This window comes from Adiantum capillus-veneris, chromosome 22 (assembly GCF_014529385.1).
Source record: "Adiantum capillus-veneris isolate H3 chromosome 22, ASM1452938v2, whole genome shotgun sequence".
Taxonomy (NCBI): Eukaryota; Viridiplantae; Streptophyta; class Polypodiopsida; order Polypodiales; family Pteridaceae; genus Adiantum; species Adiantum capillus-veneris.
Genome location: NC_140952.1, coordinates 111,866,572 through 111,938,660, shown reverse-complemented (window position 1 = coordinate 111,938,660; position 72,089 = coordinate 111,866,572). Strand labels below are relative to the sequence as shown.

Sequence of the window (72,089 nt, the reverse complement as noted above, 5' to 3'; positions counted from 1 at the left end):
TAAGACTTCCAGAATGCTAAGGTTCCAAAATGCTAAGGTTCCAAAATTCAAAGGTTATGTCCAATGGTCCAATCCTAGGGAAGATTGGATGCTTTGTAGTGTGCCAAAAAGTCTTTGAAAGCTCCTACATAGGAGGGGGTGAGCCCTTTTAGTAGGGGATGAGAGAGAAACACACACACACACACATACTCTCTCGCAAGCCCTTCACACAAAGGGAATAAGGGACACATGTCGGCTCCCTAGCCCAGTTGCCCCCAAGGTGCACTCAAATCCTATCGGATGGCCATAGAGGTGGACCGATGAAAATTAGGCTAGAGTACTTTTAGTTTAATTCATTTAAAAACACTTAATAAAATAACCAATAAGAATTAAGCTCTCTAGAAGACTATTGGACAGTCTCCCAAGGGGTCCAATGAGCATCAACAGCCCAATGGCTTGCCTGATTCCTATTGGCTAGAAGAAGAAGGGGTCCAATGAGAGTTTAGTTGCATTATTTAATTACCTAAAGCTCTCACAAAAGGGGAGAGGGGGACACATGTCACAAGGCTATCACTTATGCTTCTCAATTTTCATTGGCTAAGCTTTGCGGGGTCCAATGGGGTGTTAGCATGAGTATTTTGCAAGAGGGGTCGACCAAGAGAGAGAGGGGGCTGATTTTGGCAAGGCATAATTACACAGACACTCACACAATCTCATGTGTGAATCAAGAAGACTCTCTCTCTCTCTCTCTCCTTCTCAAGCTTTAATAGAAAGCTCATCACCTACTCCAAGCTTGTGAGAAGGGAGGCCTACACCAAAAACTCTTGGCTTTGTGATGCAAATCCAACCAAGAGCCAAGCTTCAATGCATGCTCATCTCCTCTACCATGCTAATTACTAAGCTATGCTAAACTATTATAAGTGATCAGGTGAGGAGATATACTTCTTTATCGTAAGACTACTCCTTCTTCCTCTCAATCTACTCTCATACTCTACTAGCTCTCACTATCTTCGAAGGTGTGTGAGGTCTTGGGTCTGAGACCATGAGGGAATCGATGTTGTGTTTTATAAGTGTTTGCTTAGTGCTTGAAGCTTCCATATTCTATATTGCACTAGCTAGTTATTGAAGAAACACAAAAAATTGTATTGTAAAATGTCTCCCTTGATGGGGGAAACCTATAACACAAAGCCTTTTGGAGGGGTGATCGGCTGCATATAAATCCGGTCCTCAACTATTGTCAATAGCTTAATTTCTCTCTCTTTTGAAGTATTGTTCATGCCTATCTAACTAGGTGTTATGCTTTTTGTTGCTCTCTCCATCCAAGCACTCTTGCTATGCCCATTAGGAATCTATTCTAATGAAATTCTCACTATGTTTATGCTATTTTCCGCTACACACAAGTTTCTAGGCCATTAAAATGTTACATTGGTATCAGAGCACAAGGTTTCTCTTTTCTTGCTCAAGAAGGGAGGTCCTCAAGCTAGCTATAAATGGTTGTTATTATTAATTGCAATTGAGTAAGTAGAATAGGGATTTTTCAACCTTGCAATGCGCCTGCCTTCGTGTAGATAACAGGGAATCACCGTCGAGAGCTATGGTCTTAATAGTGGAGTCCTACGGGGCTTGCCTATGGCTTGACCACTATTGAGCTATTAGAAGCTTGACAGGAGTTGGTACTGTTTTGGTATTGAAAGACCCTCTCTTCTATTCCTTGCAATTAATGATATTCGAGCCACAGGTACAGGAGCTTGAGTGCTTTTCTAAAGGGGTAAAGAGGAGCAGCAACTAGGGCTTGAAGTGCCAAAGTACACCTAAAAATTGTTAGAATGGCTGACAATAATAAAGAGAGTGAAATTAATGTTGATAGCTTTGATTTTGCTAATGAGCAGACTACTAATGATGCCCCTATGCTTGTTAACTACCTTGTTTCTAGGCTTCAACAAGCCATGGGCAATCATCCATCCAAAGTGAAGTACAACGACAACTACGTGCTATGGGATTCTCCAAACTCCCCACCATGACGAGAGAGTACCTATGAAGCCTCCTAGTGAGACTTCCAAAAGAGGCCTCTCTCCGATTCGGGAAGAAGAAAAGGATCCGTACGAAGGGCTCAAAAATTTACTACTTGATGACGCATCTCCTTCCCAAAGGAGAACTCAAGAGCCCCCACCAAAAGAACAAGAAAGAAGTGAGTCTCCTGCCACCTTGAGGGAGATGGCTCCACGAAGACGGCGGGCTAAACGCTCTCCATCACCTCCTAAACAGAGAAGACCATCGCACACCTCTCCACACCATAATTCAAAGAGGGATGATTAAAAACAAGAGAAGAAAAAGGCGAGAAAGAGGTCACCCTCTTCTCCATCTTCTTCATCCTCTTCCTCTTATGAAGAAAGTGATGGTGCAGACAAGGAGGACCAAGGTAAGAAAAAGGCGAGAAAGAGGTCACCCTCTTCTCCATCTTCCTCAAATTCTTAAGCCTTAAGTACTTCATGACGCATACCAAGCTCTTCGACAAACAAATGAGGTGGGCAAATTTCCTTTCACAATTTCGTTTTCATATTGCTCACATTGCTAGCAAGCATAATCAAGTAGCCGATGCACTCTCAAGACGGCCGCAAGTGAATGCAGATTCCACAGCAACTCACAATGATCCATCTTTTATGATAGATGAGTATGCTATTGATCCCGATTTTAGAGATGTGATTTCAGCCCTTGCATTAGGGAGGAAAGATTTACTTTACAAGATGGTTATCTTCTCTATGGCAATAGACTATGCGTTACGATCTCATGCTCCTCCTTATGCAGGGCATAGAGGGATTCAGTCTACCCTAAAAGGAATTGAAACATATTTCTATTGGCCTACCATGAAAACAAACATACAAGAGTATGCCTCTAAATGTGTGGTATGTCAAAAGATGAAGTTTGATGGAGGGAAGCAACTTGGATTGCTTCAACCATTGCCAATCCCTAATTCACGATGGGAGAGCATACCATGGATTTTATCTTTGGATTGCCTAAGTCTATCCATGGGAATATGGGAATATGGACGATAGTAGACAGGTTCAACAAACAAGATCATTTTATACCTGTAAAAAAGACTATCAAAGCCCATCAAATGGCAACCCTCTTCATATCACAAATCTTCAAGTACCATGGCTTGCCAATGTCCATAGTGCCAGATAGAGATCCTAGAATGACCAGTAATTTTTGGAAGGGTCTCTTTGAGAATTAGGGACAAGGCTAAACTTTTCTTCTGCCTATCACCCCCAAACGGATGGCCAAAGTGAAATAGCTAACCTAACAATCCTTGATCTACTAAAAGCCTATGTAACGGAAGTAGATCAAAGGTCCCAATGGGAGAAGCACTTACCCTTAGTGGAGTATGCCTACAATAACACTGTACATCCTTCCACGAGAAAAGCACCTTTTGAGGTAATTGAGGGAAGATAAAAAAGTCCCCTGCTAATCAAAGTACACGGGAAGATCTTCGTTGCAGATGAGTCTAGCCGAGACCTACAGGAATCTTTCCAAAAGATTAAGGATGCTATCTCTCTCTCACAGCAAATGTAAAAGGCTGCTGCTGGTAATAAGCACAGAAGAGCCCAAGCCTTTAAAGAAAATGATTGGGTCTTGCTTAAATTTCCCAAGGCTCGATTAAGGCACACCATGGGCAAGAATCATGTGGGACACCAAAAGTACTATGCTAAGTTAGCAAAAAGGTACTATGGTCCCTTCTAGATTCTTAGACCAATCAATGACATGGCCTATCAACACAAGTTGCCCGGTCATTGGATCATACACAATGCTTTCCATGTGAGCCTACTAAATCCTTACAAAGGAGAGCCACCTCAAGGACCAACTATTGAAGACCCAGTGGAGATCAAGGACCAAGAAGAGGTGCTGCAGCCCGAGTCCATTCTTTATGGTAAGATAGGGATTCTCTACCCACTAGAAAAAGGACTAATGAATAGGCTTTATCTTCTCTACCCTATAGTCGAGGACGACTGTGACTTCAAGAGAGAGGTAATGTCATAATAACTAATATCTAATTCTCCTAAATGATTTTCTAATGTTAAACTTGAAGGAGTACGAGCGGAAGTGCGACGCGAGAGAGAGTGCGAGAAGAAGAGCACGACGATATGGTGAAGTCGCTCTACTGTAATGTGTAGAGCATAGTGAGTTCTTATTAGGTTTTTACAAAAGAATATGTGTACATACCTGGCGGCCCGCCCACTTACCTGGGCGACCACATTGGGCTTTATACCCCAACAACCTCCCACTTAAAGTCCAATGTGGTACTTTAAGTGTGAGAGAAGCTACTATACAAGCTAATTTACAAGAGATGTAGAGAAGTGATGTACTACCCTACACCTAACTGCTTACGAAAATGCGCAAAGCTCTCTGAGGGAAGTCCTTTTGTAAGTAGATCAACAGGATTTTCCGTGGTGTGAACTTTGACAAGCTGAAGTTGCTTATCCTCGAGCATTTCCCTGATGAAATGATACTTCACATCCACATGCTTTGTCTTTGAGTGATAAAATGGATTGCGAGCCAATTGTATAGCACTTTGACTATCACAATGTAACATAGGCATCTCTTCTTTGATTCCCAAATCTGTTACTAGTCGATTAAGCCAAATTGATTCTTTGCATGCCTCTGATGCTGCAACATATTCAGCCTCTGTAGTAGACTGAGTAACACAATCTTGTAATCTAGAACGCCATGATACTGCTCCACCAGCCAATGTAAAGACATACCCTGACGTAGACCTTCGGTTGTCTAAGTCACCTGCATAATCTGAGTCTGTAAAACCCTTTACACTTAGCTCCTGACTCCCATAGCATATACGCATACTCTTTGTAGCTTTCAGGTATCTCAATATTCCTTTCACTGCCTCCCAATGTTTCTTGCCTGGGTTTGACATGTATCGACTTACTACTCCCACTGCAAATGCAATGTCTGGGCGAGTAGCAATCATTGCATACATCAAACTACCCACTGCAGACGCATATGGAATCTTATCCATTTCAGCTTGTTCTTCCTCAGACACAGTACAATCTTGTATGCTAAGTTTCACATATGGTGGCAATGGAACACTCAGTGCCTTTCCCTTCTCCATATTGAAAGGTTGCAAAACCTTGTCAATATACTCTGTTTGAGATAACCAAATCAACTTCTTTGATCTGTCTCTCTCAATGCGCATACCAAGTATATGACTTGCCTCACCCATGTCTTTCATGTCAAATGATTTTGCCATCTTTGACTTCAAAGCTGAAATTTCTTCCAAGTGCTTGCCAGCAATCAACATGTCATCCACATACAAAATAAGGATCAGCCAACTACCATCCTTAGCCTTCTTTGTATATAGACAGTGATCGAACTCACTAGGTTTGTAGCCTTGAGAAAGCATAAACTTGTGGAATTTATGGTACCATGCCCTCGGTGATTGTTTTAAGCCATAAAGACTCTTTAACAGCTGGCATACCCAATCTTCCTTGCCTTTCTCAACAAACCCTTCTGGCTGCTGCATGTAAATTTCCACATCTAAATCACCATGCAAGAACGCTGTCTTGACATCCATTTGGTGCAACACCAAATCTAATATGGCAACCAATGCAAGAAAGCATCTCAATGTAGTCATCTTGACCACCGGAGAGAAGACTTCATCAAAGTCAATGCCTTGTTCTTGCTTAAAGCCCTTGGCAACAAGCCTTGCTTTGTACTTTGGCTGACTATCATGAGTGGTGATCTTATACCTGTAAACCCATTTACAAGGTAGAGCCTTTTTGCCCTGTGGTAATTTAACTAGCTTCCATGTCTTGTTTTTATGCAGAGCTGTCATCTCTAACTGCATGGCCAATTGCCAATTCCCGGATTTCACTCCAATCTGAGTTGGTGACTCTAGCCTCCTGCAGTGCTGCCCCGAGCCTCGATCTGAGCTCTGATACCAGTTGAAGGAGTACGAGCGGAAGTGCGACGCGAGAGAGAGTGCGAGAAGAAGAGCACGACGATATGGTGAACTCGCTCTACTGTAATGTGTAGAGCATAGTGAGTTCTTATTAGGTTTTTACAAAAGAATATGTGTACATACCTGGCGGCCCGCCCACTTACCTGGGCGACCACATTGGGCTTTATACCTCAACAAAACTGATCATTTAATATGGGTAAGTACCAGGGGAGAAAAAGCTAGAATATTGGTTAAGCTGGCAGACCGACCACAGTAAGGATCCAAAGGAGGGAAAATAGGGATCCAAAGGGGGGGCCATATGCAAAAGAGCAATGTGCAACAATGGGCTCCAAAGACCTTAGGGGTCAACCCATTAAGACTTCCAAAATGCTAAGGTTCCAAAATTCAAAGGTTATGTCCAATGGTCCAACCATAGGGAAAATTGGATGCTTTGTAGTGTGCCAAAAATTCTTTGCAAGCTCCTACATAGGAGGGGGCGAGCTCTTTTAGTAGGGGATGAGAGAGAAAACACACACACACACACACACACACACACACTCTCTCTTGCAAGCCCTTCTTACAAAGGGAATAAGGGACACATGTCAACTCCCTAGCCCAGTTGCCCCCAAGGTGCACTCAAATCCTATTGGATGGCCATAGAGGTGGACCGATGAGAAATAGGCTAGAGTACTTTTAGTTTGATTCATTTAAAAACACTTAATAAAAGAACCAATAAGAATTAAGCTCTCTAGAAGACTATTGGACAGTCTCCCAAGGGGTCCAATGAGCATTCAGCAGCCCAATGGCTTGCCTGATTCCTATTGGCCAGAAGACAAAAGGGTCCAATGAGAGTTTAGTTGCATTATTTAATTACCTAAAGCTCTCACAAAAGGAGAAAGGGGGACACATGTCACAAGGCTATCACTTATGCTTCTCAATTTTCATTGGCTAAGCTTTGCAGGGTCCAATGGGGTGTCAGCATGAGTATTTTGCAAGAGGGGTCAACCAAAAGAGAGAAGGGGCTGATTTTGGCAAGACATTATCACACACACACTCACACAATCTCATGTGTGGAGCAAGAAGACTCTCTCTCTCCTTCTCAAGCTTTAATGGAAAGTTCATCACCTACTCCAAGCTTGTGAGAAGGGAGGCCTACACCAACAACTCTTGGCTTTGTGATGCAAATCCAACCAAGAGCCAAGCTTCAATGCATGTTCATCTCCTCTACCATGCTAATTACTAAGCTATGCTAGGCTATTATGAGTGATTAGGTGAGGAGATATACTTCTTTCTCGTAAGACTACTCCTTCTTCCTCTCAATCTACTCTCATAACCCGCTAGCTCTCACCATTTTCGAAGGTGTGTGAGGTCTTGGGTCTGAGACCGTGAGGGAATTGATGTTGTGTCTTATAATAGTTTTCTTAGTGCTTGAAGCTTCCATATTCATTGCACTAGCTAGTTATTGAAGGAACACAAAGTATTGTATTGTAAAATGTCTCCCTTGATGGGGGAAACCTATAATACAAAGCCTTTTGGAGGGGGGACCGGCTCCATATAAATCCAGTCCTCAATTGTTTCTCAATAGCTTAATTTCTCTCTCTTTTGAAGTATTGTTCATGCCTATCTAACTAAATGTTATGCTTTTTGTTGCTCTCTCCATCCAAGCACTCTTGCTATGCTCATTAGGAATCTATTCTAATGAAATGCTCACTATGTTTATGCTATTTTCCTCTACACACAAGTTTCTAGGCCATTAAAATGTTACACTCCACATAACAAGACTCTACAAAGTCTACATTTCCTTGAACCACTCACCATGACTAGTCATGTGATGCAATGCACCTAAATCCACATACCAAACATTATTACCAAATTTTGCTACATTTGCAAACATTATTTAACATGTGTTGCACCACAAATAGCCTCTCAAGATAGTCTACATTCTTGCTAGTAGTTGCATAACCAGCTTGCTACTCCTATCTGGACAGTCACGTTGAAGGAGACCATACAACCCCAACGTACATCATTCCCATGTTAACCTATATTGTTAACATAATCATTTTGCTGCTCCTATCTGGACAATTATTAGAAAGGACACCAAATTTATAAATGTGGAATTTTTTTCTCAAAGATGGATATTGTATTATGGACCCAAACCTTGCAGACATACTTCCCCCTTATCATCCTCATCAATTATAATACCAATTGATGCAAGGGACTCACTTATGCTCTTTATCTTCGACAAATAGTCATTAATATATATGTTTTCCTTATGCATTATATTCAACTCAATCTTTAACTGCAGCTTCTTGCTTTTGTGTTGGTCCCGTCCAATGAGAGAGAGAGAGAGAGAGAGAGAGAGAGAGAGAGAGAGAGAGAGAGAGAGAAATGAAGTGAAATTTCCAAAGTACCTAGGGGCACTAAAGACATCGCTAGTGCCCCCCCCCCCCCCCCCCCCCCCCAGTTCAGGAAATAAGCTGATAGAACAACTCTCAAGCAAAGGGCACCACCCTCTAAAAAAAGCCAAATTCAAGTGCCAAGTGGACCAATTAGAGGGCCAATTACAAAACTGCAGTGGCTCCCTTATAAAAGGGATTTTAAAGTCACTTTGAGGGCTTTTTTGAGCCGTTTGGAGTTTGCAGAGGGAGAATTTTTAATATATCTATGTGCTTGTCAAGCCCTTTGAGGTTTTCGTCATGAGATGAGCCATAGATTTGGCATTGGAAGATTTGTATGTGTTCTCTTGAAGCAAGATCAAGCTAACTGTTTCCTCAATTTGGTGTCATTTCCCCTTCCTGCCTTCTCTTGCTCCTGGTCTTGTGGTATTCCTTGGTGTAAGAAAAATGTGGATATGCGTGCCGCCCCCCCAAACCGGCAGTGTTTTGTGTAAGAGAGTGAGATTGAGCAGTTTTGTGTGTGTGTGAAAGGGTTGAGATGAACTGTGGCAATGGGTGTGTGTTGTGCAATGGTTTTCTCGGGTGTGTGAGTATTGAGAAGTGTGGAGTTAGTGTTTGTTGTAACTTTTGAAGGTGTTTTTGAGAGGAGGGGTGTCGTGAATGCTGTGAGCTATAGAGAGGCCTTGTGTTGTGTGTTGGGTGTGTTTCCCATTCCCCCTCTCCATCTTCTGGTGCCTCCATGGAGGAGCACACTGATTGCTCATAGGTTGACAAGAAGGTGCCATTTTTTGCAATGGTGAGCATGGCAATGCATAGCTATGGACCGATTTTCACACGCGAGGAGAATCGAGACGAGTGGATGTTGGATTTTGAGTTGTATATTCTATTACTACATACGTTGAATGAGGATAGCATGATGCAAACATTTCCTTTGTTGATGTATGTAAAGTTAAGGTATGGTACAAAGCTTTGGAAGGCAAGTCAAGGCATGCTTGATCGGCTCTATGGGCACGATTTCTGCATGATTTTTGCAAGGAGACGTCCCCAGTCAAGATGATGCAAAGTTGAAGATACTTAAGCAAGATTTAAGTGAATATTTCAATTTATTTTTGGATCATTTTGAAGCATGTTGGGTAGAGTTAGCAGTAGCCATGCAGTTGGCTAATGGTGATTACTTCAAACTAGATAAGTTCATGGTGTATTTGCATCCTAAGGTGAGGAAAAGTGTAGAATTTGAGGGCCCAAAGAATTACAATGGTGCAGTTGCAATTGCACGATCTAAGAGCAGGAAGATAAAGAAAAATATTGAGCAGGGCGTGTTGGGCTACAAGATGGTGGCTCCTCCCCAACCACCAAGCCCTCAAGATGTTGTCCATGAGGAGAATCATGGGAATTGAGATATAGCACTTGTTCCACAAAATTGGGTGCAAACAGTCCAGGATTTGGTTTGAGAAGATGCAAGAGTTGCGACTAAGCGTGATGGATAGAGAATAGCCAAGCGGAGCAAGAGGCAAGGCGAGGCCATTTCTTAGTACATGTGTTACAATTGTGGAGAAGAGGGTCATTATGTGCCGGATTGCCCCAATCTACCAAGATAAAGAGGAGGCATATGAACATTGTTTGGCAGAGGAAGAGGTCAAGGGCACTTCAACGGCTAGAAAGAGTTGGCAGCCAAGAATCTAGTGCTACCAGCTTTGCCATATGGTGGTGAGGTCCCAAATATCATCGTGGTGGACAAATAAGATGTAACGGTTTTGACCAATGAAAGAGCAAGAGGTGAAACAAAAATAGAGATAGAGCGGGAGACCAATGCTTGCAAAGGTAAGGAGAAAGTGTATGAAGGTAGAGAGTAACTAGAGACTAGAAAAAGAAGGAGATGTTGACGGGAGCAAAGCGAACCCCGAACCCCGACAGCCTCTAAAACACCGGGGACCGAATGGCGCGCCTCGAGCCTGTCATGGTAAAGCAAACAGGGGGCACCACCTAGCTTCAGTGGCTAGGACGCAAACAACACACCACCATAACAAAGTTTTCATCCAAGAGAGATGGATACTTGGGAGTAATGATGAAGATGAAAGGGAATGAGATCAAGTGAGTGACAGAGAGAGAGAGAGAGAGAGAGAGAGAGAGAGAGAGAGAGAGAGAGAGAGAGAGAGAGAGAGGGAGGGGGTATAGCGGCTTAGTACTTAGGCACCACAACAGGATGGCGAATCCGCACACCCTTCACACATACACAAGCTCACTCCAAACACAAGACTAGGTGGCGATTCTGCACACCTCACATGGGCAAAACATTGCAAGAAAACATACTCACAAAACCTCAAGCTTTATTTAGAGAATAAGGCGATGAAATGGGGAGCATAGGGTAGGGGAATGAGAAGGGAGAGCGTGGTAGAGCACATGGCGGATAGGTGGGAGTTGATGGCGAAGACTCGCACGAGGGTTATGGCCATCATCCTTCATTTAGTTTCCCTTCATCTTCCATAGCCCAAGGGTGTAGAGGTCATGCTCAAGACGAGCATGGTGATTGCGGTGATGGTGATGGTGTGGGTGTGTGTGTGTGCACTAGGCACACACAGTGCATAGTGTACTCTTTGGTGATGGTGTGGGTGTGTCCTTAGTGTGATGGTGACCCCTCTTTATATAGGGGAGGAGGGGGGAGAAATTCTAGAATTTAGAAATGAAGAAATCATTATCTACATAGGCCATGTGACTGTGGGCCCCACTTGTTTGGCTGTGTGTATATGTGCCAGAACAGCAGTCTCATGAGAGAGAGACTAAGAGAGAGAGGTGGGTTGATGAAAAAAAGTGAGAGGTGACATGGAGAATAAAGTAATTACAAGAGGGGAGAGAGGGGAGTGTGTTCAGAGGTGAATCTGTGTGCAGATGTGTGTGAACACAAGAAAAATCAGGTAACCACCGGGTGGGGATAGGTCTGTGGGCACCTTTTTCAGTGAAACTGAGTGTGTGTGAGTGTGGGGGAGGTTATTTAGCTACAAGACAAGAGACATGGCGCCCTTTAGAGAGAGAGGGGGGTATTTGGGTCATGGGATATGATAGGAAAGAGAAAGAGGGGGTGGGGTATACTATTTTGGAAGATAGGGTAAGTTGCATGTGAGTTAGGGTGCATTATTGGTGAGTTATAATGCATTATTGGTGAGAGGTGGGGTAGCTTGAGGGGAGAGAGAAAGGAGAAAGGACAAGGGGAAGAGAAAGGGGGTTGACCTTTTGAGTGGAGGAGAGGAAAAGGGACACCCGGCGGGGCAACAGTGAAGAAAAAGGAGGCAAGGTTGGGATGGGCTACCCCGCAGGCATGAGGTGGCCTATTTTACCTTTCTTATATATTTACATAATCATACTTTATATTTTCTTACTTTTTTCCAATGCCTTTTATCACTTCCTCCATAAGAGGGGGTTTTCATGGGGTGGGGACGAGAGAAGAGGGGTATGGGAGCTTGGCTTGTGAAAAGCCCCCATCATTAGCCCTCCCCTTTTGGCTAGAGGCATTCATGTCTCTAGCTCATCTGTTTGATCATTATCGTCGAAGGTGGCGGCTGATGGTGTGTCCTCATCTGGAATGTCAATTGGTGGAGCCTGGTCAAATCGAAGAAAATAAGGTTTAAGTCGCCAACCATTTACCCTAGTTTTATGAAGTTTTCCATCAGCCTCCATAAGCTGGTAGCTTCCATTGGCATACTTTTTCCTGATGATGAAAGGGCCTTCCCATCGGAGCAGGAGTTTCTTATCCTTGCGCGTGTCGAAGCGATTGTCGTAGCGGAGCACCAACATTCCTTTCTTCAATTCTTTTTTCCGGAGATGCTCGTTAAAGCTAAGCTGTTTATGCTCTGCTTGTGCTGCATAATAATTTATTGCTTCTTCTCTGTCCAGCTGCAGTCTTTCCAAGTTGATGATGTGATCTCTCAAATGCATGTTGGGTTGTTGAAGTTGGCTTGCCATTACTCTGAGACTTTGTAGTTGCACTTCAATGGGCAAGATTGCTTCCTTACCAAATACTAGATGATACGGTGTGAATCCCAAGGATGTACAAAATGAAGTTCTGTAGGCCCATAAAGCTGGTAGTAGATACTTATCCCAGTCTCCGAGATGATTGTTTACCTGCTTGGTAATAATTTTAGAAACCATTCCATTTACCTTTTCAACTAGGCCATTACATTGAGGGTAATATGGTGAAGAGTGCCTCCTTGTAATGCCCAGTTTCTGCATTAATTCTCCTACCAAGTCTGCTCTGAATCCTGGCCCTCTATCAGAGATGATCTCTAAAGGTGTGCCAAACCTACAACATATGTGCTCGTAGATAAATTTAGCTACCTCTACCACTGTGATTCTAGTGGTGGCTGTAGCCTCTGCCCATCTAGTCATGTAGTCGACCCCCATGATAATGTAGAATTTTCTTGAGTTGGCCCTAGGTAATGGACCAATGGCATCGATACCCCATTTTTCAAATGGGCCATATGAGAGAATAGGTGTCTGTGGTTCAGGCATAAGTGACCTAGTGCCGGCCTTTTGACACAACTTACACGTTTTGCACCAATGGTGTACATCACGGTTGAGGCTAGGCCATATGAAGCCTGCCTGCAAGATTTTCCTACTTGTTATGTCTAGGGCAAAGTGACCACCACAAACCCCGTCGCGACAGCTAGCAATTACTCCCGTGATTTCGTGAGAGAGAGGGACCTTCCTGAGTATTTGGTCCTTACCCTTACAGTACAAACCATCATTGATGAGTCGATACCTTGTGGCCTTCCGCGTCAGCCATTGCTTCTGTCCCTTTGTTAAATCTGATGGGCATTCCCCTGTTTCCAAAAAATGCATGATGTCAGGCAAGGCATCACTGCCTTGAAATAGAGGGAGCTTTAGTTTTATTGCTCCAACCACCACTTCCTGTAGTCTTTCACTTGCTAGGGCATCTGCTTCTTGGTTTTGAGCCCTTGGGATATGGTGTATTTGAACTTCTTCAAACTTACCCAACAAGGTTTTTACACCACTTAAGTGAGTCCTTAAACTAGGATTCTTGCATGTCCATGCTCCATTTACTTGCCTTACCAGAAGTAGAGCATCCCCAAATACATTAAGGCGTTGTACACCTTGCAAGACGCACCATTGTAGACCCTTGGTTAGTGCTGCATACTCAGCTTCATTGTTAGAGTGTGAATCTAACAATTGGCCCAACGAAAATACCTTTGTCCCTTTGTCATCAAAGACTGCTTTGTCGGATGCTCGCTTGTAGGCTCCATCAAAGTAGAGAGAGTATGCTCCTTCTACCATCGGTGGTACTGGAGGTAATCGGACTTCTCCTTCCTTAGATTGCTTCTCCTTCCTTTCAAAGACTTGGTAGGTCATGAGTCCCCCCAAACTCGCCCTTGTCGTGCTTTCTACCTGTACCGTGTAGTCAAACTCTTGCAGACGAACTAGCCATTTAGTAATTCTAGGAGACACATCCATGTGTTGTACAACATAGGGAAAAATTTCATCCGTGGTTAGAATCACAAATTGCTTAGGCAGCAAATATGACCTAAACTTTGTAGTTGCAAATCTAAGAGCTAGGACTAAGTGTTCCACATGGGTGAAACCTTTCTCTCCTGCTGTCATCATTCGACTAGAGAAGTAGATTGGCCTCATGAAAGATGTCGTCGTATCCTTTTGGAGTAGCACAGCCCCCAATGAGTCATCACCAACACTTGAGGTGACATAGAATTTTTCATCCCACTTAGGTGGTGAGATAGTTGGCAGAGTGGCTAAGACGTCCTTTACCTTGTTGTAGTGATGTTCACTTTCCTCGTCCCAAGTGAAAGTTGATCTTTGAGTGAGTTGTTGCAGTGGTAGGACAAGTTGTGATAGTAGATGTATGAATCTACTTAAGTACCTCACCTTCTGTAGAAAAGAGACCAGTTGACGTGTGGTCGTTGGTGAAGGTAGGGCTATGAGTGCGGACACCTTACTTGGGTCGGCGTTGATACCTTTTGCTGAAATTTCATGGCTTAGTAGAATGACTTTACTCTCCCCAATGTGGCATTTATCCACATTTAATTGCCCACCTAGGCTCTGCAACCTGGCCAAACCTTCAGTTACCTTTTCTAAATGTGAAATACGGGAGCTATATATACAAAAATCATCAATGAACACTCTTATGGATGTTCCAAAGAACGGTTGAAAAACATATGTGACATATCTTTGGAATGTGGCAGGTGCATTTGTGAGACCAAATGGCATAACCCTGTATGCAAAACAACCCCATGGCGTGATAAAAGTGGTTTTTAGCTGATCTTCCAAGGCTATGCGTATTTGAAAGTATCCAGAATAACCATCACAGACGGTATAGCATTCAAAACCCGCTACTTCATTCAGAATTTCATCCAAGAAAGGGAGAGGAAAGTGGTCTCTCTTTGTAGCTGCATTTAGTGGTTTGTAGTCAACACATACCCTCCACTTACTATTCTTTTTAGGCGTCACCACTACGGGTGACACCCATTCTGAGTTTTCTACAGGATAGATGAATCCTGCCTCCAGCAGTTTCCTTACATCGGCCAAGAGTGCCTTTTCTTGTATGACCCCCAGTCGTCGTAGCTTTTGCACAACTAGTTTTACCCCTTCCTTCAGCTTAATATGATGTTCCACCACTGTAATGCCTGTGATTCTTTCATAGTTGTCAATGAACAGGTTAGGAAATCCCATCAACATTTGCAAAAAACTATCTTTCTCCTCAAGTGTTAATTCCGTAGACAACATACCCTTCAACCTACTTCCTCCTAGGCCAAGTGATTTGCTCTCCTCTTCATTGGGTTGCCCTTTTGGTGATGGATCACCAGTTGTGCTTACCCTTTGTGGATCCTTCATAATGATACCCATCACATCAATGGAACTGTCACTTTCGTCGGTGGATGTGGTCTCCTCCTCAGAACTGGAAGATTCGCTAGTGGTTTCATCTGTCGATGTTTCCAGATTCATTTGCTTCTGCTTGCCAATCCTCATGTCGTAGTAGATTGTCTCCTCTTTCTTACCGGTCATGCGTAGAAGGCCAGTACCCCAGTCCTGTTTTGCCTTCATGGCCATCACCCATGGCCTTCCCAAAATTAGTGGATAGCCCTCCCCCTTAGTAGGCATTACAAAAACATCTACCTCTACCTCAGTGTTGAAAGCTTTGATTTTCACGGCACTTACCACACCCACACACTTTACTTTTGCGTTGTTTGCCATCTTTGCCTTGCATGGAGAAGGCCTTTCAACCTCGAGCCCTAATTGAAGCATCATAGCTTCGCTCATTACACAGATTTGTGCACCTCCATCAATGTAGGTGTTTCCAACCCTCTTTCCTTTTATGTTTACGTCGACAATTGGAAGGATGTCATCCATGTTGCATCCCGAAATTGCTCCGGCTACCTTCGTTTTGGAGCGTCTTGTACTTACCATTTTAGACCATTGTCGCCTTACTTTAGGTACAAGATGTAGCAGTTGTGGCCATGTAATCTTCGGTCCTTGCTCTGCCACATCCAATGTTAGATCATAGGGCTTAGAACTTTCCCCTAGCTGGAAGTCGGTGATGCCCAATTTCCGTCGTGGCCTGGATGGCCTCTTGCTAGTTTCTCCTCTCATGCTTCTCTCATCATCTGATTGTGTAGACTTCTCCCTCCTAGCTCTTTTCACAGTCATGGCCTCAAGTGGTTCTAAAAAGGTTACCTTCTCCTTACCCTTGTCCCTCTCCTTTGCTCTGGGTGGATCCACTACTATGGCTTTTCCTTTCTCTTCTAGCCTTATGATGTTTACAGGGCGATCAGGTGGTGGGGCTGGTGGAAGAGGTGGAATGGATGCTTGTAGTGGTGTCTGGGGTGGACGTAGAATTTGTGTTGGTGGGGTTGGTGCTCGGGGTGGGGGTGTTCTTTCTCTAGGGGGTGACAATTGGTTCCTCCTACCTCCTCTATTATAGTTTTGTCGTGGTTTGGGACAATAGTACATACCGTGACCATCTTCTCCGCAGTTGTAGCAATGATACTCCCTGTTTTGTCGTCGTGCTCTTCAAGGGTCTTGATCTCTTTCTTGACTCCTCCCTTGCTATATTAAGTGGACAAACAAATTCTGCAGTTGGTCAGTAATATGGGCCAACATATCTTGTTGGTCATCTCTTACCCCAAGAGCTGGTGGTGGTGGTGGAATGGTGGTTGTCGTAGTTGCTGGTCGACGTGATGTTGTTGTTTCTGTTGACTCGGTTTCTTTGGCTTTCATTCGCAGCTTCTTGTCCTTAAGGCGAGCAATCTCAACGGCTAACTCGTATGTAGCCGGGAATCTACCTTTCACCTTCTCCTTGAGAAGCGGCCATAAGCCATGCGTGAACCGATCTTTTTTTAGGAAATCGGGTGCAGCTTTCCCCCTTGCCAGTGACTCAACCCACCGTTCCCACAAATCCACAAATTTGGACTCATAGGTGGCATATTCTAAAAGACCCTCCTGCTTCAAGTCTCTCAACTTGTCCCACAACTTTTCTGAAGTGGTACCTCCCCCAAAGCGCCTCTTAAAAGCGGTTTTTAAGGGTTCCCAGTCATCCTTGGTTGCTTGTGGAAGTGCATTGTACCATGATCTAGCTTCTAGCTTCATGAGATGCTTAAAGATTCTAACCCGGGATTCATCTGTATCTTTGTTGCTCACTACACATGCTACTTCAAAGTCATCTAGGAAGTCTGTTACCAAATCCTCCCCCTTCTTTCCTTTAAATGTTGGAAATGCTACACTTGCCATGATTACTGAGAGAGAGCTAGAAAGACACACTGCTTAACTTGCAAAAGTTTTTTTCTTCTTTACAAGGAGGCGTGTATACCCTCTTATACTAGGACATAGATTAAAACTTCAAACGGTACATTGCCTTGTACCAAAGGTAAGACAAATGGCTGATCTGATGCCAGAACCTCAAAAAACCGCTCCCCACCTAGCATGGTGTCAATGACGTGCTGGTAGTGAGCCTTCAAGTCCAGTATTACCTTGATTGAGCGTACACGTGTTGGTATGTGTGATCTGTCTTGAGGTAGGTTGCACTGATTCATGTGAAGCTTAGAGGTGCTTAGTCACTGTCCAAGCTTGTGGGAGAGGGTGGATTTCTTTCCTGAAACAAACTCAGTAGATCCCTAGTTTCTCTAGTGAGAGTGTGAGCCAATGATTCCGTTATCTGTGCTGCAGCATCAGGCGCGACTTGAAAACTGACTGTGATAATTACCTCGGTGACTTGAGTTACCCGATTCTCAAAGTAGAATAGTGTTGATTCTCTATTGTGAAGAGCTCCTTCCATTTTGTTGTTGTTGGTTGGTTGTAAGTTGCGGACATGGTTTCGACCTTCTCCTTCTTCTTCTTGGCACTTGACCTATGTATATCCACTGGGTTTGGCGTGTTGGTTGACTCTCCCACTGCAAATCGATTACCGTTACGCCTGGCACTCGAGCTTCGATGGAGATGCGAAGTTCGTCTAGTTGTGCTTGGAGCTCTTCTTCTTCTGTCGTCCAATTAGCAAATCCTGCTAGCCATTCATCCATTCACAATAGTTTAGGGGTTTCAGTCTTGTAAACTGAAGGGTTTCATGAAAAGATCCTCAGTGGGGGCACCAAATGACGGGAGCAAAGCGAACCCCGAACCCCGACAGCCTCTAAAACACCGGGGACCGAATGGCGCGCCTCGAGCCTGTCATGGTAAAGCAAACAGGGGGCACCACCTAGCTTCAGCGGCTAGGACGCAAACAACACACCACCATAACAAAGTTTTCATCCAAGAGAGATGGATACTTGGGAGTAATGATGAAGAGGAAAGGGAATGAGATCAAGTGAGAGAGAGAGAGAGAGAGAGAGAGAGAGAGAGAGAGAGAGAGAGAGAGAGAGAGAGTGAGGGAGGGGGTATAGCGGCTTAGTACTTAGGCACCACAAAAGGATGGCGAATCCGCACACCCTTCACACATACACAAGCTCACTCCAAACACAAGACTAGGTGGCGATTCCGCACACCTCACATGGGCAAAACATTGCAAGAAAACATACTCACAAAACCTCAAGCTTTATTTAGAGAATAAGGCGATGAAATGGGGAGCATAGGGTAGGGGAATGAGAAGGGAGAGCGTGGTAGAGCACATGGCGGATAGGTGGGAGTTGATGGCGAAGACTCGCACGAGGGTTATGGCCATCATCCTTCATTTAGTTTTCCTTCATCTTCCATAGCCCAAGGGTGTAGAGGTCATGCTCAAGACGAGCATGGTGATTGCGGTGATGGTGATGGTGTGTGTGTGTGTGTGTGTGTGTGCACTAGGCACACACAATGCATAGTGTACTCTTTGGTGATGGTGTGGGTGTGTCCTTAGTGTGATGGTGACCCCTCTTTATATAGGGAGGAGGGGGGAGAAATTCTAGAATTTAGAAATGAAGAAATCATTATCTACATAGACCATGTGACTGTGGGCCCCACTTGTTTGGCTGTGTGTATATGTGCCAGAACAGCAGTCTCATGAGAGAGAGACTAAGAGAGAGAGGTGGGTTGATGAAAAAAAGTGAGAGGTGACATGGAGAATAAAGTAATTACAAGAGGGGAGAGAGGGGAGTGTGTTCAGAGGTGAATCTGTGTGCAGATGTGTGTGAACACAAGAAAAATCAGGTAACCACCGGGTGGGGATGGGTCTGTGGGCACCTTTTTCAGTGAAACTGAGTGTATGTGAGTGTGGGGGAGGTTATTTAGCTACAAGACAAGAGACATGGTGCCCTTTAGAGAGAGAGGGGGGTATTTGGGTCATGGGATATGATAGGAGAGAGAAAGAGGGGGTGGGGTATACTATTTTGGAAGATAGGGTAAGTTGCATGTGAGTTAGGGTGCATTATTGGTGAGAGGTGGGGTAGCTTGAGGGGAGAGAGAAAGAAGAAAGGACAAGGGGAAGAGAGAGGGGGTTGACCTTTTGAGTGGAGGAGAGGAAAAGGGACACTCGGCGGGGCAACAGTGAAGAAAAAGGAGGCAAGGTGGGGATGGGCTACCCCGCTGGCATGAGGTGGCCTATTTTACCTTTTTTATATATTTACATAATCATACTTTATTTTTTCTTACTTTTTTCCAATGCCTTTTATCACTTCCTCCATAAGAGGGGGTTTTCATGGGGTGGGGACGAGAGAAGAGGGGTATGGGAGCTTGGCTTGTGAAAAGCCCCCATCAATGTCATGATTCCAAACACGCGGACTTTCATTTGGGACGTGGGCATCCTAAGTATGACCTGTTAAGGATGTGCATAGTCAATAGACTAACATTATTTTTGGGCAATTGTTGGCATTGAATACTAAGCTAAGAAGGAAGCGATCCACAAGTGTTAGCAGCCTCGCTAAGGGGAATGTGCAAGCGGTGCAGAATATGGCCTTAAGAGTAGGGGCGTCTAGTGGATGGTCGTCCTCTGATGGATACTATCATTGAGAAGAGGATATGGGTACATGCTTATATAGATGGTGGAGCTCAAGTTTGTGTCACGATGGAAGCGGCTATGAGAGAGATAGGTGTTAAGGCAGTAGCCAAGTCAAATGTGTGCATGAGGATGGCCAACCATGCTAAACCAATGTGTCTGGGTATGGCTCAAGACGTGAGGGTGACGGTTATGGGCATAGAGTGCCTTATTGACTTCTTTGTGATGAATGCAGGCAACAATGCTTACCTTATTATCTTAGGGAGGTCATGGATTCTTGCAATAGGGGCCAAGAAAAATTGGGAGACACGGTGTTTACCTTGTCGAACAAAGAGGAAGGGAGACAGATAGTGTTGGACTTAAAGACTAAGGAGAGTAGTTTTCATCCTATGGCCACAGTAGATGAAGATGACATAACGATGAGTATGAGTATAAGACCAAGATGGCCTATCATGAAGGCTATAATAATACGAAAGAGGAGAGAGTGGATGACATGCTAAAGATAGATGTTGATATATTTGGTGTCACCCTAGAGGACTCTCGTGTGCAGCCTTGAGCTCATGGTCTAGGTGTAGAAGAAGTAGCTAGCATGTTGAGTAAGGATTTAACCAAGCAAGAGAAGAAAAGCTATGTCCAATTGTGTGCCTTCTATCCAAATTTGTTTGCCATGGAGCACAAAAATTTGCAAGGGAAAAAAGGTGTGGAGCACAAGATTGTACTCAAGGAGAGGTACAAGCCAAAAGTGCAAAAGTTGACAAGGTTAGGAGAGATAAAAAAAGAAGCCCTTTGGTAGGAGATCAATAAGCTATTGGATGCAGGTATCATCTACCCTATGAAAGAATGGGAAGTGGAGAGTGTGTGTTGACTACAAGACATTGAATGTGGCTACCAAACGAAATCACTATCCTTTGCCGTTTCAAAACGAGATTTTGAACCAGGTAAAAAGGCATGAAAGGTACTCAATTATGGATGGGTTTTTTGGATATTTCCAGATAGGGATTGCACTTGAAGATCAACTGAATACAATGCTTATCTCTCCATGGGGATATTTTGCCTACTACAAGATGCTGTTTGGTTTGGTGAATGTGTATGCTACCTTTTAGGACTGGATGAACAAGGCATTTGGGCCATACTTTGACAGGCTCATTAGGGTTTTCATGGATGGTATATGGTGTTATAGCTCTAGGATGGAGCACCAATCAAAATTGCAGTTGTGTTTTCAAAGGATTGATGAAGAAGGTGATCAGTGGAATCTTTTTGGTATGGTGGAATCTATTGGGGTTTAGGCTACTCACCAAACGTCCACTATGTTAAGTAACCCATCACTAACCTTATTCTTTGATATACCAAGAAAGGAACTTGCATCTCCCAAATCCTTCACAGAAAATTGCATGTTGACTTCTTCAAGATGGTAATCTCGTCTTTGGACTTCTCAGTAATGATCATGTCATCGACATAAAGGATCAAGATGATAAGTGAACCATTGTTCAGCTTTCAAGTATACAAGTAGTTATCTTATTGGATCCATACATAACCTTGGGATTGCATGTACTTGTCAATTTTTGGTACCACTGCCTTGAGCCTTGCTTTAGGCCATACAATGCCTTACATAGTCTACACACTAGTTCTATCTTTGTATGATTTTCAAGTTCAACTTCAAAATCCTCTAGATGTTTCACGTAGACATCTTCTTCTAGATCCTCGTGACGGAAAGCCGTCTTCACATCCATCTTGACAAGTTCCATGTCCTTAGTGACTACTAGTCTAAGCACAAGATGCAATGTAGTCATTTTGACTAGTGGAGAGAAAATCTCGTCAAACTCCATTCCTTTCTTCTGCTTGAATTCCTTAGCAACCAATATAGCCTTATATTTAGGTTTAGGAAGGCTTCAATCATGTGGTTCTTCTTATAACAATTAGCAAGGCAAGGCTTGTTTGCCCTCTGGCAACTCTATCAATTTCCAAGTCTCGTTTGCCATAATTGAATTATACTCTGATTGCACCTCTTAGTAACAGGTAGGCTCTCTACATTCATTGGCCAACAAATAGTCTAATCCTACTTGAAAATTCTCAGGGGTACGAGAGACTTGCATAGACCTCCTCACTGCGCTACTACTAGACTATGTTCTCTCTTGAGCACTACTAGAGGTAGAAACATTAGTAGCAGACTGATTTGTTGGGTTGGTCTCATTTGAGGCTTGTGATACTCAGTCTCTTTCATAGGTTGTATGTGCTTGCATCTTCACTCATTGAAGATAACTTGTGAGCTGTAAATGACTTTTTAAGACTCTAGGTGCTAGAGACAATAGCCCATCTACACCATATTCGTACACCGTATCCAATGAAGATGCATTTATGTGATTTGGGATCTAGCTTCTTGCATAGCTCAAAGATGTGCTTTGGTCTGTAGCTGTGTAGGTATTTCTTTCTCATTGACCATTGTTGAGTCAAATTCCTCTACAAGAGTTCGACTGACATCTTTGTAGATGTGGTCTTTCATGCTGATCCTCGTAAGTAACCTCCTTGTACCTTAAGTAGATATGATCAAAGCTCCAATCTTGTACCATTTAAAGTTGATGCATGAACTATCTCCCTAATATGACATCAAAGTTGTTTCTCTTACCAGAATCTACTATTGCAAAGGTATGCTCATACTCTATCCCACATGAGGATACTATAATCTTTTCCAATGTACTTATTGGTCTCTCAACGTATCCGTCTGCAAGTTGCAATTTCATTTTTATTTTTTCTTCCCCATTTCTCCATCTCTCCTTCGTGGAAATGGCTACTCCATCCCCCCTATCAAGTATAGCAATGGCTTTGATCCTTGTGTGCTCCATGGATAAGGTGGTATTTCCTTCTTCGCCTTCACATTAATCACCCACATTGTTTGTAGGTTTAGCCTTTGGTTTACCTGGTGTCGTTTTACTCATTTGTTCACCTATGGGAATGTCTTGATGATGAATTTTTAGCCCCATCTTTTCTAAGTTTTACCCACTTCTCCCCACATATGAAAATTAATATGTAAGAGCTTTGAGAGAGTTATCGTACATTGTATAGGAGTTGACATCGGTTTATGAAGGCTTTTGGTGTTCATCATGTTCCATGCTCTCTTATGAAAGATGGCAAAGTCTTCAATGTCTCGGGCTTACTCTCCCTCGATGCTTATGTTCTTGTATCTCAGTACAGAGATTGTATATCTCTAGGGGAGAGCTCATGATCCATATTGATCTCAATGATATGTGCAGACTTGAAAGTCTCATTGTCGTCCTTTCTATTCCACATTTGGTGACATAAGGCTTGTGGCCACAGCTCTTCCACTTCTAGGATTGGCATCATCACATGTGACTTAGAGTCATTGGTGGTATTAGCCACTACCCTATTGTCCAATGGTGTTTCAATCTCAAGCTTCTTTTGATTATCAATTTCATCTCTTTTGTGCTCAATTTCCCCGTCCCTTTTATGGATTAACACTTCTTGTCTAGGGATGTTTGGTTTCTAGCTCCATTAGAGCTTGAGCTGTCTCTATGAGCCTCTTGCACATTTCCAACCTCTATTCGTGACTTCAAGATACGGATATGTTAGCCACCTCTGTTCCAATGTATCATTAGTTTTTAGTCTAGCATGGCAGGCTTGTAACAAAGCCTCAAAAGGTTCCTTCACTTTATCTACCAAGATTGAACCTCTCCATGATATCTTGGATGACACCACTCCTCTGTTTGATTTTTTTTTTCCTTTTCATATTTGAGCTTCTCAATGGCTTGCTGCACCTCTGTTTCTAAGACAATTTTCTCTTTCAATCTCTTTGCTTTCATTTTGTCTCATTTTGCCTTCAACAATTTTCTTTGAGTCCTTACCGATAATCTCTCAAATTTTGTTTGAACAAAAAGTTTGTTTTTGTCCTTGACATGTGTGTTTCTGGCAGCTTCTTGAGATTGAGCTCTAGTCATCACATTTATAGGAATTTTTGGCTTGATTTTTGATCCACTTGAGCATGGTAAAATCCCAATGAGGTTCATTGTTGCTTTCCCCTTGTTATCAGTATTCTTGGGATAGTTTGGAAAAACAAGGTCAATTCCACATCCATCACCGAATCCAAAAATCTTTTTTTTGTTCACTCTTGTGTGGACAAACTCTTGCCCTATGATTGCCTCCGCATTCATAGCATGGACCTTTTGGTTGGGATGCTTGTGGTGCCCCCATTAGCTGTTCTAACCTAGGATGATAACCTCTAGGCTTGTAATTTTAATTCACTATGAATATAAGTATTGGTTGAGACTTGTCTTCCCCTTGGGCTACATTATTTGGGCCTATTTGGTACCTTGGTGGTGGTGGAAAGGGTTGCACCCCAAGAGGTCCATATGGCATTCCCCTCACGTAATTTTTGTTGTAAAAACACATTCATTTCATGGTTGGTCCATTTTTGACACTCCACTGTGGTTAAGTTAATAGACTTTGACTCTTATGCTTATCTCTTCTAGCATGAGTGACATGACATGTCACTCAGATAAGCTCAAATTTTCCATCTTACTATGCATTGCACTATGCATGAGTGTAGGACTCTACAACATTCCACCATGGTTAAGTTAATAGACTTTGACTCTTATGATTATCTCTTTTAGCATGAGTGACATGACTTAGATAAGTGCAAATTTTCCAACTTGAGCAAAATCCTAATAACTATGACTCTTAGCACAAAGTTTATTAAGACTTGAAGCTTTGAAACTAACACTTTGTTCATTTTATAGCTCAAAAATCTGCCTTTGATTATGCCAAAGAGTATTTTTTGCACCCTAGTGACTTGACTTTTTACATTCTTGTGCTTACCACTTTTTTTTTTGGTACAAGTAAGTTTGAATCCTCAAAGAGTGGATTATTGAAGGACCAAGTCGGCAATGGTCTCTTTTGCCATGCCTATTTTATCACCTTTGAACCTGTAACTATGATGGTTATGATGTCCTTCTTTGGTTGTGAAGACTCCATTGCTCATTTGATTCTACAAATAGTTCTACTAAAAGAGGTCTTCAATGTTGTTTTAGGCCTTTCTTGATTGTCTCTATTGAATTTTGGCAGGGATCATTGAAAGATTTTGGAATCCAAATAATATCATTGTATCATCTTTGTTGACTTTCTCTAGCATGAGGTCTTTCTGAGCTCTTGAGATCTTCCTACATAATTGTAGTTGGCCTTTGGTTGATTGGTAGACAAACCTTTTTATGTCCTGTGTAAAATCCTTGTGCAAGAAGAAGATCCTTTGGAGTCCATTTTTGTTTTGTATCTTCTTGAGGATGGAGGTAGGCTTTAGTAGAAATTGGTATCCTTTACTTATATTGCCTCCTCCTAGGCTTTCTGGAATGTTGTTGATCTTGGTATCCATTTGACCTTCTTTCTTGGGAAGGTTTTGATTTCACTTCATATGTTGTGATCTTTGGTTTTGGTAGCCATGCTTGTCTTTTACCTTTGTAGTACTCCTATGAAGCCATCCTTCCCATATGCTTATCTTTTGATGTTGATCTTCTATCTTCAATCCACACACTGTCATTGCCTTTAATTTGATTTCTCGAGACAAAAACTTTTTTGACGTGTTTTTGCTTTAAGGAGAACTTGGATTGGTCTACCTTTGTTCTTCCACGTTTGTCCGTCGAGTTTTGTCTGTTTGGTTCAGCCAATATGGAGACATTGAAAACTTGAATTTCTTGAGAGAAATGATCCACCAGGGTTCTTTGGTGTAGAGGCATATGATATCACCTCTTCCATGATTGTTGTTGGAAGGTCCACTTTAGCTTTTCCTTTGTCCATAGTTGTAAGATTTATTGGCAATTCGTATGACACTTGCAAATTTGAATCTGGCATTAGCAGTATCCGTAACAATTGCTTACTACCACTTGAAAAGGACAATAATAACACTATTTCTCCTTTGAAGCTCCTATGTTGGCTTTACTAATGACCAAGGATAATATATGCAGCCATTTCCTTTAAAAGAATCACTTGACATTTTACCTGCTCTTCATGCTTCTGGATGTTGAGAGTAGTAGCCAACATTTCCAATTGACTTTGCAGCCTTACCTATGGTTTTTTGGATGCATTGTTCACATTGAGTGATCTCAAGTGATCTTTGAATGTTTTGTGAAACTATATTTCACTGCTTCTTTATCAATAGAGCGATGCATTGAACACTTGCACCATTTGAACTATTGAATGTAGAGTGCGCGTGCAGTGCGTGAAGCGTGCGTGCGAGAGAGGTGAGTGCAAGCATGAGAGGGTGATATGTAAGGGAGACAATATGTGGTGCTCTCAAAGGCGGCAATGCCCTCTAGCCCCTTATTCTCTATATGTACATAGGAATAAGATGAGGGTTAGTGTGAGTGGTCAGTGTCAGTGGGCGGCCGGGCATTGGGCACCCAGCTCGAGATGAGGCACATTGCCTTTACCCCAACATACTCCCACTTAAAGGCGATTGTGCCGATAAGTGGACCCTACTAGCTATCTACTAGTATATACAAGATGAAAGGTGAGAGACTCTCTCAACCCATGCCCACTGGCTCACTCACTCGATCTATATGCAGTCGCATCGGCTCTAGGCGAGCGTGAAAATCAATGCTAAAGCTTGCATGCAAATCCTTTAGACATCTCTGTATGGTCTGCAAAGGCTCCACGAAGCATCATGCTAGCATCGGTCATCTCTAGACTGGCAATCCCTACTGCAGATGCTCCCACTGCAACTGCTAAGTCGGGCCTCGACAGTAACAAGTCGAACATGAGACGCTCGAACGCTGATGAAATCTACGCAAGCCTGGCTCTGTCGACTTCCTCAGCACTATATGCATACATTGCATCATCAGGAACACTCATCACGTATGGGTGTGTCTCGTCTAACACTGGAACACGCATGTCCCTGTCGTCCATAGGTGGTACCCTGTGTCCTAGCAAATCATCATCAACATCTAGCATAAGTATATCAAAAAAATCCATATCCGTCATCTCTACATATGCCTCTAGGGACCGGCTCTACCTCTCTTTGCATAAAATGAGATAACTCCTGTTGTGACTCACTGGAGCAAACCCGCTCCACCTCCGCTGCTGCTGCAGAGTCTACTGACATGTCCTGCATAACTAAATGCTCTGTCTCTAGAGCATACTGGAGCTCACTCACGAATGAGACTCGCCTAGTCTCTCGCTCATCAGACTTCAGTGTAGTAACTGAGACTCTATCGTCTCGTACATAAAAAACATGCAGTGGGTAAACCTCAAAAGACCTAACTCCTCGAGCAATGCCTAGGCGACCCAACTACAATTGGAATGACTGCTCTTGAAGCAGTACCTGACAGCCACGCTATCTCAAACATGCCACTAAGATCAAAACTCTGTGTAATCCTAGGAACATAGCGTACATGTGTAAGCGTATACGATGCACCACTGGGTAGTAATATACATATATCTCCTGCACCCTCTATGTCATACGCTGAACCATCAGCCAAATGAACACGATTATAACTCCCACTAGAAAATGTGATGACCAGTCATGGCATGGTATGACATGAAATGCTGCAGACTCATTTGGTAGCAATCGGGAGCAAGTGTCATCTCTGTCAAAAATGTATCATGGGTGGAGACTAGAGGTAAATGTGACATCACCATCACTGGCATAAGTAGCTGTCTCTCTAGTTTGTGTCGTAACTATTTGTGCATCGCGTATCTGTCTCCGCTCTTGCCTCATGCGTCTAAAACAACAGCACCTAATGTGCCCTATGTGACCACAATACCAACATCGCATATGTCGGAAAGATCGAGACCTCCGTCTCTCATGAGCCATCACTGTAGACTCAATTGTGTCACACATCATGTCAATGCATAAGCGTCAAAAGTGGGAGATCACTCGACCATCACGCTAATCAAGCATAAACCAACCAATAGCTCAATAGTGAACACCTATAAGCCTGCATGCTGTAGTCTCACACTCGGAATATGCGTCGATGTGAGAACATGAGGCAAAATCAAAGCAAACCTATAACCACTACGAGCACACCATAAACCTCACTCCTGCGAGAGTGGATACAACAACACGGAAGTGTGTCTAAAACTGACAAGAACCTGGAGAATAGAACTCGATCACCGTCAAAATAATGGCGAGAACCTGGAGAAAATCCGGCAAAGTTTCCCCTGTAAACTGAGCAAAATCTCAAGTCACATCTCAGCCATAAACGGAAACATGAAAGTAGACCAACTTAAGTGAAGCCAAGCAAGGCTATACGCATAATCAGACTGCAAGTATGTCACTACATAGCTGTCAAAAATCAAGTCAATTGACCAAAACGCTCTCTATACATGATAGAGGCAAGACAACATATTTGTGATAACAAAGCACATAAACCTATCAACTGATCCACATAAGGCATACATAGGCCAAAACCATGGCAAAGTTCTCATTCCTGGATGAGTGGCTCTTGGACAATTTGTACCTGTCCGTGTAACCTGTACACTTGTGAACCTGTGATGTATGAGCTATTTGAGCTATTTAGGGTAGCTCACCTACACAAAACATGTGTCCAAGTGAGTGTAAACACTCGATCACTGTCTAAGTGGGAATAAATCGACCATTGTGTGGGAGTGACACTCGACCACTAAAGCATCAGAAAATAACATTGCAGATACACATGTAATTCCATGGCAAGAACCTGGGAAAAATCCACCAGATTTTTCCCACAAAGTGTTCAAAATCACATCAAAACTCAGCCATAAAATACAATCCACATCATGCATACATCACCTACCAAACATATGGCAATTGAGCTCACTCTTGCATGAGTAGCTCTCTGGACAAAGTGCCCAACACTTGTATGCACGTGAATTTGTCACGTGTGAGCTCTAACTAGCTCTAACTGTATCCGCACATGCCATACATAACAAAGCCTCTCTAAATATTTGACCACACAATCATTCATGTGCACAACAACTATGCCACATAATCCGCATGATGGGTCAAAACCTGTGAGCAAAATAGATCCACAACCTTCTCAAAGCGTAGAGCACCTAGATGTCTGGAAATCACCCGAAGAGTAAACCACATGCACTCTACCTTGGTGACACGGCTCGAGTCTCACCATATCAGCCCCACACTTTCACGTATGCATTCATTCACTCTAAATGGGCTGAAGATTCAGCTCTTCAAAGCTTTCCATCACCGTGATCTAAAGCCCTGATTTAAACTTCGAAACACGTACCTATGAAAAATTCAAAATACAAACAATTGTTAGCAAAAAATTCTGTGATCAAAATTAGGTCAAACGGACATCACCATTGCATCCGGAACGTGCCATAACCCCATTAAAGAGTCGTGGGTTGCACATATTTGAGCCCATACGAGGGATTTATGCCCAAAAAAGTGTTTTTCGGGCCCAAAAATGCACCTGCCCGAATTTGTTTCTGCAAACCTGTCTGTTGTGTGGTGTGTATGGGCTGACCTGTGGACACAAGGAGCTCAAAATACACTCCTCCTACAAGCCTCTACAAAATGGGTCGCAAGCTCTTCGATCTGTGCTTCGATTTATGACCTCCCCGCCATGGTCGAGCTCTTGCAAAGCTTCTGCTACTACATATGTGTGCTCTCCCTCTCCATGCCTGTGCTCTGATATCAGTTGTAGATTGTGCGTGCGATGCACGAAGCCTGCGTGCCAGAGAGGTGAGTGCAAGCGTGAGAGGGTGAGGTGCAAGGGAGACAATATGTGGTGGAGCTCTCAGACGCGGCAATGCCCTCTAGCCCCTTATTCTCTATATGTACATAGGAATAAGATGAGGGTTAGTGTAAGTGGTCAGTGTCAGTGGGCGGCCAGGCACTGGGTGCCCAGCCGGGGTGAGGCACATCGCCTTTACCCCAACATTGAATACTATAGCAATCCTTTTTTATGGTACTATGGAGGATAATTGTTTTTTTCTCAATTGAGATTTCATCATGATCTGGCTAGGTTTCTAGGGTTCAAGAATTTGTGTTCTACTAGGACTTATATCCTTTTAATCATTTAGCGGTGATGGTGATACCTACTTACCTCCATTGTGAAGCTCCACTTGATTCTTGTTTGACTCATTTTTGTAATTTTGTTTTGGTGGTCTACTTCTTGGTTTTTCATAACTTTAATCTTTTTTACGTCTTATCTTGATGGTACTTCCTTCTTAGTAGCTTTTGTGATTGTTACCCGTGGTTGAGCTTTTTTTGCACTTCTTTTCTTTGATTACTCTCCATAGTAGAGGTTGACTATGACACTATACCTTTTGCTTGCAATTGTTGCGCATAATCTGCTTGCATTCTAGTAACTTTTGACCTTAAAAGATCCACTATAGTTTTTTGTAATAAATTGCCTCTTTGGAGGGGACTTTGGTGGTGACCTTTGTGTAGCTTTCTGAGATGAATGATTCCCTTGAAGAGTGACATTGTGTAGAATTTCTATAGCTTTAGTTTCTACCAATTTTGAGCTTTCTAAAAACTTGAGGCTTTGCATCAACTTGGGACAATCTTTGATTCAAACTTGCCATACTTGAGGGCTTGTATAAGGCCATGAACTTTTTGGTACTCATTGCCATCTACATTTCTATATGCATATGGTTACATGCAAATGCTTGAACATCGTTGGATTGGTCAGCTTTTGACATTGAATAGAAGAGAACAACTAAAACTTTACTCCTTGACTATCTTCATACAAGCAAGAAACTAAAACTTTAATCCTTGACTATATTCATACAAGCATTTGTCTCAATACATTTTGACAGAATCTGTGTCAATGGATTGCTTCCAACAACCATATATTCTAATAATGGCATGTGATTCAAAGAGGACTAGTTAGAAGATCTTGGACTTCTAATTGATGGTGTGATCCCTGGTAAAGAAACTAAAGTTGGTGTTATTGTGGTTCCCGCATTCCTAGGGCATTCTCTAGAAGAAATTGTACCTACTTTGGTATTACATACCCTTTGTAGACTAACTCAACTTTGACTTTGGTTATTGCGGGTTTTTGTTGATGTCCTAGGGGATGTTTTACCGTTAATAAATGATATGACTCTTCCCTTCCAAGGGTGATCACTAATATTTTCTCCAAGAGCAAGTTTCAAGATTGTCTGGCTTTGACTTGAACTGATTTGTTGGGCCTATGATGACATATTGCCAAAAGGAAAGGTTTAGGTGCACTTGCATTTCCAATTTGATGTGTTTTTGTTGTCCAAATTCTTTGGGAAATTCTCTTGAAAGTGTCCTCATTTCCTTCCACAGTTTGAAAAATGCATCATAATAGGTGGCACTTCAATATGCTTGTTCCACAACAAGCTCCTATTGAGAAGTCCATGCTTCTATGCTCACCAAATTGTTGGTGTCTTGTTTGAAAATGCTAAACATTAGGCTATAAACTGCTTCTTTTTTACCTTGATACATCCTTTAACTTGGTTCTTCAATAAGGTGTGCTTTACTTGATTGAGCTGTAGGGTTTTCCATTTGTAACTCTTGGCTATAGACTTGACCACTATATTCCATGTACAACCAAACTAATTGCATGTGTATAACTGTACAATTTGCGAAATTGTGAAATTTTTTGTCTAACAACTCAAATTTATTTTCTGAACCATTATTTGCACCTCATCTTTAAGTTTGTGATACCTAGCTCCACTAAAATTAAAAAAAAATATGGATCGAGATTCACTCTTATCGATAGGATTTTGGCTCGTGTCATTGCTACAAGTTGGTTTTGATGCACTTGAACTCCCTCCTAGACTTAAGTCCATGTTATGCTCAATCTACAAGACTGTCTCCTGATGGATTTTGTTATTTCTTGATGGAAGATTCTCTCGCTCGAGTTGAAGAGATTCGGGTGTTTCTTGATGGAAGATTCTCTAGCTTGGGTTGAAGATATTATTGATGCAAAAGCAATTTTTTTCGATGACTCGTTCCTTTGATCCAAAAAGAGTTGGCTAACTCTAACTTAAGGGATCTAGAAATGGCTGCAACCCGAATAAATTGATGAAAAGCTGGGATCTTCAATATACAGATTTGCAATTACTACAATGTCTCTAGGCCTCACAATTGATAGATAGAATCTCAATCCGTTTTCAAGTTTCCAACTTTGCCTTAAAAAAACTCATTTAATAATTAGTACCAATTTTTTTTCTTAAGCCCAAATTTCAGTGCAACAAGTCTCACTCACCACATGATGTTAGCACACACAAATTTGTAGCCCACATGCCCTCAATTAGCTTGTTCATCTTACCACGGCCAAATTGTGACACACTTTTTTGAATGGTCTAGAAAAAGGGCATTTCTTGCTAACGGTAGAAAATAACAGCCAACTGTATAAGCATTTCAAGTTTGTTGTGGTTCTTGACTACGTGTCTATGAGTCTTCTTTAGTTTTGAGTGCTTAAATCAATGTTTTATGACATTTTGACCATAGGAGAGTGTTATTAGAGACCTTAGGATGACCTATTTAAGATGTTGTCTTGTAGTTTTTATGACCTGGTACATGATGGATTTTGAGACAAGGAACACAATGCGATTCTTGGAGCTGAATTTGGAATACCGAATCATGATAAAAATGGATTACAAATTTGAGCGGAGTAGCATCTTGATAGTTGTACAACAAAATCTCTTCTTCCTTCAAAAGATAAGTCAATAATAATGTTCAAACTAAGGCTTTTGACCTTTATACTTAGGGCTTTCAAAATGGCCAATGACTCGCTACTTTGGCTTTGAGTAAATGATAAAATATTATCAAATATTACATCTCAGAGTTTCATAGCGTTCGGATCAAAACACATGGACTTGTTTACAAGGATTCCCAGAAAATGAGATATATTACTTAAAAAAATGTGTCTTGGGATAGTGTGTCCGACTAGGAGGGTGCCCGTAAGCTGCATCAGCCTAACAACTTTATTTGGCAATTTTGGAAGTTTGAAAAAATGAAAAATAAAAGAATTGGTTCCACACGTGCATCCACACCTTCACAGGATATCTCTCTCTCTCTCTCTCTCTCTCTCTCTCTCAAGACCATCCTATCTACAAACAAAAGTTCATGGCTTCGTGTATTCTTAATCGGCTAAAATTGCAAAATCTCAACAAGATTTTGAGCTTGCCTTGAAGAAAACTCGCAAATTTAGCAATCTTAGTGTGAATACAAGCAAATGCTAAAAATTGGGACCTCAATACCGGAAGAGCTATAAGTGTGCTTTGTTTTCATTGGGTAGGAAAAAATGCTTTTGGCAAGCTTGGCATTGCACATGGAGAACACTCCTTAGGAATATTTCCAAAAAAAGAAATAAAATAAGATTACAAAAAAAAAACCCTCCGCATGATCTCTACTTCTCCCTCTTTCTCTGTCTCAATTAATTGTGTAAAAGATAGCAGTACACACTCAACACTCTATCTCCACGCACAATCATTCTCTATGGCTACAACCCTCGCCATAATAGGGTGTTAATCACACTATACACACACACTTCTGAATTTGGAATATATAACCACACACACACGCACGCACGCACACGCACTTTCTCTCACACACACCTACCCTCTCACTCTCCAACTCTCTCAGGATCCCTCCCAGCATCTCGCTCAAAACAACCAACTTGCCATAAGTACACCCACATTTTTGGATGTCAGCATTGCAGACAAAACCAAACCCCTCTTATCTGGCATAATTGTTGCTAGGTAGATAGTCAAGTTCCTTCAGCCACCCTCACAATAGGCCCAAACCACCCACACATTATACACTCCCTCCATCTCCTCTATCTTTCACTCTGTCTCCCATTCTCTAGCCATTTGACTGCCAACAAAATACAGAAGCACATATACGGATTTTTAAAAAACAATATAAAGAAAAAAGGGAGATTGAGAACAAGTGGGTTCTCCCCTCCCATCCTCTCGAGTCACCAAAAACTCTCTCTCTCTCTCTCTCTCTCTCACACACACACACACACACACACACACACACACCTACCCATACACAAAAACTCATCCAAACTCTGTGTGTCTCTCTCTCTCTCTCTCTCTCTCTCTCTCTCTCTCTCTCACCAACCAATGCTAAAAAAAACTTCGAAAACTTGAAAAAACCCTCATATGAGAATTTTATCTCGATAAATGGACTTTAATTGAAGGTTTTTACACTACATTTCGTGGGTATTCTCACCTTCAAAATTCAAAATTTAGAGGTAAAATCTCAAACCTTGAAGGTGGGATAACACTAACGTTAGGTTTGTTTTCTACCACAATTCCCACTTAAGTACCGTGAATGGATCCTCGAGTAGAGAAGATCTCTAAACAGAGGTGTCTCAGCCTTGCCTTGAGCAGGCGAGAAATTCAAAACCGTCCATTGAGGGGGGGCACACTGGAAAATTTTGCTTGAAATGTGCTTTAATTGGCTCACAAGGGTGTGTGTTCATAAGAAGTACAAGAAGTGGGTTTTTCAAAACGTTTGTTAACAATTGATGGAGTTAACTCGCCTTGAGGAATACCGATGAAGCTTTAGGAGCTTTAGTGTGAATACTAGTAAAGGCTTCCAATTTTGACCTAAAAACCAAGAAACTTTCAAAGTTAATGAAATAGCATGAGACAAGGAAAGCAATGCAATTCTTGGAATTGAATTTGGAATACCGAAACATGAGAAAAATGGAATACAAGTTTGAGCAGAGTAGCATCTTGATAGTTGTAGTTTTTATAACCTCGTACATGATGGATTTTGTACCTTGTCAAACAGCCACCAGACTTTGTAGACATATCTTCTTAGGCTTAATATAGCCCCCCTTATGGTTTCGTGATAATCCAAGTCCGTTTAGTCGTTGAAATGGTGTGATGACATAGAGCAGAGAGATAGGACATAGGCATATTTTTTGATTTGAGAGTGATGATTTTCTTTTTGAGTTGATGGGTTTGCTTGTTAGGTTCACTTTTTAAGGAATGATAACCTCAAAGAGTCTGCATGCCCCATTATGTCACTTCCCTGAGGATTGACATTAGTATGTTAGTACTAGATAGATTTGCTGTAGATGTTCGTTTGGCGGTGACCCGCTAACATTGGCATTAGTGCCAAGGAATGATCCTTAGGTGGTGACTGACCCAATACATAGTTAGAGCCTTCTGTTGCAAAGATTCGTAATCCATTCCATTTACACTATAACAATAAAGCAATTAGATGTGGATTTAATGCTTAATAGAGTCTAGATTCTAGAGTCGAGGGACACGCTAGATCTATCCTTGAGGGGCAAAGAGAGTCGTGAGTAAGATACCAAAATCATTTCATTCTTCAAATTTTCTCTATGCTTTGAAAGTAGCGTTCTTTAATTTGCATTGTTTTGTTCGTTTTTGTTTCAAGTTTCTTTTCATCACATAGGAGTAAGGTAGGTACAAACCAATGCCATCAAATTGTGCTAAAAGATATAAGGGCAAAAAGGGATGAAAACCATACTTTGGGGCAAAAAGACCATAACTATGAAATTTTGGAAAATTGAGGGTAGTGACCTAAAAGTTGTTTTAAACTAAAAAATTTGGTGCTCAAGGGCCTTACAAAACTCACCAAAAAAGTTCCAGCAGAATCTATGGTGAAACATGTATCGTGATCCATGTCCCCCAGAGACAAATTGAACCAAAATTGGAACCATCTGACCAATATTAACTTCAATTTACTGAAATCAAAGTTTGGGGTCAAATTGAAATAAAAAATACACCGAAATCAAGGAATTTGTGGAAAATCACCTAAAGCTAGTATATTGACCAAAATTTGGGATTTTTTAACTTTTTGTGATCCAAATTCAAAAAGATTTTTGGAATAGCTTCCAAATAGCAGAGACTACAAGATGACAAAGTTTCATGACAAAGATTAGCTTCCTAATCTTTTTAGCACAATTTGATGGCGTTGGTTTGTACTTACCCTACTCTTATGTGTTGAAAAGAAACTTGAAACAAAAATGAACAAAACAATGCAAATTAAAGTAGTAAAGAAAAACAGAACGGTACTTTCAAAGAATAGAGAAAATTTGAAGAATGAAATGCTTTTGGTATCTCACTCACAAGTCTCTTTGCTCCTCAAGGATAGATCTAGCGTGCCCCTCGACTCTAGACTCTATTAAGCATTAAACCCATGTCTAGCTGCTTTACTATTGAAGTGTAAATGGAATGGATGACGAATCTTTGCAAAAGAAGGTCTAAATATGTAATGGGTCAGTCACCACCTAAGGATCATTCCCTGGCAATGGTTAAAAAGTGGAGGTTTTCTTCAAATTTTGGGATTTGAATTTTTTTGCTTATAGTTTTAAAAATGAAAAGCACTTTGTCTCTCTAGCATTTCTTACAAAAAGAAAAATGGGCCTCAAACTTCCCCTAGTGCTTCTATGCAATTTTTGACATAAAACGCTTCCTATCGACAACATGTCGGTGATTTTTTAACATGATGAGATAAAGTGATGGTTGCATTTCATGCAGTAATAAGCTAAGAACATGCACAAACAATGTTTTTTATGGGCAAAACGGTATGGATTCGATTGGGTAAGGCTTCAAACATAGACGATGTGGTGGTTCTTGTGACCTCAGTGTTTAGTCTTTGGGAGAGCATGGGGTACATAGAACGGCGTCTTTGCGAAGGTGTCTTAACACATGGTTTATCAATGGAAGAATCTTTTCACCAATTGAAATGACACTACTTGTGAGTACTCTCAGAGCCTTCAGAAGAGGCAACTAACTTCGAAAGACGTTCAAAACACAAAGGAGTAGATAGATAGAAGTAAAGATTGACGTAGAGGTAGAGGTATATAATGCGTAGAATATGTCAAAAATTTTGATTTGTAATAATAATGTTTTATTCGTTATACCATGTGCTTATAGCATGACTCTCTCTCTCTCTCTCACTCACACACACACACACACACACACACACACACACAAACATCTCTCACTATCTCTAATGTTTCGCTCCCAATTAATATTTTTTTTAAAGTTCGTCCATCGATCAAAAAATGCTCATTAGAAATCGCTCACTCAAAAATGACATTCTTATCATTAATTCGACCCAAGAGTAGAATAGAAAAGCTAGCATAATATGCTATCATGCTTCTTAATAGTGAACCAAGAGAAAACACTCAAACTCACATTAGAAAAATCACTATTTTGAGTTAAACAACAATTTCAAATGGAATACTCATCATGATTTGAGACTCAGTCAAAAAAAAAAAATTCACCCTCCCCACATAGTCTTCCCTTTAGCAGGCCAAAAAGTACATTAATCATGGACTAAAGCGTTTATAGGTGGCCAAAAGAACGTTCTTTTTTAGTGAACCCATTAAGTATGTCGTACACATTCCAAAAAAAAAAAAGAAAAAAAGAGAGGAGGATTGTCTCTCTCTCTCTCTCTCTTTCTCTCTCTCAGTTCATACGATTAGCGATGGCGTTGGTGTGTTGCACTCATGAGTCGGAAATCCGAGGCAAGGAGGAGGAGAGGAGGCCGACACGCAGAAGGCATAAGATAAAGAAAAGGGAGGGGGATGCGCGTCGCGAGGAGGAAACACAGCAAAAAATTGGTTTTTATCTTATAATTATTTGTTCGGCAGTTAGGCACCAAGGCCGGAGTGGCGAGATGGTTAGCTCATATTTCGTCTCCGTGTTATTGCTGATCGGGTTACCAATTCGATCGTGCTTCCTTGTTGTGTCTGCTGTTTTGCTTCCTGAGCCCCTTGCCGAGAGTAGATAAATCGGAATCTACGAAAATTCCAGCTAATAAGTACAGAGTTGAACGAGTAGGGGGCACCCAATCATGCTTATTGGTTTATTAGAGAGAATAGGGGAAGATCCTCTGGCAAATGGGTGTTGTAGACAAGGAGGGCTCGCAAAAGATTATGGGAGTCTTGCGCAGTCCTGCATGCGCACAAACACAACGTGCGCGTGTGCGAGAGAGAGAGAGAGAGAGAGAGAGAGAGAGAGAGAGAGAGAGAGAGAGAGAGAGAGAGAGAGAGTGGTTCAATAGCTTCCTGTTGAGGGCGTCATCACTTGGAGCAAGGCGCAAAGGCTGCGAGCACATTTTTTTTTTCTAATGCAATCTGCTCCGCCGGTGCAGTTGAGGCCCGCTACGCGAGTGGTTAGATAGATGTGCATAAAGTCTGTGCTTACCCTTGCGCGGGTTCGAGCCCTCCCTTCTCTGCCTTTTTATGAGGTAAAGGGTAATATGGTAACTTTCAGAGATAAGGAAGGGAATCATAAGGAATCTATGTGATAAATGAATAAACTAGAGGATGAGCCACTAGGCAATTAGTTGTGAGAGGCAAAGAAAGGGAAAGGAAAGGGAAAAGGGGGGTGGTTTGTGTGGGGTGTGTGGTATGTTTAGGGGTTAAGGGCACCCCAAAGGGTACCGTAGGTGTGTAGCCTAGTGGTTAAGCTTGCGCTTAGCTTATTCTCTCTACGTGGTGAGGTCAAATCCTACCGATTAAAGTTGAAATTAGGAATGGTTTTAAATCGTGAGTGGATTGGAGATGCTAAAGCATCTTGGGAAGATTTTGTGTAATGAAAAGTGAAAGTAGAGCCAGTAGGTACCAACGATCTAAAGAAATTCCTATTAATAGGAATCTTGAGCGATTCCTCAACAAGGACAGCATGAGCGCAAGACGATGATGGTGGTAGCAAGTCGATGAGCAATGAGCAGATAGGGGCGCGAAGCCAAGCAAGAAGATGAGCAAGCAATGGTAGAGCAGGGGCCGATAACCGCAACCATTGAGCTAGAAACGGTTTTGTTAAAAAAAAAGGGTCTTGGATCAGATATCATAACAGCTTCGATGAAATGGTTAGTGCAAAGTTCTCATTACGATGGGGCACGTCGTGTGTTCGATTCCTGCCTACGATTGGAGTTTTACTCAAGCTTGCAAGATCGAGGCAGATGAGGATATCTACGAGATTGGAGGAAGGGCCATTCCGTCTAAATGTGAACTTTTAATCGCGAAAATCTAATGTTATGGGATTTACGCCATGCGTGGGACTAAATTAGTCGGTGATAATTGACGGTTTGGAAAATTACGCTTCTTCCATTTCCGGGACAAGGTTCGATGCCGGAATCGCACAAAAATATTGGCTGAAAGAAATGTCTGAAAAGACATGCAGCGCTTGAATTGCCGTGAGCAAGATCGAACTACGTGGGCTGATGCAGGTTTTGACGGTCCTCCAGTTATGTGGAGGAGGGCTCGCTCCGCTTTACGAAGATCCAGTCGGTTCTCCGCGTCTAAATGGTCAGCTACCTCTCTTCTCACACACCCACACACAGGTGCTTACATTCATGCATACACCTCGCTGGGGCGTAGCATTCTGTGCAGTAATGGAGAATCAGCCATATCCCCCTTCCCTTTGTTCCCTCCCCTTGGCACGCCACCACACACACCAAAACAACATGAACAACATGTGCGTACAGGCACGTGCACGCCCATGCGAACACACACACACACACCTACCCACCTCTACATCGAAGTAGGCCTTCTCATCCAGTTGACACTCTTAGCTTCATATTTACAGTGGCATTAGCAGTAGCACTTCCCTAGCACATCCTTCAACTGAATATCTAAATATAAGGTATTTGTGTATGTGTTTCAAGATGATGACTCATCAATGCTGCATGTGCAGGAGAGTCCTACTTGGGCAAACCATAGCCCGCTGTGTTATGCAACGCAAGCAGAGTGAACGTGCATGGGGACAGCATCGAGCTGAAGCAGCGCAGCTCATGCAATCTGGCCAAGAAGATCGAGTGGACGAGCAGGTTTTACAATTCAATCTGTTGTCAATAAATTCTTATTTGTGCAGCTATGAACAGCATGCTTGAGACGCCTCTCATTTCTGATGTTACCTGTTGAGTGTTGTTTTGTCGCTTTTGATGTACCGTCCTTCGCTTCTTGTATGGTGTATGTTTGCAAACTTCAAAGTAGAGACTTGGGTGTTTCATGGAGTTTTATGCAAATAAAGACACTTCACATACCGAGTAGAAGGGTTTTTCTGCAATTTAGCACCACAGGCAGCTTTCATTAATGGTAGAGTTGGCATTCTGTTTCTATGAAAATACTCCAAGTTGCCAAATTATGTGAGGTATGGAGAGAGCTAGTTTCATAGTTCTTCAAACTATGGAACTTAGTGAAGTCAAGTGATATTTCCTTAGGTTATCTTGTGTCTGAGAGAAAAGGCCCGGTTGGCAGCTTTTATTGTGGTACAAGATTATTGTGAGCAAGTAATTGACAAGTTGCCATTGATCGAGCAAGAAGAAAGGTAATAGATGACATTGTTCTCTCACATGGATGATCTAACGTTGAAAAAAGATTATACGGATATGTTTTAATGCATTGGCACAGCAAAGAGTGTCCTGAAGAAGTGAGGGAGGCAGTAGCCAGCTTACTCTTTACAGCGTCCATGTGCAAAGACTTTGTCGAGCTTGAGAAGATGAAGTTATTGTTTGAAGCAAAGTTTGGTAGCCCCTTTGTTGCTTCTGTCATCGACAACCTTCGTGGTGTGGGCTCACAGGTACTTCTAACTTCAGCTTCATTCTTTTTTCTTGAGTTTGATTTTGTGATTTTGGGTGGTGGTGGTGTCCTGATGAGGCTGAAGTCCATCTACAAGACAAATCCAATTATTCACTTTTTTTTAGGTAGAATGAATGAATTACAATGAAAGAAATAATTGTTTTAACATACATGCATTATTTTAACACCCACGAGAGGCAAAAACATCAAGACAAATTTGATACCACCATTTTGCCACATTTATCTTGGGGTTGCCACAAGGCAACCATAAAAATAAAGCACAATTGTTGGATATTGTGTTGTCAATAGATTCTACTTTGGCCTACATATATTGTAGACTAGTTATGTCCATCATTTTGATGACTTCTAATGTTTGATTTATATCCTTGGTCCATTTATAATGTGGACACCCTAAACTTTGTCTTGACGCCTATACGATTAGATTGCAGACCCCATTTTGATCAAAGTCGAGGATGCGAAAGCGTAGAGTTAGGGGGGGAGAGAGTTTTTTGAATCAACGAACTTGCAATAAATTAAATATAACACAATGGGGGCAGAGATGATCTTTGTCGCTGAAAATCTGCAGGTCTTAGGCTGAAAACTGAGGCTTCTTGGGGTTGAATCTGCTGGTCTTTCCGGGCTGAATCTGCTACTCTTTAGAGCTGGATTTGCAGGTGCTTCAATGCTGAAAACTGTCAAAAACGCTAGGTGCTGGGTCTCCAAAAACGGTAGGTGCTGAAGCTTCTAGTGGTGAAGATTTGGGATCAAAACGCTAGGCTTGTGGTCTTGCTATCGCCGGAATGTGCAAAGCAAATCGTTGGCTGATCTTGATGGGAAGAACGCTAGGTCCTTTGCAAAACGCTAGGCCTTCTGATGGGTTCTGTTGAGAAGTTGCCTGTTGAGCGTGAAGCTCCTGCTGCCTCTTTTGCCAAATAGTGCTAGTCTAGGTTTGCTTATATACAAACTTACTCAATTTGCCCTACCTACTTTCCAACAAAAGTCACTTAAAAATAATAAGTGAAAAATATCAAAAATAGGTAAAATGCAATGGAAAATTTCCCTGAAGGATTCTGATGGGAATGCTTATGATCATGTTGTGTGCAACCAGAGGATATGCATCTACACTAAGTGACTGGGCATGCACGGTCTACGAATAGACTCACAAAAGTGCCCGATCACTTCTAAATCTAGACTGACTGGACTGACTGAACCCTTGTCGTGTTGTAGCTTGTCCACGGACACAAAGGGTTGGATGTGTCACGTGACACATGGTCTCCTCTCTTCCTCTATAAAGGAGGACGACTCTGGAAAGATACGGGAAGAAGCCATGACAAGCCAAGAGAGAAGTAAGCAGGCGGAACACTAAGCCCTGCAGGAAAAGCTCGCAGAGTTGGGAAAATTTTTCTCTCTGCAAGAAGTCGACACAAGACTTGGGATTCTCTGAGAAGGCGACAAGAGCATGATGCTCAAGAACCTAGAGAATCCAAGGAGTGGAACGCTCAAGATCCTTCAGAATCTAAAAGATATCCATGAACATCAAGCTAGAACCATAGCCAAGAAATTCCGTCATATCGGGAAGGATATGAAGGTCTCTAGACCTAGGAATACTCCAGTCAAGTTTGATACTTTTGACGGAAGGGAAGATGTCTCGAAAGCTATCGCTTTCATTCGACAGTTTGAAGATGCCTTTGCAAACCGCAATTTCTCAGAAGCGTCAAAGGTGAGGCATGTAACCAAACACCTCAAGGGGAATTGCAAGTACTTGGTGGTATACCAAAGCTCTGCAAGGAACTTACAACAAGACTTGGATTCAATCCAAGGCTGAATTTTTCGACAAATTTTTTTTTCTCTACGCTTCGAGGAAGGCATCCAAGAAGATTGGGATCGGTTTGCCCAATAGGATCACGAGTGAGTCAAAGCAAGTAGTGGTTCATTCTTGCCAAGATAGCTCCACTCTTAATCCTCTTTGAGGAAGGAAAGATAAAGAAGGGACTTTTACCCAGATTTTGTAGACGCATCCTCAAGATACTTTGCAGCAGATGTGGAGGCAGCAATACAAGCTGAAAGTGTATACCTTAGTGTACATAGACTTTAATCCCTGCAGTGGGATGGGAACCATTGAACACAGAAACATCAAATTTTTGTTCTCTCTCCTCGAAGGATATGTTGCTATCCGGAGAAAGTTTGGAGTAATGTAATTCAAATTAACTCCTAAGTTTTTGAATCGAAGACCCTCAAACTTTCAGTGAGAGGGCGGTCTTTGATCAAAGTTAAATCTTTGAGGAATTCATAAACTGCGTACGTATTGCTTTTATGCACGAGATATGTATGTGTCTAACCGGAACAAGCACTCTCGAATGTTTATGAGAGTAGAATTGAGTTGAAACATTGCTTTATGCGATGGATTGGTTTGCTCAAATATCCGGAAGGTCAACTATTGATCTTGTATCCGGTAGTTCACCAACAAATTACCTGCTATTGCGGGTAGGACAGTAGAAAGAAAGGAACCATTTCGAGATTTCAACCAAGAAAAGCTTTCACTAAGCTTGAGTACCTTATGAACCAACACCCCCTACCCGGTCAGAGAAGACATGTAGTGCTTTTTGCACAAGTTAATGAACACTCTCTTTACGAGGGAAGGAACAAGTGATGACTACGGCCTGTGCTCGAGGAATCCAAGGATTGAAATCTTAGTTTATTTGATGATCGGATTTTGCTCTAAGATCGAGCCAAGGGATCGTCAGGTTGAGCGTCTTCGCTCTAAGGATCTTACGAAGGGAAGGTAGTTTCCTAGGTTCACCAAAACTCTAACACAGCTTAAGAATTATGTACACCTTTGGGTACATGGATAACACACGAAGATGCAGACCTATGCCAAGGTGGGTCATCTATTGGTCGATTTTTTTTTCTATTGAACGGAAAGAGATGAACCACCTTCCTTTTCAGGAACTGGACGGGAGTTTGTTATACTCTCTTGAGCGCCTTTTTGTGTTCAAGGATATCCGACACGAGAATCTCTATGAGATGTGTTCGATAGAAGAAATTTGAGTTTCTCTATAGAGAAGAGGTTTTCTGATGGTCGTTGATCATTGAGTACGTTATGTGCTTTTACCATTATAGTAGCAACTTTTGGTTGTGGTATATGTTTCTCCATGAGCAGGTCAAGCAGCATTTACACGCTGCTAGAATAAATTCGAACAATTATGTTCGTAAGAGTATAATTCACCAACCGTTTTAAAATGGTAAGAATTACCTTAACCACATATGGGAGAACATCATTGAGATCTAAAGCGGGTTCGCCTTTCAGTGCACCGAGTTTGAACTTATCTCACAGAATGGGAGAGACGCTAATGCGCGTCGGAAAAACACTGTTGGTAGTAATAACTCGCAGGAGAAAAAGATTGGAAAGAAGTGTCGCCGTACACAAGGAATCTTCGGACTGGAACTGTTTGCCTACGTTGAGCGATAGCCTGCAACAAGAACCTTCTTTAAAGTGATCGCAGCCTCTATTTGTGAAAGAAAGACATCGAGATTAATGCTCTATGACTTGGGCATTCCCTATGTGGGAGGACACAAGAGGTTTAATACCCTCAAGACTAACATCGCATGATTATGCGCAAGGACAGAGACCTAGATTGATTTCTAGGAGGATTATTCTTCTCGGGGTTGAGAAGGTGAAAGTGAGTTAACAAATTCTCTGATGAGGAAACATTCGATCTGTTGGAAAGACGCGAATGACGAGTTCTTACATGGCTCGTAAGTTTGATGATTGGTGAAGGATATCCTCGAGGTACTAGAGAAAGGACATGAACCGGTAAGGTAAGTATTGAATTATTGATTTTATGATTAATTTAATTTTTAAGTTCTCTTTTGAGAAAGGACCAGCTCAACTCACCATTGAGCAAGATTTTGAATTTTTCCGGTTTCTCCCCGGGTAGCTCAGTTGGACCTCTACAGTTGAGGACAACTGTTTATAAGTGAGAGGGATGTTGCTAAATTGGCTTTATCTGACATAAAAAATTAATTCTAAATGAATTATTGGATTTATAAGTGAGAGGGTTTTCTCGCTTGGAACACCAAGGAAAAATAATTCTGAATGAATTACTGGAATTTTAAGTGAGGGTTTTTCTCATTGGAGACATCCGAGTACAAAGTATTCCTAGTGCGTCATTCAAAGTAATGACGTGTAGCAGACTTGGACACTCCAAGTCAAGAATCAATCACGACAACACAAAATAACCACTTCAAACAATTCACAGATCACAATAGATTTGCACTGGCCCGGCGGAGTTCCGTGCCTAGAGATATTGTCCCCAAAGACTGGCGCCCCTTTCGGTATTTCTTTTTGTATTAATCAATCATCAAAGTACAAGAGAGCGGTTAGGGTTTCACTCTTAGACTTTGCGTCCAGATGCTCTGAGAAGTGAGGCCCTCACCACTAATTTAAAGATTACAAGGGATGCCCAAAAGCAGAGCCCCAAAAGCTTGAAAGCAAAAGCAGATTCTCTCTCTCTCTCTCTCTCAATGAGAGTCAGTAAAAAGCAAGTTCTCTTTTTCTCTCTCTTTCTCCCAAATTATAGCAAAAAGCTGAGATTTGCGTCGCTCAAAATTTCCAAAAAAAAAAAAAGAAAAAAACCTCCGCGATTTTCGGAAATTAGGGTTTTTGGCAAAAATTAGGGTTTGCAGGAATTTTAGGGTTTCTGGCACAAATTCGGGTTTTTGTTGTCCGTAGCCACGTCATCACTTTGTGACATACCCCCCTCTTGAAAGCATTGTAATCGACCGCGATTACGCCTGCAAAACCGACAAAAGCCATAAATCGTCTTAGCAGACACTGAGTGTTAGTACCTACGTACTAGGAACACACATCTAGCACATGTACAAAATCGACAGTCACATCACACGACATCACAGGACATCACCAGACATCACAGGACATCACATGACATTCAACATTCATTCGGATGTTAGAGCATGATTTATCGGCAATGTAGCTAGCAATCACATCTAGGTCCAATCGGGACCTCATCGATGTCTGATTGACTAACCCCTATTGCAACCATGTCTATTCGAGATCAATCAGACCAAAATGCAGCAGTCATTTCGTCTATCAGTTCCTGCACTCAAAAGAAGTCAAGAACAAATCAGTATCATTATCAGGAATTCCATTTCATAAAGTCATCCAACAGACTACTGTCAGCTATCAGTATCCCTGAAGCTCAAAGGGACATCAGTGACTTTAGTATCAAAATCAAGGCATTTGTTGACAAAGGAGCGGAGTAACTCCCCTCTTGTGCATCCCACTGCAACAGATCTTCGGCCAAGCTGAATTTCTGGGTTCCGTTTGGAGTAGACTATGCTAAACCAAAACATCGAGGTAAAGTTTCACAATCCGAGGAGTATCTGCTAGGTCCTCCTCCTCCATCCACTTCGCATCAAATGCAGGAAAGTTCTTGAACTTAACCAAGAACCGCCTTCGGACTTTACCTTTCTTCGTATCCGTATGTGCCAAAATCTGTTCAGGAACAAGGGTCTCCTCGTTTTCTTCCACTGCGGGTTGCTCATCAGGCTACCCATCATCAGGCACATCACCCTTAACAGGTTTCAAGAGACTCACATGCAATGCATTGTGAATCCTCCAAGTATCTGGCAGTTTCAATCGGAAGGAGACATCATTTATCTTTTCAGTAATCTGGAAAGGTCCGTAGTATCGCATACTAAGCTTTGGAAAAAAAGCCTCTCCTTTCCCTTTTTCTTTCTTAGGCATGCCTTCTCAAAGCGTAAGAGCACCCAATCATCCTCCTTCAGTTTCAAGTCGTGACGATGGTGATCCGCTGCCTTTTTCTGTCGTTCTTGAGACTTCTGTAAAGTCTCGCGAACCTTGGCAAAAGCCGTATCCAAATCTCGCGAATATTCATCCGCTTCAAATATCTGATCTTTCGTGCTCAGGAACGATGGAACCTTCGCAGCACTTTCGACAATCTCACATGGCGTCTTCCCCGTTGAAGAGTGTATCGTGTTATTGTAGGCAAATTCCACCAAAGGTAAGTGCTTTTTCCATTGAGTCTTCTGATCCGAGATACAAGACTTCAATAAATCTAAAATCACTGAATTGGCAATCTCAAATTGCCCGTCAGTCTGCAAGTGGAACGATGACGAGAACTGCAACTGCGTGCCAATGTTCTCCCAAATTGCCTTCCAAAACAAACTCATAAATCTGGGGTCTCTGTTGGAGACAATCGTCTTAGACGTGCCATGTAATCGGAAAATCATCGTGATCTTTCTGTGTTCTCGAGAGATCAAAAATGAAATCCATTGCAATACTTTCCCAGGGATGGGTGGGTATGGGTAAAGGCTGTAACAATCCCTACGCCTTATGCCTGTCAAACTTGACCTTCTGGCATACTGCGCACAACTCTTCCACATCCTTTTTGAGTCTCGGCCAAAAGAAGTATCTCTCTACCCCCTTCATGGTGGTAGCAATGCCGTGGTGACCTGTAAAAGGTGGACAGTGGCATTCAGTTATAACCTTTTCCCTCAACGGCTGTGTAACGCACAACATAGTCTTTCTCATCAAGTAGCCTTCCCGAAGGGAGTATCCAGCTACTGTCTCCCCATCCCGTATCCGTGTGAAAATATTTGCAAAATCTGTATCTGTGGCATAATGATCGACCAGATCCTCGAAGCTCCTATGATGTATCACGGAAATAGCCAGAACCAACGGCTTTCGAGACAAAGCATCTGCCACCACATTCTTCTGTCCCTGCACATGGACAATCTGGAAGTGAAACTGTGACAAGATGTTCGCCCACCGCATTTGCTTTTCCAAAAGCTGCTTCTGTGGCAAGAAGTAGCGCAAACTCCCCACAAGAAAGGGACTCCTTTCTGTATCAAGATATGAAAAGGGGAAGCAACCTCTGCAAACTTTCGAATGAACCGTCTGTAGTACGAACACAGTCCCAAGAAGCTTTCAACTTCATGGACATTCTTCAAATCGGGCCAATCACGGGTAGTGTCTATCTTGGCCGGATCCATTTGCACTCCTGCTCTACTGAGACAAACTATCCCAAAAGAAGTGTATCTCTGAAGCAATTGATCTCTGTGTTTTGCCTCATTCTTGGAGAAAACAATGATATCATCAAAGAAAGTGCCAACAAATAGCCTGTACTCTCGAAAAATCCCGTCCATCATCCGGTTAAATGTCGCAGGAGCATTGGTTAAGCCAAAAGGCATCACCAAAAACTCAAATAACCCAAAAGTCGTCCGAAAGGCTGTCTTGTGGACGTCTCTTGGCGCGATTCGGATCTGATGATATCCACTCTTCAAGTCAATCCTGCTAAAGCACGAGGATCCATGTAACCTGTCGAGTATATCATCGATCCTAGGAATCAGAAATCTATTCTTGATGGTGATTTTGTTGAGAGCGCTATAATAGATGCACATTCTCCAAGATCCGTCTTTCTTCAAATCCAACAACAGTGGAGAGTGAAGTACTATGCTAGACAAGACCCTTTTCCAAGAGGTCTTTCACTTGGTTCATAATCTTTTCATTCTGTACTCGGCTCACACGGTAAGGTGGCCGGTTCAGTGGCGTGCTTCCAGGTATCAGATCAATGGTTTGATCTTCAGGTTCTCTGAAAAGAAATCGGCATGAGTGTGGAGAAAAATCTTGGTGTTTCTTTTGATAAGATCAAAACATATTCAACCTTTATCCATCGTCCAGTTCTCTCCCAAAATAATGAGTAAGAAACTGAAGTTCATCAAGTACAATCTCTAAGCCCTTCATTTATCAAAGTCGCTTTCTCGGCCCGGTAGTCAACCACGGCGTAGTTCTTGTGGTACCAAGGGATCTTGAGTAGAACGTCACTCGCGTGCCCTGAACACCCCTGTGATTGCAAACGAAGTTTGCCAATGCTCGGTGTAATGGCAACATCCCATCCGGGTGCCAGTCGAACTACCTCCGTCTGTGGCGTCAGTCTATTGGGCATAATTTCCAAATTGAGCCGCCAATTCTAAGTGAAAAGAAGTTGGCCTTGGCTCCTCCAAAAGAGCTTCTTGATCCTTCACTTTGCCCCAAAAGCGGCAAAGTTTGTACTTTCATTCATTAGATTCGGTGCAGGTCCCACGCCATGTGGCACCAGTTCTGCTTTTCTATCTGCCTTTTCTGCCACGTTCCTCGGCTGCTCTCGAACTCTCAGGCCTGTCGTCGTCTTTATCATTCTATCCTTTATGTGCCTTTTTAGGGCACTTCGCGGAGATATGTCCATGTTCCCCGCATCCAAAGCACTTCCCCTCTCTGATGAAGCGAGCTCGCTCCTCAGGAGTAAGCTTGGGTGTGCATCCTTTTTCTCTGGGTTGCTCTTTTTCTTTCTACTTTCATTCCTAGAAGTCTGTTCGGCTCGTTGTGTCATGGCCTCATCTGTGGGGTAGGTCAGACTTCCAGAGTGAATGGCAAAGCCCCGCTTCGCATGACTCATCAACTCCTGAATAGAAGCTGACTTCTATTCCAAGCAGTGATCTCGGATCTCTGTAGGTAGACCCAAGGTGAACCGCTCAATCTGTTCTCTGAACGAGATCTTCTTGAATGAAGAGGCGGGTAGAAAAGAGCTCCAAAATCTTTCACAATAAGCATTGATTGTATCTTTCTTGGTCATCCGAAGATGGTTCCAAGCAGCTCGTATATCTTGTTCATATTCTTGCATCAACCAAGAAGAAATACAAAGCTTCTTAAATTTCAGCCATTTAACTGGCGCAGTCTTGTTTAAAAGAAGCGTGGACCACCAAGTACGAGCATTCCCCTTAAAGTAAGAGGCAGCTCTCCGAATCTTGGAGTGCTTTGAATAGCGTCCTCCCGCAAAAGCGATGTCAAACTGCTGTATAAAAGACAAAGCCTTCGAAGCATCTGAGTATCCTGAAAAAGTATCAAACTTGATCGAGTAGCCACCTTCCTTAAACTCTCGGACTTTCTTGCTTTTATCTTCGAGAAAGTCATATTGGTTGGCTTTGTAAAAATTCTTCTTGTTTGCATAAAAGTTTCCGTCATCGGAATCTGAGCTGTCTGTAGACGAGTCCTCAGTAGAACTGTCAGTCTCTGGGCGAGATTTAGCCTTCTTTATCTTTCTCTTTCCCTTTCCGAAGCGTTGCTTCTTGCTTCGCTTTTTACCTTTTCTGTCTTCTTGGCTCGAATCTGAAGAGCTAGAAGAACTATCAGAAGAAGAAGAAGAAGAAGAAGAAGAAGAAGAAGAAGAACTGGGTACTCCTTCAAATCAAACATGCTTCTTCTGTTTCTTTGCCTTGTCAAAAGTAGACTGACAACCCAAATATCCAGGGAAGTCGGTGCTTTTCTTTTGCTTTTTGCCGTGCTTTTTGGTTTTCTTTTGCGCGTCAAAAAGCTGAGCAATCCGTGCATCAACCACCTCTTGTAATTTCTTCTATGAATATTTCTTGTGAGCAGAAGGTTTCTTGAGAGTGGGTGTAGTGGTTTTCTGCCACTGCTCATGCACTTCCTGAAAAGAAGTCTCGCTCATATATTTTGCAAATTTTGGGTCCTTCGCAAAATTGAGCATCATCTTCATTGCATCGTCGATCAACTGGTGACGCTCCATCTCTCGCCGCTAGGCCTGAGTAGGCCGAGGCGGGCCATACTCTTTGTCAGAATCTTCGTTGTGATCCCTGCCCGCATCTCCAGATGCAGAGGGAGTCGACTGATCCTTGCGTGAAGTCATAGGTGCCGTAGGAAAAAAAATTGGGGATCGGATTTCCCGTAGAAGAGAAATCCGCCGTGCTCTGATACCACTGTAACAGACTTGGACACTCCAAGTCAAGAATCAATCACGACAGCACCAATTAACCACTTCAAACAATTCACAGATCACAATAGATTTGCACTGGCCCGGCGGAGTTTCGTGCCTAGAGATATTGGCCCCAAAGACTGGCGCCCCTTTCGGTATTTCTTTTTGTATTAATCAATCATCAAAGTACAAGAGAGCGGTTAGGGTTTCACTCTCAGACTCTGCATCCAGATGCTCTGAGAAGTGAGGCCCTCACCACTAATTTAAAGATTACAAGGGGTGCCCAAAAGCAGAGCCCCAAAAGCTTGAAAGCAAAAGCAGATTCTCTCTCTCTCTCTCTCAATGAGAGTCAGTAAAAAGCAAGTTCTCTTTTTCTCTCTCTTTCTCCCAAATCATAGCAAAAAGCTGAGATTTGCGTCGCTCAATTTTTTTTTTCCACCTCCGCGATTTCCGGAAATTAGGGTTTCTGGCAGAAATTAGGGTTTCTGCTGTCCGTAGCCACGTCATCACTTTGTGACATGACAGGAGCACTAAGAAGGAGAATATCTGTAAGGCCACTAGGAACGGGTACTTCTGATGCGTCACATTGGATGGGTGACAGGGAGCATCGGGAAGTAGTATCCGACCATCCGGGAACGGACATCTCTGATGCGTCATAGGATGGGTGACATAGAGCATCGCGAAGGAGATTGTACCGTAAGTTCGGTAGGAAAGGACTAGGTGATGGGTATTCCTGATGCGTCACAAGGTGGGTGATGAGTGCATCGGAAAGGGGATATCCATAGTTGAGAGGAAATTCCGAACTGTGTTAGAATTGTGCACAAGGAAAAAGCAAGCACTTGAATGAAGATGGGTTCAAAGGAGACTTTGAGGAAAAAAAGATGCTTTCTGAGAAAGCGGGATTGCTTTTTGAGAAAGCAGATGCTTTCCCGCGAGGAAGTCTATGTCTGCATTGCAACTGTGCATGTGATTGCATCCAGGGACGCCTGGGAAGTGCTGTGAAAGCATTGGTTTTAACTTATAAGGTTTTATTTAGTTTTTGGACAGATTCATACCATTTTTAAAGGTGACCGGCCGCCCACTTAATAAGGGGGCAGCCTATGATTAAATAAAGCAGTTAAACCAGCCAGCGATTTTTCTCTCTTTTTCTGGCAAAACAACGCAGAAAAACAAAAAAAAAAGACGGCCGTGATCTCTACGCGAGCAGCCAATGCTTTGCTATCTTTGCCGTGGCCAAGGAGCTATAAAAGCATCACACACCCTCTCCCAGAGGGAAGATCAGTTTTCGCAAGGAGGAGATGCTGCAACAAATTTCAACCGCATAGAAGACGTTTGTTGGTGATGCCCATGGCTGCCCCAAGTGTACCCGATGTCGCCAAGACCTAGTGCGCGAGTTCCCTCGCGAAGAAGTGCCTACGGAGCGTGTTTCCATTGCGACAAGTTGCTGGTTTTTCTCTGTTTTCAGCCCATAAACGTCGTAGATGGGGCTGATTTACGAGAAGGAACCTGAGAACACACCTCTTTTGTGTGTAGGATTGGAATAGAGGATTTTCTCTGTAGAGATCTCTTCCGAGGATTTGCTTTTCGAGAACCGAGTTGCGTTTCGAGCGTGGAGACTTTGAAGGTAACGATTTTCATGTTATGATCTTTGAGTATTTGATTGCAGGTGTACTTCCTCTTCGTGAGGGAGTAGGAGCAGAGGAAGGCATGAGCCTCTGCAGGATAAAAGCGCTCTGAGGAACTAGAGTCAGATCAGCCCAAGGGTTTCGTACCCGAGTTTGGGAAGTAGATCCACGGATCCGAGAGTGGTAGACTCTCAAGATGTGATCCGGAAGTTGAAATTCCCAAGGGAAGGACTTCATGTCCGGGAAAGCAGAGTTATTTTGCAAGAAGAGGACTCTAGGAACAGAGTTAGAAAAGAGTTGCAGGGATGCCATGCCCTGAGTTTGGAAGGTGAGATCCAGAGGCGAGAACCTTGGTTCTCGAGGATTTGGAATAAGGAACATAAGTTCTTTGGAATAGGGTTTTGCCCTAGGAATAGGAATCCGAGGCTTCCAGGAACCATCAAGTCTTATTCTAGAACGAATGTGGTAATACGTTCGGTTCAAGTGCTTGTATAGACTTCTGCTCAGTAATAAAGATACTATTACGGGGGGGGGGGGGGGGGGGGGGGGACCAGCCCATCTTCTGGTCCCAAGTACCGTGTCGATCTTCTCACTCTATCTCTCTCTCTTCCTCTATCTATTTCTCTCTATATCCTCTCGCTTTAGTATTAAGTGATAAGTTCTATTTATCCAAGTATATTCTATATTGCTATGCGCTCCTGTTTGTGACAAATATCCTGTCAATGGTGCCTAATCTCACATGAGACAAATGGTAACCCTGCAAATCACACAAGGTAGAAGACAAACAACAATTACAAGACAATTTACCATGCACATGGCACAAAGGGCAAGACCATCACTTGGTCGAACAGCACTTACCACCTCGCAAAGCACACGTTAGAAAACAAACAACAAACAAAAGAGAATCTGCCGTGTACATAGTACTAATGGCAAGACCACCACGTGGCGGAGCACTGGCCACAAACTCGGCACCATGCACTGATACAACTCTCACCCACTGTAGGGCCATCTTCCATCAGCGCTGCCTTGTCAGCTGACATCTGCAGAGGTAACCTGCAGTACCGCTGCCACATGATCACTTGCAACGAGCACTCTATTGTATCCTCCTCTTTCAGTTCTATTTGAAGCTCAACTGATGACATCGTTTGAATTTGCAGAAGATTTGAGTTGTAAGAGACTATGGAGTACTGCATTGCGACTTAATGGCCTCTTTCTCTTGAGGCAACCCTAGATGGGCATACTAGATAGAGGAGAGACTACTATTGCTTTTTGCAAATTGCAGCCTAGAGTTTTCCAGGAGGTTTCTCTTTTCCATTTTAGCCAGGTTTCAGTAAGGACCTCTTTGCAATACTTTATGATGAGAGATATTATCATCACTTGTACCTTATTCTGCTTCCATGGGCCTTTAACGGACTTTCCTATATCTGTCAAAGTCCAGGGGAGGGGGGTGGCCAATCTGGGGCATCCATTTAGTGGCAATTAAAATTCGTAATATTAGACCTGCATGCTTCAATGCTTGCCAAATCAGCACCTGGAAAGCAAGCCTGCAGCAGCCTGTACTGCATTGACACATCAGCACATGGAATCCCATGCGTGACTGTCAGAAGCTGGAATTTGCCAGGGGTCGCTGTCACTGCAGGGAATTTGTTGGGGTCACTGTCATTGCAGGGAATCACTTCATACGCTGTCGCTGTCTGGCCCCCCTCTCCCTGGACATTTGACGGCCGGGAAAGGACACTCAGTGTACTTTCCCTACACCTTCTTTCTTTCATTCACTGTTGTCCTACTGGCCGAGGCTGGTTACCTTTGAGAAATATTATGTGAGACTATTTTCTAGATGGAAACAAAGTAGTAAGTGGTGGATTTGTGGAATTTTCTTGGATCATGCCAGAATGTATGGCTCTGCCTTCATAATGAAGACAATGCCAAGCGGTGTATTGAGTTTGAACATACAACGTTTATCTTATAGAGCTTGTGCTCTAACAGGCTGGATGCATTCGAGTCGTTTAGCTTCATTATTAAAGTACATGCTTTGATGTAGATAATAGAGCTTTTGTCCAATCAAACTCCAAGTTGGCCAGTAAGAGCGAAGTACATGGCTGAGATAGCGAAGGAGTTCGACATCAAGTGGGGTCCCACACGAGATCATGTAAGTACCCTTCTTTCAACCAATTAAGTGCGACTAAGGATTATACATACATACATACATACATATATATATATATATATACATATACATATACATACATGTGTGTGTGTGTGTGTGTGTGTGTGTGTGTGTGTGTGTGTGTATGGATATATACACACACACATATATATACACGCGTGTGTATGCGAGCGAGCGCGTGCGTATGTGCCACTAATGAAGTCAACGGGTCACTCTTAGAACCATTTTTTCTTCTTCTTCACGTTTAATCCAGTAACAAAAGGGTACGTGAAGGACGAAGGTTCCTTAATTGTGATGGATCATGAACATGAATTTACAAAGTCAGGTGTTGGTAAGATTTATCAACAATGCATCATCATGAAGGAAGCTTTGATGTAGAACAGTTAATGCCAAGTGCTCCCTTAGAAAAGAGTATCAATGAAAGATGACAGTGAATGTGTTTGGAAATGGTTGTAGTGGCCTTTCCTTTTGAGTTAGAAAACGTAGGTCTCTCTCTCTCTCTCTCTCTCTCTCTCTCTCTCACAACCACAATGTGGACTCTCCATTTTGATTCTCATCACCAGAGTCGGAGGACGATAATGGAATCTCTCTCTCTCTCTCTCTCTCTCTCTCTCTCTCTCTCAGCCACAATGTGGACTCTCCATTTTGATTCTCATCACCACAGCCGGAGGACGATAATGGAATCTCTCTCTCTCTCTCTCTCTCTCTCTCTCTCACACACACACACACACGCACACACACACACACACACAGACACACACCCCACACAAAATTTTTATGGCATGCCCACTCTGTTTGTCAAAATATTTTTCGATAAACTGTTCTTTTATGGCTAGGGCACAATTTCGTCTCTCTTCTAATCACAAGAATTACAAGTCAATTTTTGCAATGAAGCAACATGTTTAGTGAAGAATATAAGAAGGCTATTCGTTTGGTGAGTAATATTTGTAGAATTTCTACTTTACAAGCTTTTGTGTAGATCAAAACATTCTCGGCTACACTTATGGAGATACATGAAGATTAGAAGACGGTTTTGTTTTACATACTTCTATCCCATTTTTAATGATATAGCATGTGTGTGTGTTGCGTACCTAAATGACAAATTCATGAAAGTTTTACCCGTCAAACAACAAACAAAAAAACTTAAGAAGGGAAGTTGTATGTCAAATCCTATTGCTGACTTAGAAAGGGCCAAGGAAAGGGAAAAGCCTATAGAAGAAGAAAACGCAAGGGAAAGGGAAATGAAGAAAGAGCACATATTGCATGCAAGCAAGGCCCCTTCTTTTAAAATAGGTCAAAAAGTCTTGACTTCCCATTCTTGCGAGGCTTTCTATTTCTACTCTCTTATCGTTCACTTTTGCATTTTAGATGTTTCGAGGCTTTTTTATTTTTTGCTTTAACTCTACTTACTACTCTGGAGAATCTTCTCGGATTCCCACATTAATCACCTCAAACCAACAATTAAAAGTGAAATGAAGAAACATGTTTCGAACTCTAGCAGCCTGAGCTGGAGTACAGAAATGCACGAGGTAACCATCAAACCAAGATTGTTGGAATTAGAGTTGCAGAGAAACACACATAGCTTGGAGAAGACGAAGGAAGCTCAAGGCACACAAGAGAGAGTATGTTACTTAGTGTGCAATGGAAAGATAGATAGCCCTAGAGTGATGGGCGTATATACAATGCACGGGGGAAAAAACCTCCTAAAGAGGGAAAAAATTGCCCCGGCGGTCCTAGTGTATTCACACACATCACTACCACATGTATATGGTAACAAATCCCCCCTGGAGTGATGCGGTGAACGAGAGCTGGCACATGAGTAAAGGGAAGTGCCATGCCCTGAGGACAGGATCAATCCACAAAGGGGAGTAAGCCCAAAGCTTTGCGGAAAGCTTCAAGCTTCTCACGAGACAATGCCTTTGTGAAAAGGTCTGCAAGGTTGTCCTGTGTTGGCACATAAGCCAAGCTGATCTCTCCTGCTGAGAGACTCTCCCTGACATAGTGGTAATGCACCTCAATGTGCTTTGTGCGAGCATGAAAAAATGGGTTCCTCGCAACTGCCAATGCGCTCTGACTGTCAGTGTAGATAGTGTTGGCAGTGTCCTGTCCAACACCCAAATCAACCATAAGGCGTCTGAGCCATACACACTCAACCGTAGCTGTGAAGACTGTCCTGTACTCAGCCTCACAACTCGAAGTAGCCACAGTAGGTTGCTTCTTGCTCAACCATGATATACATGAACTGCCAAGCATGAAACAAAAACCACTTGTGGACACTCGCGTGTCAAAACAACCAGCCCAATATGAGTCCGAAAAAGCATGTAAGTCTGGCGGCAATGATCCCCCCTTGCGATAAAACAAGCCAAGATGTAAAGTGCCACTAAGGTAGCGGAAAATCCTCTTGACAGCCTGCCAATGCTTAGACCCTGTGCTATGCATAAATCTGCTGACCTGTGAGACTGCAAACTGAATATCTGGCCTCGTGTTGCATACATAAATGAGGCAGCCAACAACAGTTTGGTAAAGAGTGACATCACCAAGATCACCAGCATCATGTAGACTCAACTTCAAACCTGTTTCCATGGGAGTGGCAATAGGTTTGCAATCCTCAAGTCCAAACTTACATAGCAATGTCTCTATGTAACTTTTCTGACACAAGGCAATACCACCATCACACTGCTTAAATTGTATACCCAAGTAATGATGCAACAGTCCCAAATCTTTCATCTTGAAAGTAGCATTCAAATCAGCCTTAAATTCAGCAATATGTCTCTCATTTGGTCCAGTGATCAGCAAATCATCGACATAAAGAACCACAATGAGAAATACATCATCCTCACGCTTTACATACAATGTGCTTTCTGTTGGACTGTTACGAAAGCCTCGTTTAACCAAATGAGTGTCAGCTTTCTTATACCAAGCACGAGGATATTGCTTCAACCCATACAAAGCCTTCTTACATCTTCACACTTTGTCCTCTTGTCCTTTTATGACAAAACCGCGAGGCTGCGTTACATAAACTTCCTCAAATATGTCACGTTTCAAGAAAGCAGTAACAATGTCTGATTGATGTACATCCCAACCAAAATGAGCTGCCAATGCACATAGAAAACGCACAGTAGTCATACGACAAGTGGGAGCAAAAGTCTCTTCATAATCTATGCCTTTTTGCTGTGCATAACCCTTCGCAACAAGTCGAGCCTTATGGCGATCAATCTCACCATCCGGCTTGCGTTTCAACTTGTAAACCCACTTCGTACCAATGGCCTTTTTGCCAGGAGGCAAATCACATAAGGTCCATGTGTCATTTTCTATAAGTGCATCATATTCTGATTGCATGGCAGCCATCCAATTTTTTGAATTCTGTGCTTCATCAAAAGACAAAGGCTCCTCAACATTATGTAAACTAGACACAGCCAAAGCATAACAATCTGATGCATAAGATGCACGGCGAGAGCCTGAACGAGTATGACTAGACAAAGGTGCATCCAATTTACTGTCACGCAAAGTGTGCACCAGCCATTTTGGCATACCTCTAACCTGGTCATTTTCAGCCCTTTCCTCATCAAGTACATCATGTACATTTGCATCAGTAATAGCCTGATCTAAAACATTTTCAGAAACCCCCATAGGCTGTACATTTGCCTCATTGGAACTTACATTCGTATTTCCACCACTGAAAAGAGGCAACAAAGTGTCATAAATGTCCCGTGAGCTTGCATTGCTGTCTCTAGTACATGACAACAAGGGCTGAACAGAATCTTCCACAAACACTACATCCCGAGAAACCAGAATACGTTTTGTTTGCGGATGATACAACCTGTAACCTTTGCTTTCAACACTATAACCAACAAAAATACATTTGACAGCCTTATCATCCAATTTTTTGTGCTACACTTGTGGCACCAAAGCATATGCCAAACAACTGAAAACACGCATGTGCTCAATAGAAGGCTTTCTATCATGCCATGCTTCATATGGAGTAATAGACTGCAAAGCTTTCGTAGGACACCTGTTAAGTACATAAGTGGCACACATAATGACCTCAAGCCAAAGAGAATGCGGCAAAGCTTGACTTTTGACCATACATCGTGCCATTTCCGTCAGTGACATGTTTTTCCTCTCAGCAACACTATTTTGCTGAGGTGTATAAGGCACTGTACATTTGTGTTTTATCCCACGACTAGCTAGAAATGCATTAAATTCATGAGACATATACTCCCCCCCTCGATCGGAACGGAGGGTGCCCATAGTACATTTCGAGACATTTTCAGCCATAGCCAGAAATTGTTTGAAGCACATAAAAACCTCGGACTTCGCTTTAAGCGGAAATACCCATGCATGCTTAGAGTAATCATCAATGAAAGTCACGAAGTACAGGTAATTGCCCAAGGACGGAGTTTGCATGGGTCCACAAACATCACTATGCACAAGCTGCAACCTGCGTGTGGCCCGAACTGAACCATCCTTTGGAAATTTAGAACGCTGCATCTTACCCAAAATACAGCCTTCATAAACATGTTTGATAGGTGCTTCAAGAGGCGGAAAAGAAGCAACCATATCAGATTTCTGCAAACGTAGCAAACTGACAAAATTCAGATGACCAAAACGTGCATGCCAAAGTTTTGCATCTGAAATAGCCCTTGAATCTGCAACAGCATTTGTAAAATTTTGTCCACACTTGTCATACAAAGTAAGCTTATATAGCCCACGACACAAAAGCCCAAATGCAACAATTTCATCACCAAAACTGAGATCATGAATTGTATATCTGTCATCCACAAATTTGACTACAAGTCCAAGTCTAGCAAGTGCGGATACAGACAAGAGATTCTTCTTGATCCCAGGTACATAAAGTTCATCAACAAGTGTGAAGGAACTGCCATTAGCAGCAGTGAGCGTAATCTTTCCAACTCCCTGAACTGGATAAGAGGGGTTGTTGGCACAAGTGACTGAATTCCCATGAGGGACAGACTTGAGAGAGGTAAACAATTCACGATGTGAGGTAATGTGCTTTGTAGCACCACTATCGAAATATCACACACGTGAATCTGCAGCAACTGACAAGCATGCATCATGGACAACAGGATTGTAAGTGCACTCTGCGCTAAAAGCCCATTCTGCATAACACAGTCTCCTTGCACAGAAGACTCAACAATGGCTACATTTGTAGTGGAACCAACATTTGCAGTGGAACCACCCTCTTTCTTCTTAGCCTCTTTGGCCTTCAACTTAGGACACGACTTGATCAAGTGATCATTGGCTTTACAATAATGGAAACGCATCTTCTTTTTGCCCTCCCTTATCACCAGAATTTTCAGAAGAATTGCTGCCAGCAGAAGCATTAGGAACATAATTTTTGCCACTCGCAGCAGAACCATAAGAAGTGGCTGCATTGTTGTTACCACCCTTTCTTTGAGAAGCAATAAAAGCCTGTTCAACTGCACGCTGTATAGTCCTGTTTTTTCTGGAAAGTGACTCTTGCAACAACATTGTGCATAATGCATCAAACTTGACAACTTCTAGATTTCCTTGGGTCATAAGTCTCCAAGTACTAGCAAAAGTCTGGTAAGAATCTTGTAAGGCATGAAGAACAGTCTGCACAAGGGAACTATCTGAAATAACTTCACCTGCAGAAATAAGTTGCTCATTGATATCCTTGACACTAGCAAGGAAAGTGTCCATATCATCTTCCTCATGCATAATCTTCGACTCTAGCTCTTTACGCAACAAAGAAATTTTAGCCTCAGTGCGGCTTGCATAAAGACCTTCTAGAATATCCCAAGCCTGTTTTGCAGATTTTGTTGAACGGATGTGAGGAACAATGGTGCGCTTCACAGACAACGCAATCAATGCACGAGCCTGCGCATCCTTAACATCCCAACGAGCTTGTTCTGCCGTAGGCAAAACAACTCTAACAGCTGCAATCCTTGCAGCAAGACCTACAACATCCTCAACATCGCCTACATCCTCAGAACCAGGATGTACATCAATGCCCTGCACAATGTTCCAGACACCCTTTGACACAAGAACATGTTGCATCATATAAGCCCACATAGGATAGTTGTCCCCATCCAACCTGTCCTCAGCAGCAAACATCTTGAACACATATGTGTTGTTGTTGTCAACCATGGTAAATGCTACACCTAATGTGAAAACTGCCCGAAAATAGGAGAAACGGAGCGGGAACAACCTGTGCTATATAGCACAAACCGTAGAAGATTGTAAAGCACCTGTTATGTAGAAAACGGCACTGACAGAAATTTTGCACAAAATGACGAAATAGTCTGTGCAGTACTGCCTGTAGTGAAAATGGAGGCCGAAATGAGCCCAAATCAAAATTCTGAGCAGACCGAGCTCTTTGAGCACATCCAAAATATTTGTCGACCTGCGAACGCTTGCCAAAGCTCACTGAAATCGGAGAAAGTGAGCAGGCGTGTGCTGGAGCAGCTAGCGACTAAGCCCGGGAGGACGTGACTTGCTCTGATACCAATTGTTGGAATTAGGGTTGCAGAGAAACACACAGCTTGGAGAAGACGAAGGAAGCTCAAGGCACACAAGAGAGAGTATGTTACTGAGTGTGCAATGGAAAGATAGATAGCCCTAGAGTGATGAGCGTATATACAATGCACGGGGGAAAAAACCTCCTAAAGAGGGAAAAAATACCCCGGCGGTCCTAGTGTGTTCATACACATCACTACCACATGTATATGGTAACAAAGATGCTGTTGGTGATACTACGCGCCCGATTTTAATATAAGAAAATAAACCACCCTCGGCCAATCTGCTTCAGGTTATCGCCTCAGCTTGCTCGTGCGTCCCATTTTCACTCTAGTGCGCATGGTGGCGATGCGCAACACGTGATGGCCACGGCCCACCATCCTTGCCTTCCCTTCAAAATGAAAGGGCATGCCGCCGCATCAGTTATGATTCCCCTCTAAAATGATTTTCTGAAAATCGTAGGCACATACTACTGGTAATACTGTAAAATTTGTTTGAAGATCCTCCCCACCCTTCCTAGCTCCGTAGCGTTTTTGCCCCATGGTCCACCCATGTGCCACAGTGCCTGGCCTTGCATGCCTCATTACGACCTCATTCCATCGCATGGGCCTTGCATGCCGTACGACCTTATTGCCCCTCGCATGCCTGTTAGCTACCTCCGTGGGCTCTAAAACCCTCAACGCATCACTTGCCATGATTGCTCATCATTGTACCCATAATTGTAAGCACCTGTTTTGCCCATTTCCAACATCTGCAAATAGAAGGTTGCCAAGACAAACCGTTGGCAGGTGCCTGACTGAGAGAAAGAAGGCAAAGAGAAAGATCTGGTAAAGACCTTCCCTTCACATCTGTTGTGGTGATTTAAGTTGATCAAAGGGGAGAGAGAGAGAGAGAGAGAGAGAGAGAGAGAGAGAGAGAGAGAGAGAAATTTCAGATATTTAGTTTTTTTAGAGAAAGATTTTCTAACGAGTGTAACAAGGGATTCATAATAAATATGTAAGGTCACACAATTGATGTTTTTACTCCAAATTATTTTTTTTTGATAGTGGAGCAACCAACCATATTCATCATATGTTTTATTGATAGTTTTTTATTCATCATATGTTTTATTGTGAAAACGGATGAGGAGTGGCTTCTCAAGCTTAAAGATTTTTAACTTGGTGCATGTAAGAAACAAACATGTGTCATGCCTATTCGATCCAATTCCAATCCCAGCTATATGCTCACTTACATTTCTCTAAGGTTAAAGCCATTTATTGGACCCTTCGATCTATTTCTTCAATTAAAATGAATTGGGGAGTTGCAACATAAAAAATAATAATAGGGTTAATGCTTTATTCCAATCTTTGGAGAGCAATGGAGAAGAATAGTGCACCTTTAGTAATTTAGTAGCAAGTACACAAGTAGTCAACTGGATTGTTTAGGTTTGCGGTTTTTAAAAGTGGCTAAGTTTAAATAGTCGCGGATTCTATCAATTTGGTGTTGTCCTTCTTCCCTACTTGATTTGATTGAGGAAGACTCGTACTCAAATACTATCTTATGTGCTCTTAAGTTTAGCTAGTAGTGTGATACACAACCCATTCCTTTGTATGGGAACAACATTCCTTTGTCAATTTAGAGATGGACTCTCAAGAAAAGAGAAAGGTATTAGGTGGCATCTACAAGAAGTTATGATTGCCAAATATCTTAGCTCAAAGTTTACATAGACTGTATAAAACAAGAATTTTTCTTCATTAAGAAGCTAATGGCACCCAACCATCCTCAAGCAATCCAATCTCTAGTCTTACTATGATGACAATCACACTTACACTCAATTATAATTGGTCCCTTTAATTGGTCCTTAAAATAGTGCCTTCCAAAGATGGCATGTCTTGCAAATTGACCCAAATTGCTCAAACAACAAGTTTACATGTGCAATTGTGAAAATAGAGAAGGAAGATAGCGTTTGACAAATTAAATAAGCCAAATGAATGATATTACAAAACATGGGTTTAATCTTATCACTTTGGTAGTTGGTAACTTCAAGCCCCCCAATAATCACACAAGGCTTGACTAATCAAAAATTCACATTTGAAATGTGCACACTCTTGATATGGTTTGGGAGTAATTGACCGCAATGCGCAGCTAGAAACATGGAGAGGTGTTTTAGAGCAATTCCCAAGAACAAATAAAACCGAATGAATTTTTTAACAATTCTTAGCAACTAACAAAATGCAAAGCAAAAGAAATTTGAGACCCTTGAAGAAGACTTGTCCTTCATTGTAAGGTCCACACTTCATGCTTAAACCACTTTCATTTGTTTCTTTGCTAATATGATTATGGTTAACTTCCAAAATGCACTCGAGCTCTACACCATTTCCTCATCATAGCTTAAGTTATGCATCATTCAAAATTCTTCAATGGATATGTATACCAAGGGCCTATTACTACCCTCACACAAAGGAGACAAGAAATCACTACCAAATTGTCACAAGTTACTTTTGTGCTCAATACCTTTACTAATTAGTCCATATTGCCTTCTCACTTTATCTTTCAGCCGTGTTGCTTCTCTATCTAATGTCAATTTCACTCATTGAGAGACAATTGATGTGATGGAATTTTTCTTATAGACAAGGGTGAAGTCTGATCAAGAAAAGTTGTGTTACTCGCTCAAGAGGAAGACATTTTAATGCAATGACTCTTCATGATAATATGGGCAAATCACCTTGTAATGAGGGCGTATCATGTGAGTATCTAAGGATATGCATATTTATACTTGAATGATTCCTCAAAGGTGTATCCTTGTCATGTTGCACTTGGAGGGTATTATCAAATTAAAGTTTGGTTTAACCTGTTGAGGGAGATTATGATGTCAATTGAATCTTTGTGTTTTGTTCAAATATTGTTATCGCTTAGCATGCAAAGCAATGGCCATATGTTTTGACACTCCAATCTATTATGATGTTTCTGACGGGATAGTGACATAAATTTTGAAGTTGAGCACATTTATGGTTCAAATTTATGTCAGTCTACACCATGCTTACTTGTGGCGAATAAGAAACTATTTTTGCACTAAAAACGCTATTAACTACAAGCCTTCAGGAACCTTGATCATTTAGAATACATGTAAAATCTTTGTTTGAAGATAATTTAATGAGTTTTGTACTTGTACACAATGAAGAGAGGAAAACCTCTAACCCACAAAAGACATCCAATATGTCTCTTACTTGCAATTTTTAATTATTTTTTTGAATATTCAAGAAATGCTAGCTTGTATGGCTATCAATCAAATCTTAACATTGAAGCATGAAAAAATATGCACGTTAATGCAACATATCCTCATCAATCATATTGACTAAAATAATGTTGTGAGGATAGTTGTTGACATGACATTCCAAGTGCTATATCATTAATAAAATTGATCCATTGGGAATTATTAAACTCAAACTAGGTGTATCAACAAAACTCTCTTGCATTTATTCTCTCGATTGGAGGCTCTCACCCAATGGTCCATTTTGGTGTAGGTTGCATCAAAGAAGCATTACATAAGAGAATACAAGCGTCACTAGCTGGATGCAATCCCCCAACATGGACATTCTTTAAATGAGAGTGGGAGCCTCTTATCCACTGTGAAACGGATTCAATTTTGGCTTCTTTTAACAATTTTAATGCAACATAGAAGCATTAGCAACCTCAATTTATGGATCTTATGAAACAAGTTTTAACATTTTTTAGAAATCTTTCAAAGATAATATAAACTAGCAATGTGTTTAAATATGGTGAGTTCATTCATGATCAACAAGAAAAAATGCTATATGTGATAGCTCTATTCACTAATTGCCCATTCTAGATCGCCACTTCTCGACATGAAATAACACCATCCATAACTTAGACATTTTGAATCCACTACTTCGTGCTAGCGAATCAATGTTGAAGAACGTCTATAGCATAGCTATCTGGCACTAACATAATCCAATGTCAATACTCAAGGAAGCATATGGGGTGGGGAACGAAGACGTGTTGGGTTGCCAATCACAACAAAGTTACTATTGTTAGAAGATGCAGTTAACCAATTGGCACTCAACAATCAATCAACATGCAATTGCTCAATCCTCACTTCAACTAATTACTCAATGTTTTCTTAGCTAAACGAGTTCAAAACACTTCAAAACTCTAGAAGGCTATAGGCAAGGAGTGGGAGATACATGAATCCCAATCCATCATTTTGCAAGTCATTGGAACATAGATAAACGTCGTCTAATAGCATCTCTTAAGGCTTAGAAATTGTCTCCTATCAAAAAATTAGCATTATCACTTGAAATAATCATCAAAATAATAGATATCGGCTCACGCAGCGTAGATGCAAACCCTCATCAAACTAACAATGATTACACTCGATAGATAGAGCAAGAGAGAAACACAAGGCACTTGTCAAAATTAAATTTGGATTACCAAAATGAGAGTTATGTTGATTGCAAAAGTGCTCTATCACATCAGCTTCACCCGTACAAAGCTTATCCAAAAGTCGTCCCTTAGTTTAATGAAATTGAGATGTCTACCTAGGGATTCTAAAATGTGGCTCCAAATTCTAGTTCCCACGAGTAATGTATATTCACATCAAAGAAAAGGAAAATATAATTACAATATAGAAATCAAAGAGCTCTCCTCATCCTTATAGAATCTAGCAATTACAAGAAAATTTTGGGCTAAAAGGGGTTTCTTCACTAGCATGTGCAAACACTCTTTCCCTTTTGAATGATTGTCGCCCTTGACATTGCTACTCTTGGTAGTATTCTTGCTTGAGCAATTGCATGGTTTAGTTGTACCTTGTAGCTCTAGTTTTAGCTTTAGCTCTGAATGCTTTTTGTCATAGAGCATTTGAATTTAGTGCATTTTGATATGCTATATGTCTTGCTTCCATATTTTTGGTCACAGGTTGAAGATAGAATATTCATAGAGTTGATATGCTATATGTCTTGCTTCCATGTTTTTGGTCATGTGCTGAAGATATAATATTCAATCTCTATGAATCACATCATGAAGCACTCTTCAAATGTCTAAAGTTAGTGAGATGAGAAGAACATTAACTTTGCATACAACCCAATTATGATGTTCTTTGAAGGGGTGTTCCTCAAGTCCTAATATTGTGATGGCTTCATGAGCTATCTTGTAAGGCATTTGATAGGCCAAGTTTGGAACATTCTTGCTATTTTAAATTTTGACTTCAATGTATCTAGGCTAGGTAACATCCTTCTCTGCCATAGATAGACTTTGTGCTTCAATAGAGGCAGTAGTAGCATGCCATGGCCCAAGATTTTCACGCGTTGTTCCTACTTGAAACTATAAAGCAATGTATGCCTAGCAAGCTCAAGAGAACAAAGGGTGTGTCACTCACCGCTCTACGCTCGCCTTTGTGGTGGATTCCTCGCCGCGATGAAGAAGAAGCTGCAGTCGTGCCGCGCTCAACCGCTTCGCTGCCGTCGTGCCTTCGTAATGCTCGATCGCACACACACTCTCCCTCTCTCTCTCTCTCTCTCACACACACACACACACAAGGAGGTGAAGAAGAAGAAGATGGAGATGGAGCAAGAGCACTCTTCTATTGCACAAATGAGAGAATGAGTAAAAATTAGGTTTAGTTGGCTTTTATAGGAGCTCACCCCATTCACACTTGGGCGCCCATGCTTAGCCAACTAACCCTAGCATGTTCGTGTTAGAGTGCGCCTCTCATCGGCGATCACTCTTACCCTTTTCCTATTGGTCCGACAAGCCCGGTACTTGACTCTAAATAATACAACGTTTATAGATCATAGGGTGTCCGTGTGCCGTGAGGGTTAACATGCCCCCCTTCCTGATGTAGATTCCGTCCCCGGAAGCTATTAAGTTGAAGCTGGGTCGTCGAGGTGGAAGAGCATTTGAGATGAATGTCCTTAGCCTTCTTCAGTCACTGCAAAATCAAACAACATTGGCACAGTAATTGCATTCTCTTAAAAAGCATATGCAGTTTTAGGTAGACACATTGATTGGTCAAAGAATTTCAAACAATTTGGTAGCAATGAACATTAAATTGCAATGTAATCAAATGCATAAACAGATGTAAAGGTAGAAAATTAAACAAGTCTGGGGTCGCTAATTTGACGGTCGAAAGGTACTAGAGATCGAATATTAATACCATGGGTAAGCTTCTTAATTTTCTGTGGTCAATTAAGTTGTTTAATCGCGAGAGCCAAGTATTCATGTTCGAGGGCTGACTAGAGGCTATATCTAGAAAACCTTGTAGTTAGGCTGCTATAAAAGGAATTTCTCATGAAATCATCGCCTGACTGATTACTTTTTCTTTGACCCCCCAAAGTCTTTTCACATTGATTCAATTATGAAGTGGGTGCTTATTTTGTATGCCTTGGGTTTTTTGCTTTTCAAGGAAAAGCGCCCACACTGGGAACCTTTAGGGCTCTAGTACCATAGGCGATACATGTGAGTGAAGTACCAATTTAAGCAGGGATTTCTCTTCCAGCTTAAAATTTTACATTGTGGCACTTTGATTTTTGCTTGTTCATTTTCAGCATTTAAATTTTGTAACTTTGGGGGGTCATATAACACTGTTTCCCTCCCCAGGCTCATCACATTAGTAAACTCCCTTTATAATACTTAAGCTAAAGGTCAATAGGGTCAAGCCCACTAGAAAGCCCTAGTATATTTCATACAATGCTGCCTAAATCGGATTAAGAACCTAAGTAACCATTGCTTATTAGGAAGGCATTTCCCATGGTATTAAGAGAAGATTTCTAATATCTAGCTTGGTCAAACTAGCTTAGTTGGACTGCTTGATTTTTACACCTAGACAAGTGATTATGACAAAACATTACATTGAATTAAATGTTTGATACTAAGCAAATGCGGTGAATATTATGCTACCAATCACAATCAAAGCAGACAAACATGGATGCAAAAAGATAAAGGCAATGCTAATGGACAAGAAACACCTGTTTGTGTTGATGGCCGTGCTTAATTTGAAGGTTCCATGAAGGTCCAAATCCTATCAATAGCAACACGCTCCTGTACACACTAGGAAACAAAAGGAATACCTCCAGGAGGCACATCAGTGGGAAAAATTAAAACTCCTAAAAAACAAACTCAAAACACAATCTAGACCCCTAACCTACCTATCTATCACCCCTTTTAGAATCAAGGAAAGAGGATATTATATAAACCGGGTGGCCACCCTAAGGCTAGGCCTCTATCCTCATCATCTAGATAAATAAAATCGTTGTCCGTGAGGCCATAGTCTTCCTCGGTCTCTATTAGTTCCTCTTCATCATCCTCTTGTGCTAGCATGCTAATCAAAAACCTCGTGATGCGTGGATACTCATCTTGTGCAAAAGAATAAGCATGTGCCATTGGAGACACATTCGCTACTGGGTAGGGATCACTAGTTAGCCATAGACGTATCAGCCATTCTAACTCCTCAAAATTTCTCTCACATGCAAGGCTCTCTATCAAATCCAATTCGCAAGAAAGTATAGGGTAGCATACGTAGAACACTTGTTGAAAAGACAAGGGGTACCTTTCATCAAAAATAGAAGTGCATGCCTCTGGTGAAGTAGCCATTTCTGACAAGACAGATAGATTTGGTTAGGCCTTTAAAACATAAGAGTTGTTTTTGTGTGTTGCTTGAATTGACACGGTGAATTTGGACTTATATGTAAGATCTGATAGGGTGCTCTCTCATTGCTAGGCGCTCTTGCTCTTTACTATTTTTGTTTTTTTGTGAGTATAAGGCTATATATATACATTCCCTAAGATCGGAGATTGAGAGGTTAGGGAAAAAGGTTGAGAGGGAAACAAATGAATGATGACTGTCAGCAAACACTCCCCCCTTCCTTGGGTAGATCATACCGTTTGAAATGAGCTTGTCACCCTTTGAAACCAATTGTTCCAGTTGGTAATAGGTGAGGATTTTAACCAATAATTTTCGACCGCCCTATGCGTTTCATCTAGTTGCAAGGGTGGTAAGGTACTCTCCAATGATTTTATTTGCAACGTTGTTGTAGGTGGTGAACTTACCTCGGAAGGTGCAAACTCTTTCGTGCTTGGATGGATATGTACAGTGGTAGGTGGAGGTTGTGTCGAAGCTTCTATTTGCGTATAGGAACTACATGAAGAGCAAGAAGCTTCATTTGATTTCCCTGTTCCTGAGCTAGGTGGAACAAATCGTTCTTTCTTTGGTACCCAAACTAGCTCTAGAACGGGTGTGTAACATTCCATGATTTTTTCCTTTCCGCGATTTTCAATTTGTTTTGGAGCCACAGGATTGGGTTTACATGGGCCAGGTGACAGGTAAGAGTACACTTTACATTTGGGCACCCAGATTTGATCATTTCCTTCATAGTATCCTTGGGATTCCAATAGTCGTTTAGGAATCCAACGCCGCGTTTCTTTACATTTCTTGGAGTGAGTGGTACGGTTCTTACTAGGTTTCCGTTTTTCTGCATCAACCATGCTCACTACAGAGGTTTTAGGGACCCACTCTGGTATATTAGGCTGGTTCTTGTGTGTCTCAAGCTTTCTTTCAACTACATCAGTTGAAGCTCTAGAGAGTTGGGCTATGGGGACGTATGGTTCAACCTCCTGGACATGCAATGTCTTGGGTTTTATTTCCTTGGGCAATATCTCAGGGACTATGGCTTGAGTGGTAGGGCTAAGAGTTGGTTTTTGCGTTGTAACACCCCCAGTCCCCCAATCAATAGTGCATTTGGTGGCTATCATCCACGTGCGGCCTAGGTTTATATTACTCTCCATAGTTCCAGTAGGCATGACCAAAAAGTCTTGAGCTACAACCCCATTGTCATAACTGACAGAAGTGTGCCAGATTCCAAAAACCGTAGTTTTTTTCTTGTTGACATCCTTGACTTGGATAATACTCTCAGATAGAGGTGGCTTCCCTAACTGACACCACACCCCATAGGATAGCAGATTGTATTTAGCACCCGTGTCCAATAAGGCGTTATATAGCACTTTTCCATAAGCACTATTTAACTCAATGGGGTATCGTAGAGGTGTGTCAGAGTCCAACCCATCCTCTTCAATTTCCACATGGAATGCATTTGTGACCCCAAGGTTAGCCTCTCGTTTTTGTCTTATACGTTGTTGTCGCTCCTTAGCCTCAGCTTGAGCTTGTATCTTGTTTAACTCGGTTTGTGCTTTGGCGGCCTTTTTTTGATGAATGGCCCGTAGTTCTTCTTGGCTTAAAGGATCATAATATCTTTTGAATTTACTCCCATTGAGGAATCCAATGGTTTCAACTCCATCAAGAGTTTCCACACGAAGGGTACCTTGTGGGGTAATTTCACATACTCTATATGGTCCTTTACCAGCATATTTCAACTTTTTCTTCTCTTTACGTACTCCATACATAAGGACTTTATCACCAACTTTGATGTCCTTGTCCTTCACATGGCGATCAAACCACTTCTTTCTCCTATCCTTTTCCACAAGAGCATTTTGCACAGCCAATTGTCTCTCTTCGTCTAGTTTTTCTAAGATAAACAAACGCTCGGTTAAGGGGTTACCATTCCATCCTTCTTGCAAAGCTACCCTAAGACTAGGAATGACAAACTCCCAAGGCATAACCGCTTCTTGGCCGTATACCATTTTGAATGGCGTACAATTAATAGCCACTTTATAAGCAGTACGATAAGCCCATAGAGCAGATGTCAACTTCAAATCCCAATCAGTGCGATGAGCTTCTACCGTCTTGGTTAAAATAGAGATTAGAGTCTTGTTGGTGCTCTCCGCTTGTCCATTAGCTTGCGGGTAATAAGGTGTAGACTTATGGTGGGATATCATAAAGGTCGTGGTAAGCTCTCTTATTACCTCATTTATAAAATGGGTACCATTATCACTAACAATTTCAAAAGGGCAACCAAATCTTGTGATAATGTTCTCAAAAAGAAACTTAGCTGTTGTCCTCGCGTCAGCTTTTTGTGAAGCCTTAGCTTCAGCCCACTTTGTTACATAGTCCGTAGCAACTAGAATATATCGAGATTGAGTGTTGCGAGCTGCGGGACTAATTGGACCTACAAAGTCTAAGCCCCATTTTTCAAATGGTTGGGTTACTTTAATAGGATGTAAGGGCATTCTGTCCTTGCGCTGTGTGGTCTTGTAACGTTGGCACTCATCACACCCTTTTGTAAAAAGTGATGCATCCTTAAATAAAGTTGGCCACCAATAGCCTGATTGCAGCACCTTTCTAGCAGTCAGGTCCCCTGAAAAATGTCCTCCTGCTATGCCCATATGTGCTTCTTGTAAGATATACAAATATTCATCCTCGCGGGCACAACGCCTAAGAATATCGTCCTTGCCTAAACTATACAGGGTTCCAGCAATCAAACAATAGGGTTCACATTCTTTTACTAGCCTTCGAGCGATATCCTTACGAAGTTCCTTGGGTGGAAAACCATTAACTAAAAAGTTAACAATGTTCTCACTCCATTCAGGCATAGTCTCAACTATGAATAGGGAAGTATCGGGTAATTCATCATCAACTCCTGTAGGGGCTTCACCATTGGGTATGCGAGACAAATGATCAGCCATGACGTGCCTTTTACCGGGTCTCACTACAATCGTGAAATCAAACTCCAGAAGAATTAACAACCATCGTGTGATTCTTCCTGTGGAGCATGGCTTGTTTACCAGATACAGCAACGCTTGATGATCCACATAAAATACAAACTTGTTTGCCAGAAGGTAGTAGCGAAATTTCTTTACTGCATAAACCATTGCCAAACCTTCTCGCTCTGTAGTGGTGTAGTTCCTTTCAGCATCGTTCAATTGACGGCTTGCAAAGCTAATGGGATAGTCCAATTTATGTTCTCCTGGTTGAGTGAGAACACACCCAATAGCAAAGTTTGATGCATCAATATGCACATGGAAAATGACATCCCAGTTAGGTGTCCTTAAAATCGGAGCACTTGCTAGTGTTTTCTTCAATTGTTCATAGGCCTGGTCACACTCTTCAGTCCATTTAAATTCAATGAGAAGCTTGTACAAAGGACGTGCTATCTCAGCGAAAAATAAAATAAACCGTCGATAATAACCCACGTGTCCCATGAACCTTTGAACTCCCTTGTAATTGGTTGGTGGTGGTAACTCTAGAATCACTTTAATTTTGCTCTCATCGGTTGAGATACCATTCTTGGATACTATATGCCCTAAAATAACTCCATGCTTGACCCAAAATTGGCATTTGAACGGGTTCAATGAGATACGATATAACCTACATTTTTCAAACACCTTCCGCAAACATGATAGATGTTCTTTCCAAGAAGAGTAAACACAAAGGTCGTCTAAGAAAGCTTCACAAAACTCTCTCAAATATTCTTTAAAAGCAGTGTTTATTAATCGTTGGAATGTAGCAGGGGCATTTGTTAAGCCAAAAGCCATCACACGAAATGCAAACACGCCAAATTCTTTCCTTGCCTGCAACTCTTTCGAGTACATGTTCGGAATATGGTAGGGGGTAATGGTCTCTTCTAGTAGCTGCATTAACTTTTTTGAGGTCCACGCACACCCTGAGTTTCCCATTCTTTTTTGGCACGATAACTATTGGCGACACCCATTCAGAGTGTTCAATAGGATATATGAACCCACATTTGATAAGCTTTTCTAGTTCTTCTTGAATGATCTTTGTGTACTTAGGATTCATCGGGTAGGGTCTTTGTTGTACGGGCTTCACAGTGCTAATCATAGGGATTGTATGTTGGACCACAGAAGGCGGAACACCTT

General features: G+C 42.1%; 1 protein-coding gene across 2 annotated transcripts; it reads left to right on the top strand.

The window, feature by feature from the left end:
* Positions 1-38,839: 38,839 nt before the first annotated feature.
* LOC147430025 (vacuolar protein sorting-associated protein IST1-like) lies at positions 38,840-55,344 on the top strand. Of its 2 annotated transcripts, none has more exons than XM_086495420.1 (5): positions 38,840-38,970; positions 39,359-39,491; positions 39,885-39,991; positions 40,075-40,243; positions 53,700-55,344. In XM_086495420.1, the coding sequence occupies exons 1-5, from the start codon at positions 38,840-38,842 to the stop codon at positions 53,832-53,834; spliced, it is 675 nt and encodes a 224-aa protein (XP_086351546.1). In that variant the 3' UTR covers positions 53,835-55,344. The 2 variants fall into 2 exon arrangements, with proteins under 2 accessions (XP_086351546.1, XP_086351545.1); XM_086495419.1 differs by lacking the exon at positions 38,840-38,970 and adding an exon at positions 38,991-39,205.
* Positions 55,345-72,089: the final 16,745 nt, after the last annotated feature.

Coding starts and splice junctions, on each gene's coding strand:
- LOC147430025 (XM_086495419.1), top strand. CDS start 39,018: ATGCATACACCTCGCTGGGGCGTAGCATTCTGTGCAGTAATGGAGAAT. Junction 39,992..40,074: donor TTGATCGAGCAAGAAGAAAG/GTAATAGATGAC, acceptor GCATTGGCACAG/CAAAGAGTGTCCTGAAGAAG. Junction 40,244..53,699: donor TTCGTGGTGTGGGCTCACAG/GTACTTCTAACT, acceptor GCTTTGATGTAG/ATAATAGAGCTTTTGTCCAA.